Source organism: Copadichromis virginalis, linkage group LG16 (assembly GCF_057382275.1).
Source record: "Copadichromis virginalis isolate Kocher_CV1m ecotype Utaka linkage group LG16, C_Virginalis_male_GT1.1, whole genome shotgun sequence".
Lineage (NCBI taxonomy): Eukaryota > Metazoa > Chordata > Actinopteri > Cichliformes > Cichlidae > Copadichromis > Copadichromis virginalis.
In genome coordinates this window covers 25,596,605-25,668,693 of record NC_140633.1, presented here as the reverse complement: position 1 = coordinate 25,668,693, position 72,089 = coordinate 25,596,605, and the positions used below count along the sequence as shown (strand labels likewise).

General features: G+C 38.5%; 1 protein-coding gene across 1 annotated transcript; it reads right to left on the bottom strand.

Annotated features, from left to right (window-relative positions):
* Window positions 1-31,399: 31,399 nt before the first annotated feature.
* On the bottom strand, window positions 31,400-58,546 carry fign (fidgetin). Its single transcript, XM_085434076.1, has 2 exons — window positions 58,347-58,546; window positions 31,400-38,193 (listed from the first exon to the last, which is right to left on the bottom strand). Exons 1-2 carry the CDS (start codon window positions 58,369-58,371, stop codon window positions 35,960-35,962), a joined length of 2,259 nt encoding a protein of 752 aa, XP_085290202.1. The 5' UTR covers window positions 58,372-58,546; the 3' UTR covers window positions 31,400-35,959.
* Between the last annotated feature and the right edge of the window lie 13,543 nt (window positions 58,547-72,089).

Below are 72,089 nucleotides of genomic sequence, written 5' to 3'. Positions count from 1 at the left end.
GGAAAAATGCTGCCTGGTCTGTAAACCATGAATTTCAGCTTTGACATTTGAAGAATAAGGTCAAAATGTGGCATAAACAACATAAAAACATTGGTCCTTTCTACGCAGAAAGTCCCCGATGCTGTCATATCAGGATGGAGACAAAAAAGGAATTATTTTTCTGCTTTCCACAACCAGACTTAAGAAGCCTTTGGTTTAACGCCCTCACGGCCAGCATCTATTGCTTCATTTAGAGATTGTTGATTATGAGGCTTTCAGTCATGCAGCTTCTACCTCCAAGTAGAGAAGAATTCCACAATAGGGTTGAGGAATGGTGAATACAATGGCAGGAACACCATTATCACCTTTGGTGGCCTCAGAACCTCATCTCTGATTTTTGCGGATGATGTGGTTCTGTTGGCTTCATCGGGTGAGGGCCTCCAGCTCGCACTGGAATGAGGATCAGCACCTCCAAATCTGACGCCATGGTTCTCAGCCGGAAAAGGGTGGAGTGCCCACTTCGGGTCGGGGATGAGTTCCTGCCCCAAGTGGAGGAGTTCAAGTATCTCGGGGTCTTGTTCGCGAGTGATGGGAGAAGGGAGCTGGAGATCGACAGACGGATTGGGGCTGCAGCTGCAGTAATGCAGACGCTGCACCGGTCCTTCGTGGTGAAGAGGGAGCTGAGTGTAAAAGCGAAGCTCTCAATTTACCGGTCGATCTACGTCCCTACCCTCACCTATGGCCACGAGCTGTGGGTAGTGACCGAAAGAACGAGATCGCGGATACAAGCGGCAGAAATGAGCTTCCTCCGAGGGGTGGCTGGCCTCTCCCTTAGAGATCGGGTGAGAAGTTCGGCCATCCGGGAGGGGCTCAGAGTAGAGCCGCTGCTCCTCCACATCGAAAGGAGCCAGCTGAGGTGGTTCGGGCATCTGACAAGGATGCCCCCTGGGCACCTCCTAGGTGAGGTGTTCCAGGCATGTCCCACCGGGAGGAGGCCCCGGGGCAGACCCAGGACACGCTAGAGAGATTATATCTCTCGGCTGGCCTGGGAACGCCTTGGTATTCCCCCGGATAAGCTGGAGGAGGTGGCTGGGGAGAGGGAGGTCTGGGCCTCTTTGCTTAGGCTGCTGCCCCCGCGACCCGGCCTCGGATAAAGCGGATGACGAAGGATGGACCATTATCACCTGCTGGTGAAAAGTTACATAGTCCCAAATCACCACATGAAGTAGCATGTTGGCTCTCACAATCACCACTTTCATTTTCAGGAATGAGGGCATTTTAGTTCCACATGAATTACCACATGTTCAGCAATAGCAGCACGCTGGCCTAGCATATGTGGTCCTTCCATGGATGATGTTCATGTAATATCTCTCTATTTTATTCAGGTCAAATCCTTCCTCAACCATGTACACAAAATTGTGAAGCATCTCATTGGCCTCCAACTCAAGCCATCTCTTAGCTGTGAACATTAGAAATATTAGCTTAGAAAATAGAGAAAATATGTCTATTCTTACCTGTACAGAGAGGCTGAGCTCTCTCATTGTTCCTGTTTGCAGAAGGACCAGTCTACCGGAAATGGTGAGGTGGTGGTACTATTCTAACAATACAACAGTTATCAATTTATCAGTTATTATGCAAAGCTGACTTGAGAAACAATTAAAGAAACTTCAAGTAAAGTGAAAACACTAATGCAATGCTGGAAAAACAGTTCTGAGGAGTTGTCAGTCAGATGAAGAAGAAATGCTAATGTGGCTGGTGAGAACGACGTTCCTGATGAGAGAATTGCATCAGACCAGTTGAGGAGTAGAATTGTAAAATGGCCTTTGGACATCAGTGTTTCTGCTATAAATAATGGAGGTGGCATCAAAAAACCACAAACTAAGCACAAAAGTCTCCGTTGGATGCCTTCACCATTAAATACTGTTTTCCTTGATTTAAGTGATTTGGCAAAAAGTTCTCCTGCTGCATATACAGATATTTATGAAGACATGTAAAACAGAAGAGGGCAGTGTTGAACAAGAAATAAAACTAGACCAGTCAACCGGTTTTATTTATCTTACAGTTGCTTCAAATTCTTGACTGTGAGGCATTGCCCATAAATTCCCCTATGATATGAAAAACACAAACAGTTTTTTAACATTTAAAATTACAGTTGTTAACACACAACAGGACACACTTGTGATCTATAGTTCCAGAACATAGGAAACAATCGTGCTGTAATGCTAATATGTTGCTGCTCACAGTCTACTGTTTGACTGATGAAATCATATTAACTAAAAAAACAGAGAAAAAAAAGATCCAGTGAATTACTCCTTTTACTGGATTGCAAAGTATGCATTGCAAAAATTGTGTAACAATGAGCTTAATTAGTTTGTTTTAAACATACTTTTGCAACAAGTGTTAAAATGAAACTAAAATAAATCTAGAAATTCTATACAAAACATTATCTATATCTATCTAGACCATATATATTCTTTTCTTATTTAATACACCTGGGGAAAATACTGTTTGCCTGCCTGAACCATCCCTTACTATATTCTGCAGATATATCTAGACACCTAGCATTTCCTGCATCCAGGAGAGACATCTGATCTTGTGGCTGGTGAAAACAATGCCTATGCGGGGTTGAGTAATGTAGAGTACGGTAGGAAAAGTAACACCATCCATGGAACAGAATGTAGACTATGGTGTAAATGAAAGGTAGCTGTGAGCAATGGAAAATTATCTGCATTTTTGGTTTGTTAACTGCATGTAGAGTTTTGAAAAATGAACTCAATGTGAAAAAGGGCCTTGTATCATGATGCATCCAAACATACATTGTGAGGTGACATGATAATTATGTCAAGCTTGAGGATCGTAATGGTAATGCTGTCAGAGCGATCTGACTGGAAGGACTAAACTGATGGCACGGTGTCTGCTGGATTGCTACACTGAAAATTAAGAGATAAGAGTTATAAATCTATCAAGGCTTGAGGCCGGCTGAGAACTACAGAGACACTAGATAGAGAGACAGATAGGTAGACAGATATCTTTCTTAGGGAACAGACTAAGTATACTTTGAAGACTCTAAAATAAAATAAAAAATACAGAAAGACGGAAGGTGTTAAAAGTCATTCTTAAGTGTGGCACTGATGATAGAAAGTTGTTCTTGTGAGGGGGGAAATGGTGCCATACCTATGTAACATTCATATCATTTGAATTATGAATCAGAGCAGGAAGAACTCTATGTTCTTAAATGATGAATATTTAAAGGATTGAGTATACACATCATCATATTGACAAAGGAAGAATACTAATGTCCTCTTCTCTGAGTCTGATTAGAGGTTAAGCAGAATGCAGACTGCATAATTCATTTTCATTCTTGCATTTTTCTGCCTTTTGATTTGGCTCTTCTTGGGTTTGATAACTTCTTTGTGCCAAAGTCCGGCCCTTTCAAAACTGAAAATGTGGAAAGGTGCGGAATGCTAATGAGGGATAATTGGTGCTATTTGTGTTTAGCGTGTCAAAGTTAAAGATGAATTTCAACTTTCATTGTGCATAATATTTAATGTGCAGGACCTGCTTGTTAATGAGTCTTTTCAAGGCCCAGTAGCAGTTGATGTACATAGACTAGCTGCCGTCCCCACTGACACAGACATTGTCCACAGTTTATTAAATTGAATGTTGCATTTAACTGGTTTGGAGCCAGGGCAAAGCTACATGCTTTTGTACCATTCAAACTCCTCTTTCTGGAGGAATGTGCTTATTTCAGGGGGAGAGAGAGAGAGGCTGAGAGAGAAAGTGGGAGTTAGAGTCCATGCAGGTGAGAGTGTCTAACAGTGAGGAAATCAATATGATGTAAATTATTAAGAGCTCAGGAATGCGTCTGACCCCTACTGTCTTGCAGCAGACTGGGCTCTGAAGGCTGGCAGGTGGACGCGAGCTTGGACTCTCCCTCTAACACTCATTAGTGGCTGGAAGCCGGGGCTCCTTGTGAGTGGGAAGGCAGGGATCACAGCGGGGAAGTGATGGCCCAGGCCTCTCACATCCCGGCTCAGCCTTCGCTCTGGCTTTGCCAGCCTCTCCCTGGAAGCTCATTAGTAAGTGCACTGATGCATAAGAGCTAGTCATTAGCTGGGCTTTTTTCCGTCTTCATCTCTCTTTCCCCCGACACCATGTCTGATCCTGAAGACCGGTGGCAGTGCTGGTTTAAAAGACAAGAGAAGTCCACATTACCGCAGGTGCTCTAGACATATGGATATGAGACAGTAGTAGCCATCTGAGTTTATACTTTTTTTTCCTCTTTTATTTCATGGAGGGTGTTGGGTGGGGGTTGCAAGGTGCGGTGGGGTGGAGAGTCAGGGTGGGGGAGGCAATTTGGAGTTTTTCAAATGGAGTCCATCCACAGCCCTTCAAACCAAAGAGTAAACATTAGCACTTGACCAAGGCTTTGGCTGGGCTCCCCTTTCTTCCTCCATGGTTGGTTTTGATCTGGGGTATTTGCTTTTGCTGCTGGCCAGATCCCCTCAGCACCTGATGGCTGCCCAGGCTTTGAGTAAATAAGATCCGGGGCCCAGGCCTCTTCGGGGCTGATGGGTAAATAAGGTCTCTGGTGTGTGTAGCGTGCCTGGCAGCAGGGTGAGCACTGGTGTGGAGGCCTCTAGAGACACACCATCCCCCCTTTCCTATATCTCGCTGTTTAATTCTGTTATCCTCTCTCTCTTTAACTTACTCCATTTTTTTCCCCTACCCACCAGCACACACACACACACACACACACACACACACACACACACACACACACACACACACACACACACACACACACACACAGACTGAAGGGGGGAATGAAACCACTGAGGTTATTCAAGTGTCATATACATAAAGTTATTCACATGTTTTCTCCGTATATTCCTGTTATGCTTCAAGTTTGCAGATTGCCACTATTAGAATTTAAAGACCCTGTAATTAAAAGTGTTTGAACATCATGTAGGATCAAGCGCTTGTCTCTGAGGAGCAGTTTGGCATTTAGTACGTCTTTAAATGTCAGAAAGATAAATGATGATATAGCACCTGAAATAATGTAATTACTTTTTCAATGGTAATCTTCCTAGCCCACAAACAAATGGGTTTCATATACTACTGAAAGATTAAGCAATTTAACACCTGTTGTCTCGGTGATTTATTAAAACAACAACTACAATGAAAAAAGGTCCAAACAGCAGGGGACCTTTCGAATACAGCAGCCTTCATATTGCTCAACCTACATATTGTTTACCTTGTTGCTTTCAGTTCCTCTAAAGCTAACGGTCGTCTTTTATAAAGACATAGCTGTTGTGTCCTAGTTTTCCCAGAGGATGTATATTACTCAGCTGCTGATATAGTTTTACACAAAGTTTTCTTTCTTTTTTGTCTTTCACTGAGCATTAGATAGGTAGTTAAATTTACATGCTATAGTATCATCCAGTCACTGTAACAAGGGATTTGCCTTTGTGGAAGTTTACTGAGTCAAATCTCACCAGCTTAATGTGATCTGGCACTAACCATGTTGGATGCCCTTATGCCAATTAATGCAGGTTGTAACTCACAGACTCCTGCTGACCAATTCACATCCATTGTTGATAGTTTTTGGCTGCAGGAGCCTCAAACCTCCTTGTTAGAGCCAAAAACCACAAGAAACCCACCACCTCTTTCAGCCCCATCATATTGTCTGTTGATTGCCAGCAATTAGTAAAGCCAGGCAGGCTGAGAAATGACAAGATGGGGCATGGCTATTGCAATGCATGGGCGTTGTTGGCTCACACGCCAGCTGAAAGCCTCAACAATGTTTGTTAACCCTAGGGGTCACAACTGATTCACTAACTCAGACAGAAAACAAGATTTACGTAGCACAAATCAATACACATTCAGACTTTTACCATTGTGCAGTGCCAATCCAGACACTTTGCTCTATCAGTTTAACATGACACTAATGTGTTTTTATTCCTGTTTAACCCAGCCAGAGATGAATCTGTTGGCAGGCCAAGAAGGAGATGGCGAGAAGCAGACTGCCCTTGATTAGCTGGGGAACACATGTCAACATGCAGAGGCTGATGCAGTGGCGTGTCATGAAGGCAATGACCTATCAGTTTTCAAGTTTCCTGCTGGGGATTGTTTATCCACTGTTTATTAATTCCGAGAGAAATCGGCAAATTTAATCGCAGTGCCTGATATTGTATCAAATGAAATAATGGCAGTGTACTTGAGTGTGTATCCCACTCATTGCTGTCTTAAGCAAATTAGAATGAATTCAGGTTTCTCCAGTTGGGCCCGTGGGGAGTGTTCACTAGCCAGCCTAAGCGGTCCGCTTTATTCTTGATGCCATCAGCTCTGATTTCATTAATGTTGCTTGTCAACCATACGCAAAAAAAGGACACACACCTGGCAGAACACTCACTGCAAACAATTCCAGAGTAAATTGTTGTACAGTAGGAATCCTCTTACAAGCTGGCAGGCCAATAATGTAAAATTTGTTTAATGTCTTCCCCGCTTTCCATGTTAAAGGGAGAAATTGGAAAGTGACATGAGTGACGGGTGGTATTCTCTGAGCATTGACCAGCAGGCACAATAGAGGAGTTGAGTCTGGTGCCAAGTTCTATTTCAGGGGCTGCATTCCAATTGATTAGGAGGCTTGTGAAACAAACGGTGGTGACAGAAACAAGAGTATGGCCTTGGCAACTGTTGGGCAGAATGCCAGGTGTGCAGTCTTTCCTTGCAGCAACTCTCTTACTCGCTCTGTCTCTCATACACACATTAACAGCACATTAACGACACCCACAATGTGACCATTGGGATAACTTAGCGGCATTATCTCTCTGCATGTCATTATGCATTGGGCCAGCTTTTGCTTATTTTCTCTCACCGGCACAAAATGCGATTGCTAGGACTCTTCAAATGAACAACCTCTATTTTAAGAGAAAAAACTATTTTGCAGGACTCATGAAATGCACAAATATTTCCAGAATTGCATAAAACTTGGTCCTTCACAGTGAGTACTGAATTATGCTTCAGTCAAGTATAGTTCTGAAGTACTTTGAGTACTTTTGCACTAAACTTCAAACTATATAAATTTTTGTATGTGTATGAGTGTGTGAATATGTGTGCGCGAGGGCAAGTGGGTGCATTTGTCCGTGCATATGCCTGGTCTTAGCAGCAGCACCCTGTAAACCCCAGCTTGTCTTTATAGTGAAGTTGATGATTGGATAAACAGTCTGAGTCTGGATTATTGTACTGGAAAATGAAAGCATATGCACAATTTGCATTTTAATGAGCAAGTAAGCATTATAAAACAAATTGTCCTGGCAACAGCAACTCTTACAATAAAGCTGTGGCTTAGTATAGCAATGAAATATTTTATTAACCCATTTATAGATAAGTTATCATCATAATTCTATTTTAAAGTGCTTTTAGAGTTTATTTAAAATTAATTTGAGTGCGCAAAAGCTTTTTTCTTTTTGATTTCTGTTTTGGCTCATCATATGCTCAACCTACACCCAGTCACGTGTTGCGTCTTGCTCTTTGTAAATCTGCTTTGATTGGGACACGTATGAGGAAGCCATGCATAAAATTTATGCATGACTGATGCAAAGTTCAGTAGGCCTGTGCCAAACAAAACACTGTTCAATTAAAAGGGAAGTAATGGCATCCTATATAATAAAGGATATCTGAGCATACACAAACTGACAGAAAAGCATGATGGCTTATTCATGTCATGCTATGTAATTTAGTTAATGCATTTCCCCTTGCTCTTTAAAACACTTGCACATTCAAATTTTCCATCATAATCTCTATGACAGAGGACATTAATTATGTTCGTCGGCTGATCTCTGTTTCTTCACAACATCTCTGATTAAAATTTCACACATTGTAATGATGTGCTTCAGAGCTAGAAGCTGTGAAATTTACAAAGCAGTCAGTGGGCTCGCGTTCCTATTCTTGGGAGTTTCATTCAGCGCACAAAATTTACACATGTACACACACATTCACACAAAGTATTTAAAAAAAAGAAGCAGTGCAAAAAACAATGCATATAATCCAAATCAAAGCTGTTAAGTGCTTGAGGAAAAGCTTTATTTACATGCAAATGGCAATATATCTTAGCAACTTGTTCATTAAAATATTGTGCAAATGAGGGAACAACAAAGCAGTAACTTCTCTCCAGATATGTGGGTTCAAATTTCATATTTGGGAAGTTTAATTAAGCAATAGATTATATTTTGAAAGGAGTGTTCACTTTAATGAATCCCTAGGGGCTGTAGATAAACACTGCAATGGTATCAAAGCATCCATCTATTTAATGGATGTGAAAATTAGGAATGTAAATGGCTTTGAGCCTTTATTCTCATTGCTCGTGGGAATATTTACCAGGTAAAGACGACAGTTATATAACCCACATTATACATATACTTTCATTTTTGGAAACCATATGAATACTGCTGAACCATTTTCAAGGACAAGCAGCAAACACTTATTTAAAGCATTCTTTTAACAGCCGCACCTGACAAAAAAAATGAAGCTGGCAGTTATTTTTTTTCTTTTACCATTAAAAACAAAACAAAACCCAGTTCCATGTAGATTATATTACGCATACTTATCTTTAACATCACGGTACAACAACACTACTGCTACAGTATCTGATTTTCACTCTTCTGTTTGGGTGAACTCTTGTCTGAGCGAAGAGCATATCTTCACAGAACCACTGGTCATTTCAGCTTTCTCAATAAGATGTTTGCCTGAGTGTGGCTCTCTATTCTGCAATCCCGAAACAGTGCAGAGTCAGTGAACCCTGGTACATTGTGTGATGGAGGAGTGCTACGTGCCCAACATTCACCTCTGTGAGGCCGGCTGTTGTTTATCCCTGTAATGTCCATTTTATTGGGAATCTCAGCGAGCCTTCACACTACCTGCTGTGCTCAGCAGTGTGGAGAAGCCAGGGCCAGTAGAGTGGTGGTCAGTGTCTGTCAATCACAATCACAAGGATCAGTTAGCAGCCATCATTCTGAGAAGCCGTACCCAGATGTTGCCTGTCTTCCATCTCCTCATGCTCTACCTCCACATACTATCCATTTTCCATTATTTGCAGTTTGAGTTTTCTGCCTTTACAGATCATAAACTAATGTGGTCTGACACTTTTGATCATTTTATTATGTGTTTGCGTTGGGTTATTTATTATTTAGAAATATAGAATGAAAGATATACCTGCTCCTAAAACGGCTGCAGACACTGTGTTATTTTCGACCTCATGGGAGGCTGTTTGTTTCTATATTTGTGTCTATAAAAGGGAGGGCTGATGTTGGGGAAGAGAGCAGTCAGAGGTGATAAGACGGGAACACCACAATATACTCCAGCTGTTAGAAAACAAACACAAAACATTGATTTTATCATCTTTACAGACACCCGAAGCTCACAGTGGTTGATGTTTACGTGACACGAAGTAAACAGCATATTGGACTGTAGACTTCTACTCTGCATTTCATTTGCTGCCTTGCCCTCAGTATATGTATGCCTTTGACCTGTTCCCGCCCCTAATTTTCCCCATCACATTCAGAACAGACCTGCCAACGGTCAGCTTCATTACAGCCAATATCTTAAATCACCTCTCATGTGTTACCCACCAGTTTGGAGCTTGGTCTCCTCTGAATCGCAGTCATTTAAATGTTCCTGTGCTGATTGTGGGTGCAGGTGGTAATACATTAAGGGACTGAGACAGCCAGCGGCACAGTGCTGAAAGACCTTTATCCATTTGCACTAAGTTTTCCCTCACATTCGGAGGCATGTCGGTCTAATTAGGCCAATGGTTTTGACTGTGGCCATATTCATATGGGACAGCTCACTTTAAGTTGTACAACAAGGTGATTCTACATCATATATACTCCACCAGGCCAATAGATTATGCCATAGTCTTGGGAATTTTAAGAAGAAATTGAACATTAATGAAAGCAGAGAATGGCTGTGGAGAAGCATTGTGACAGAGTTATTGCTCTTTTCCTCAACATCCTTTTAGTAGACGAGTCTCAGATCTCACGAGAGGTGAAGATGTCTGTGGTACAAAACATTAGTTTTCTATTTGTGTAGATGAAAAAATGAAAATTGCTTCAAACTACTTCAGCAGAAGGTCAATTTAAAGTATATAAAATAAAATTTCTGCACCTTAATAAAAAGAGAGATGAATGTTTTACAGTGCTGAGTGTCAAGCCAATGGCGCTGGTTCAGTTTTATAAAAACAACTTGTCTCTGTGTTTGAAGCACATTGAGTTCTCAGTATGTCTCTGTCTCTCAATGATGAGCTCTTCAAGCAGGTAAAAGCTTCAGAAAGCCCTCGGTCCATTTCCATTCTTGCTTCCAGCAGTGTGAGTGGTGTGACAGCCTCTTGGGGCAAAGGGATTATTGAGATCAGGCTTCCCCCAGCTCTATGCCTCTGGCCCAGCCAGCCAAGCCAACCCAGTCAGTTCCTTGAGCCCCCCGGTGCCTTACGGAGCAGCCCACCAGGCGCACAGAGAGCAAAGAGGCACCAGGGACCCCTCTAATTGTCCATGCTTTGGGCAGCTCTCCGGCAAGCCAGCATGAAGAAGGCCCCCAGTCCCAAGGCTGTTCCACTGCTCCCCACTCAACCCTCACTCAGAGATTCTGTGGACGATATAGCGTCTGCTTTGAGGCTTTACGTTTCTGTGGCTGTCTTATAGTACAGCTGGCAATTTAAAATGTCTTTGAAAGTCTGCTTTCAACATGACCAGTGCTAGTATTACTATATAGCCCCATATAAACATATATATATTGTAGCTAAGAGGAACACTAAACCTGGTACTTAATTGATTATTAATTTTGTAAATTGATACTTGTTTACCCAACTTATTTTTTAATAAGAAGCACAAATATATTGTGGAACACTACCAGCAGAAAAAGCAGAACCCTAATAATTGAGAAATCAGTAGAAGTTGTCTCGTGGTATAGTTATGTATTTCTTTTTTTCATCAGTCTTTGAATATTGCATATAAATTTGTGCTTTATGTAAGTGGAGCGCTAAAGCCTTGAGAAGCTCATATAATTAAACCACATATCCATACTCTATAAGGAAAAAAAATGTTTAATTAATATATCTTTTTGTATTGTATCGTGGAAAAAACGTTTTCAAGAGAAGCGGCTGTTAACCTACTGGAGGAATAGTAGAGGCCATGGCTGCTGGAAACTGGATGACAAGGCCACCCAGACAAAGAAAGGGGCAGCGTGTAGTCAGTCGGTGGGGGGATGGGCTGGAAAATGAACGTGTACAGAACACAGTAAACAGAAAATTACTTTGATACCCACTGAGTGGTTCATTTATGACTGTGGTTCTTTATCAGTCTCAATGGGTGTGAAACTATTGTCTTTATTTAATAGCATCAGAATATTAGAAAATTATGTTTCTAATAACTTCTGTTAACAGTTTAGAGGTTATAATTATTTAATCATTTTCTGTATTCAGGAAGTACTGGACAGTACTCTAAAAAGAGATTGGTGAAATATATATACATATATATATATATATATATTTTATAGGTGCAGATTAAAAATATCGAGTCATATGCTAACAGTGACACAAAATACACAAACACAGTGATAAACACTTAAGCACTTTGTTATGCTTAAGAAATTATTGTGTATGCTCTAGCAGCTCATTAGCAACACAACACCAGTCAGTTAAAATTATTGCAGCATTTACACTGTTGAATTTATAAATAGAAAAACCTTGCACCTGACACGACACGCAGCATGTTTCAGATGTTGTTTCACTTCTGTCATTTCCTTTCCAAACCCTTCATTGGGTATTGCACACACACAGTATTAAAAGGTGTTTGGGCAGGGCTTTTTTTTTTTTTGCCTTTATCTTTCGTTCTTTCTCTACATAATGTCTACATAATAGCAAATGCGCCTGTGCTTTGAATATTGTGCAACTATTGAAAAAGTTATGAGCTCACTAAATAGGTAGTTAAGCATGCTGGTCATGCCAGTAAGAGCTACGCAAAGGATAGCTAGACAATAGCCCCTAACTGGACTGTGACAGGGTAATTACCGAGCTCACATAATAAAATTCTCTTTACATAGGTCACTCGGAAAGTGTAATTTAAAAAGCGTTATAGATTATTTTTATTGAAGCAATTAAATCAAAAAGCAAAAAAAGTAATTAAGTGTGGAGGTAATAATAGTGTTGGTCAACAGCATTTGTTTTGAAAGAGGGATTTGTCAGCCTCACCTCTCTAATGCAGTACAGACATCCTTTAATTTGCAATCTAGCATTTTATTATATTCAACCCTTTTTTTTTTTATTGCAATTACAAGTATGTTATAATGCCAAAAACTAAGCAGGATTTAATGAAATCATTATCATGGGTGATAATTGTGAGTAAATGCTAGATATGAATTTTCTTCCTCTAAATTAATGAATCGTTACTAGTCATACTACTGGTTTATAATTATGTTAAATTGGCTGTCTTATCAGCAGTCAAAGACTTAGGATTATCAGCGTCTTGACTATGTGGACTGTGCCAAATTCCTTGTGGATATACGCCTGTTCCCTGCACAAAGAAAAAAGGAGAGATAATATTGGGAGGTTAAACTCCACAATTTTCTTTTAAAAGATGTAAGGAGAGCTATTGCACAAATGCTCTCCTGCGTTATGAGGGAAATCAGACTGACGGGTCTGTGGGGCATTAACATCCACTTGACTTTCAGTGCAGCCTATTTTACGTACCAACACATACATGTAGCTGACACATCAACAGTGTTGATCTCTGCAATTGTGTCAGGTAACCGAATTCAGATTATATGTTAATGTGAAGGGGAAATATTTTGCCCTCGTTAGCATATGGGCCACTTGCATTTCAGGAACATATTATCATTCAGCCTGCACATTTGTGAAATAACAGTAATAATCTAGTTGTCATAGAAAAAAATATTTAATGGACTAGGGGCAAAGATAAATTGGTAGAAAAAAAAAGTCTTTGTTAATCAAACTCAAAGAATTTTTGCTTGGTGGAATATTATTTTACATGTTTCATTTCTGTTATAAAGGACATAGCTTTGCTGAAATGCATTAAAAATGTGACTGTTTAACACTGGGAAGCTCTATATGTATACAACACTAATATCAGATCTTCTGATGCTTGAAAATAGCAGGAAAGCTTTACCAGCTGTGTAGTTTCCACTTTATGCTTATATTACCCACCTCTTCAACCTCAGTGTTGCCAATCACATGAAGAAAAACAGGTGTAAAGTGTCACGTGCCTTTTGATTGCTCTACATTCAAGTAACTGTGACACACAGTAATAGGAGCTTAACATAGCTCAATGCAATATTTTTTAAAAATCGTGAATCAAGCTAAGGAACAGGAAAGAAAGCTGAAGACTGCTAAATATTTCACATGTCAGACTTTGGACATAATAGTTGTGATTTCATGCAAAACTTTGTGATATCCCTTTGTTCCATCTGCTGTCATTGGTAATGCGAACAGCAGAGGGCAGCTTGAATACATAAATACAAACTAGAAGGGCGCATCTCCCAGTTATCAAAGGCATGCTCTCTTTTACATCGCTGGTTTCCCAGCACACAGATCAGCTCCTGTCTGACAGCTGGCTGGTCCGCAGAGAGCCAGGGACTCTGATCAGCATCAGCCCTATCACAATACCACACTGGGGACACAGTGGAGGAAGTGGAGAATAAAAGAATTGAGAAATGTCAGGTAATTGACCAACACCGTCCAAGTAGCAGGTAATATTTTGAAAGCCCCGTGTCAATTTGGAAGGCATATCAAATCTCGAGCTCTCTCTGTTGTGTTCGCGCTCTCTCTCTCTTCCTCTCACTCGCCACCTCACCCTTTCCTGCAGGTTGCAGAGAGTTACAGCACCTGCTGCTGAAGAACAAACCTCAAAGACAACACTCTATGCTGCTTTTTTTGTTAAACCTGTGTTCAGCCATTGTCTACTCCCCTCCTCCCCCTTCCTGAGCTTCAGCTCTCCTCCTCCTCCCTCTCTCTCAGTCCCTCTCTTTCTCTCAAACACACACACCACCTCTCTCTAACCCTCTCTCCCTCTCTCACTGTGGCTCAAGATGAATCTGCCAGCATGTGCCCATGCTCTTCATCACTGTCAGGTGCCCCATGGTGGTCCTCCTCCTCTTTCTCAAACTGGGCACCAACCGCTGGCTAGAATTATTCCTCACCTCCAAAACTCTCCCCACTGTTTCTAAATAAATGTGGCTGTAGTAACCGAGGAGTGTTGCTCATCCATCTTTACCATGTTGTGTGTGGAGTGTGCAGTGTTTACTGAACTAGACAGAGACCCTAATAAGCCACACAGTAAGTGTAAAGACCTAAAGTAAAGAACGCAGCACAAAGTATCAGATTTTTGGCATTGGCTTAGAGTACTCATTTGTTCCACATGACAATTTCAAGAAATTAGATTTATTTATTAGTGCCAGCAGCCGAATTTGCATTGCGATCCTCTAAAAAAAAAGGTTTCAGAGACATCCACAGTAGCTATCAGGTTCGTAGCAGCTCATTAGCAGATATTTGACCAGTTATATTAGACTCATCGAAAGGGTTTATTGATAGATAAGAGACTGTTTTTGTTACATTTGACACGAGAATAACTGCTAATGTTAAATTTGTAATTAAGGCACAAAACATAGCTGCACCTGCATCTGTTGTCAGAATTTGTAAGTGTCAGAATGCCCGATAAAGATGCAACACTGTGCCCCAGCTTAATGTTTAAGTAGAAGACACCTACACATGATGTATCATGGTGCATGCAGCTGTTGAACAAGGTGTGCAGCGATCCCTTTCTTCTGTGCCGATGATCAGCAGACAATTAAAGCGGAAGCATTAATTTGTTTTTCTTTGAGGTAATTAAGCTCTTCCACTTGAGTGGTATTGTCTTTATTGTCTCCAGCTTCATGCAAATGTGCTTTCCTTTCAATCTTTTGTTGCATTTACTGTAACGTCTTTCATGCAGCCAACATTAAATAATGAGGGAATGCAGACAACACAAACGATTTTGTATTTTGCCTAAAAAATAAAAAGAACAGGGGTTCCGAGTCGCTTAAATGAGCAAAGCACCTGGAATGCAACTTAACTTGCAGTTAAGTCAAATGACCTGCAGTACCAGACCTTTAGTTGATCTCTGGTGGAGCACATTAGCTGGGATTCTTTCCTTTTCAGAGTGAATCTCATTCCTCAACACAAATGCACATACTAAGTTCCTAAAGTTCAATTTTAAATGGCTTCGTAATTAACAAGTAAGCCAAGCTTTAAAATGTCACATTTATTGTATTTCCATATCTCTGAAATTCAGTCCTGAAACAGAATGATGTGTGTTTTATAGTGGTTATGATAAGAGGCTTACACAGTCAAAATCTCAATATAGATCATTTTGACAAACGTCTTTGGTGGCCACTCGTTAAATTGGTTTCACCCGCATATTTGGGCCTTATTTAAAAGATATCTTTGAATAATGGTAAGCAGTTTAGCTCCTCTGAAAAGAGGAGGGTGAAGCAAATGAACTCCATTTCACTCTGTTTTGTTTAATCTATAATGTTGTAGGTTTTCTGCAGTCTTTTCTCACTGAGTTTATAGCTTCCATATTCTAGTACAGATTAATACGGCTTAGGCATACCTATCTCGAATTTAAGGCAGTCAAATACTCCTTGTTGCATATCAAGGACGCAAGAACATATTATCTGATCACTCCTTGCATTCATTATATTAATGAATCAAACATGAATAAGTGTTGCTCTTCAAAAAAAAAAAAAAAGCGCATTACCATAAACATTAATATTAATGCCATTATGTGGTGATGCTGAGCTAAAATATCTAATGACATGTTTCAATATGCCAGTGTTTGCAAAAATAGAAAGAAATTCAAATAAATGTAATTGCTTCTTCAGTATTTATGACAATGATGTCTTTTTGTGAACGCAAACATGTTTTACTCGTCTTTAAAAAGATGCTACAATGTGTTGTTTGTCAGGCAGGTAAGATCTACAATATATTCTCCACCTTCAGTGTTTTTGCTTCTCACAGGCATAGCTGTTTAGAATAACAATGTACATCTGCTAGAACTTAACAGATTTTAAAATGCTGCATTTTGGTTGTACACGGGAGCAAAAAAAAAAAAGGACCAAACAAAAAAAAACTCCATTAAATATTCTGTGAAAATATATCATGACATTTCTAGAGGGCGAATAAAAAAGTATATCATATATTTCAGCAACATGGAGCCACACGTTGATATCGACACACAGTGACTGCGTTATATATCTTTAGCTTTTCCTCTGGAGAGAACAAGAAAGACTCTGTGCAGTTAATCATAAAGAAAACAACAAACTGTGGCATACATCTGAAGAATGTGTCCCAAATATTTTGAAAAGCTGTTGCATGGTCACTTTTTTGGTACCAACAGGCTGGTTGTATTTTACTCCTGCTGCAACGTTGGCTGTCAACAGAGCTCCCATCAAAAGCAGCAGTACCATCCAGCGCCTAGAGCGTCTGGCTCTGTCCTCTTTTTCAGCCAGACCGGTCTCTGGCAGCTGCACGCATGCACACTGGCCGAGGTCAAAGCTGTCACTTCAGAGGGCACTGTCAAATCTCAGCCAACGCTGGATGATGTGGGAGTGCTCCCTACAATCACCCAGATGTTTCCAATCAGCTGGACTTCTCCAATACTCCTCCACCACTTTCTGTACTGAGTGTGGAGTGTCACCCTCTACTACTGGAAACATTTTATGAAAGTGTGTGAATGAGAAAATCAGATTAATTGAAAGCTCTGGTGACATTTCAAATAATAATTTACATTTTCCCCCCAACTCATCACCTGATCTCTTGGCACATTCCACTCCTTTAAAAGAATCAAAAGCCACAGTTAATACAAAGAGTTTTATGAGCAAGTTTTCACTGTAATGTTTCAGTGTAAGATTTTTAACCAATAACAGTGATGGGAATGTAATAACTCACTGACAGGTGCCTTATATTGCTTTAACTCTTCTTAACCCTATTATTTAACTGAACTATATTTTTTTTCTGTCCATTTTAATAAATGGTAAGACAAAATATGTTACATCCTTCAAGGCTATTTTCAGAAGGGCTGATAATTAATTGGCTTAATTAATATAACTGTTGTGCTGCAGTATGTATGGCTGCACAGTAAAAAAAAAAGCCACATGTTTTTACAGCTTGTAGTATCTAAAACATAAAATATGATAACAGAAAATCTGTTAGTTTACAACTTCGCAGTTAAGTAGGAAAACTGACATATTCTGCTTTGTCACCTTGTCTCCATGTCAGACAAAAATAGCACATGTACTTATAAATTATAATAGCAGGATAAAAGGAACCAGGACAGATGTAGAGGACTTTGGTGTTAACCAGTTTTCACAATAAACTGGAAGAGACAAATTGTAGCTATATAGGCAAATGAGTGTTGGATTGTAAAGTGTTTAGAGAACTGTAAGGTCCTTTGTGTCCAAAAGTAATAAAAAATAATGAGCACTGAGAAGAAAAGACACAAAGTAAATCTTTGATTAGGCACAAATTGGGAAACTTTTAGGATTAAAAAGAAGAAGAAGAATTTTTGTAATTAAAAGCCCATTTTTTTATGTCAAAAATTGACTGGTCTTAATTTTAGTTGCACTGTATTGCATTACCTTTAAAGGCATTGCATTTAGTCTAACTCATGCCAAACCAAAGTTACATAAAAAAAACGTATTTTAATATAAACCCCAGACCATTATTTGGCATAGGTAAAGTTTAAAATGTAAACTAAGTCAGTAGCTCAGATATATAGTGCGCTCTGTCCAGTGTGCTTCAGAGTGGACCAAGTGAGGGGATTTAGGATGTGAGAAGCAGGTTTCCCCCTACGGGCTTTAACAGGGTATTCTAGTTATTCAAAAAACAAAACAAACAAACCCCAAAACAAAACAAAAAACACACAAGCTTGCCTATTACAGTTTGTCAGTGTCTCTGAAACTCAAAATGAATCTACAAGTCTTTTATTTATTTCAACTGTAGGAATTACACCCCCTGCAAAAGCAAATGTGTTAAACGTGCCGAATGGCATTATTTAATTCTAGATGTTTGTACCTCGAGGAGCAAAAATGAATGATCCTTGACTTCGCAACAGCACAACAGCGAGACAAGGCGTGCCTCAACCATCCAATGCAAATTACCGCAATTTAGAGTGTTATATTCAGCGGGAGACCATTGCTAAATGGTCAGACAAGCTAGTCACAGATATTAAAATAAATTATGTCTAATTTGAATTTTAGTCACGCTACATTAACTAATAGAAAGTTATTAACATTTCAAAAGACAGAAAAAAAGCTTTTGCCTGCAAAATTAACAGTGGCTGGGCTGACCTGTAAGCCATGCTGTCTGATCACTGTAATGACAGTGTAATGGCATATTTACATTAAAATCTGGTCTGCTAATATGGGATTCAAAATGGGAGGCTCAGTCAAGGATTATTTAGTCTGCCCTGTTGGCCTCTCGCTGAATGTTTCTTCCTTAACTTCAATACAAAGCAAAAAGTTCTCATTTCATGACTATTTATGTGGCTGGTCTCTGTGCTTTGCCTTCCCTCTCACCGCCCTAATGTTCTCTTTAGTTCCAACCTTTTATCTTTCATCTCCTCTCTCTTTCCTCTCCTTGGTCTTTAAAGGCAATAATTATTTCACTTCAGAAATGTCAAAATACTATACTTCAGTTGTATCTTAAGGAGCCTTGTTGGGATGAATGGAATTCTTCACCGACACAGATGAGTAGCCCTCTCCCACCATCCCTGAACCGTCTGATATTGCAGTCTTTGAAACAAGAGAATTTCTTTGCATTTTAAATATTCCCAATTCATTTCCCTCTACTTTGATATTCTCCAAGAAACCGCTGCGCTATTTCAAGATAGAGGATGTGAGCAAAGCAGTGATAGGATCACAGTGGCGGAGAGGCTTTAGGTTTAAGGTTTAATTGGTGTGAAAGCAGTGATGGAACGAATTTCTTGTAATGTTGACTATATTTTAGCTTTGAATTAGCCCGGCTCTGCACGAGTGCAAGGCTGAATATGAACGGAAACAACTTGGGCTGCAATTAATGATTAACCTGCAGATTTCTTTTGTTAATTGATCAAATCTTTAGATGAAAAAGAGTCAGAAAAAGCTGTGAAAAATACTGAAGACAGGTTCGAACAACACACCATGACCTTTTCAGATGTTTAACGCTCATGATTTAACAATAAGAAAGAGACTGAAAATGACATTTATGGAGGAGTTCCAGGGCAAAAACTGCTGCTCACCAATAAGAACACAAAGCTCATTTTACTTTTTTTTTTACATTTTATGCTAAAAATTGTAACTCTATTGCCATCTACGTATACAGAAATTCATATTAGACAGACACACTGCTTACAATCAGAAATTATGAAGTTTTTCCATGAATAGTCCCACAAATAGTTGCTGCAGGATATTTAAGAGCAAAACCATGCACTTGGCAATCCTGCTTTTATATGGGAATAGAACCAGAATAAAACCAGATGCCAACCAGCTGACATGAGTCTCTTATTGCAAAGAGACAGATGGGTTGAGCTCATCAGTGCAGACTGACTCAGACTGATTGCAATGTGTTGCCAATCTGTTTTTGTTTATTAGTATGATGACAGTTATTTGCAGATCTTTGCCAGTCTATCTGAGAGCGATTGTTTGGGGATAGGTTTCCCACCAGGTGACGTGTTATGTGTACTTAACTACAAATAGGTAAGCTTGAGTTCTTTTTTAAAAAATCTTTGTTATTTTATTAACTTTTTAGGATTTAGAATTTATTTTCTGCTTTATTTATACTGTATACTTCAACTGAACACTAGCAGGAGGTGTTAAAATAAAATGTTACTCAAAAGACTTTAATGGTGCTTTGACTTTGCTGTCCTTGCTTTACTTTGTTGCCTTTTAGAAACAAATCCATTATTGCCACATGGACTCCACATGACTGCTGGCTGTGAATGTTGGACTCTTCCTTCCTGCAGGTGGGAGGAGGTGATATGTATTTAAAAAAGCAAAATGACATCTAATATTTAGCATTAGTGCTTGTTTCCCAGACCCAGAGTGGACCTGACCATCTGCTCCCCTGGTCAGATGGAGCTATGATTTTTGGCAGTACTCAGAGCTATTCCATTGGCCTCCATCTCAAAGGACACCAAGTATTATCAGATTTCTCTTTCCTAGAAAAACTGAGACAGTGGCACTATAAGAATAACAATATGCTTAGAGGAGGAAGGGGTGGAGGATAAAATGGGTAGAACGGAGGGAGTGGGACAACAATAACAACAAGTTGTCTTGGTAGCAGCCAGATACAGTCACATTACGGATGGATTCACTTCAGAAACGTGGAGAATTAATATCCTAATGAAGCTTCGAGTGGCTATTAGGTGTGTGTAATGTGGCTCCAGGGGGCTGGGATAGATGTCCAGCAGCTTTAGGCCCTTATTTGCGCGCGGTCACCTCAGCGGTTGCTTTTATTAGGGTAACATTAGAGGAAAAGGGAGAATGCCACAGAAAGATAGCGTTTTATTACTCTGGTTCCCAGGGAGCCATGCTCTACCTGTCAGAGGCACACAAAGCATGCTGTTTTAGTTCATTTTTACAGCTAAATATCTCTGTTACAAATGTTTCTGTCTGTGGAACAACATTTGGGCTATTATCACCAAAGTGGTCCAGCGTTGCAGAAATGAGTTATTTGGTGTAATGTTTCAAACTGTGCGAAAGGATTTCGGTGCCGACAGCTGTGAATAAAAATTTCATTCACATTTTTCATTCGCATTAATATACTCACTTTCTCTCTTTTCTCCACCTCTCTCTCCCTCTCTTTCTCCTTCTTTTGACAGGCCAATTGCATGCCTCTGCTTTTTATCTCTTTACATTTTCGGGGAACGAATTGCTCTCCACTGTCACTGGGCTCTGGCCAAGAATTCATTTTTAGCGGGTCAAATGTTTCAGAATGTCATTTTTGACAGGAACCAACCAGCACAATGAATACAAGGGAAGACACGGCCTGCTGAGTTTTTTTTTCTTTCTCGATCACTGCATACACTTACAGCATGGCAACCATGTACTACACAAAGCACAGGCACAAATTGTCTATGTAGAAATCAATATTGAATTAAAACACTCCCCACTCATGAATAAAAAAATGAATAATGGTAAGTGGCTATTGGAACAGCAGGACTCTACAGTCAGCTAATGAAGGTTATGTTGCATGGCAGAATTCAGTAATTGCGAAGCACAAGTGAGGTATTAGACAGGATGTAGCTAATGGAAAACAATCACATTTAACATGGCTCCTTGGTTCTAGCTGTTCAATAAGTGAGCAGCAGGCTGGCTCACAGCAAACAGTAGGCAGGGGGAGGGTGTGTGTGTGGGGGGGTGTTCTCAGACAGCACAGGGTTTTAATGTGATCGGACTATAACAGACAATCTATTTACAGTGTGCTCTGGGGAGCTAATAAACAAATGTTGAGTAATTTCAGCCAGCAGTAATTACCCTTGCAGCTGACAAGGAGAGTGTGATACTCTCTCCTTCACCTCCGGCTCAGTCCACGAGGTGTGGGCTCTTTGGAGCGGTCCTCCTCACCTCATAGATGTGGCTGCTGGCCAACAGTTAAACATACAGGATCATTTACAGTACACTTCTCTCTGAGCAGTGGAGTGTCACATCTTACGCCTCAGTTCTTGGTAATTGCAATGCAGAAAGGAACAGTATGTACAGCAAGGTAGAGATTCACAAATTACAGAAAATTTACGAGCATGTGTTTCCATATAATCCAAATAGCCACAGAGTTGCGGAGAAGGTTGCGAGATAATTAATACTGGTCCGTGTTTTCATTGAGACTCCTCAGTTTAGCCACATGCTAATGCACTCTAACCTCATTTATAAATCAGCCATGGAAGAAAACAAATATTAAGTTTAGAAAGCAAATAAATTACTTTGCAGGTTAGAATGGAGCGAAGGCCAAAGGCATCTTTATCCAGAGAGCACGGACTTGACACTAACAGTTAGGTGAAATAGATTTTTATGCAAATATGTCTATTGATCTCTCTGCCTATCTTTGACAGAAAGGGATGGAAAGACTGCTTGTAGTTGGATCGAGACAATCATTATGGAATAAACATTAATGTGCCATGTTTACATCGGCATATAAAGGTAGCTGTGTTTCATATAGATTCCCAAAAGTTTGAACACTCTTGACAATTATTACCCGTTTGAGCACATTTGAACACAGATTAAACATACAACAAATTTCCTCTTCAGTTATATACTGTGTGTGTTGTGAGCAACTTGTATCAAACACTGATGTTTCCTGTTGCAGATACTGCCTACAGTGCATTAGCCTTAGCCCCCTCTGTCTTTCTGACCAGACTGCCACAAACAATGCCGCATATCAGATCCCTGCGTTCTCTCCAGAATAACAAGGAGGGAGTGGAGCAGTGACGTGAGGGGTCCAGTCTGAGGGGCTGACAGACGGATAGTGAGCCAGCCTGTCCCTTATCCTCAGACAGGCAGATGTCCCCTCTCCCCGCGTGGCCGGCTGCTGACCAGGGGAGAGCCAGGCGGCTGCTGAAATGAAGAAACTTGAGAGCTCCTCAGGGGGTGAGCTGGTCATTTGATGTCCAGCACAAGGGCAGAGTGTGATGCTGAATGAGCTGAGAGAGAGAGACGCAGCCTCTGCAGTCTGTTACAAAGGCCGGTCTGATAGGTTGGGAAGGAGGGAAAAAATACTGTGCACAGACAGACCATTACTACATTTCATCCATTTTGTCAGAGAAAATGGTCACAGAGAACTTGTGAGAATTTGGTGTGAGGAAAACATAGATAAACATTACAAAAAATGATTTCACAAAATCAATTAAGAAACATTTCTAACTCTGTATGTTTCACAACTGTTTTATCTATTAGCCTTTGTAAAACTTTACCAATTATCAGCTTTGTTATGGCTCATGATAACTCACTGGGCAGGGGGGAGTGATACTAACACAATCTACAACTGAAGTCCCATTGAAATATGTGAAGTACAGTCACTGAGGAACCATGGCATCTTTCTTACCTGGCCTAGGTTCAGTCTTGCAGGCAGTAGAGAGTCCTTTGAAAGCTACAGAGGGGAGATGAGAGGAAGCCCTGCCTGTAGAGGGATCAGCTCTGCCTAAATGCCAGCACCACAGTGCTGTAATTAATCGCCAGCAATGGTAGTCTCAGTCTTGCAGCCTCGCTCAACTTTTCCCTCACGACAAAACCTGCGGTCAGGAGATGTTAGGCAACATTAACTGCCTGTACCATTTCCATTTTCTGAGACAGGGCGGGGGTATGTAGCGGGGGCGTCTGGTGTTGTGGGGTAGGTCTGTAGATATAGGACTACTGTGGGGGCTCAGGTGAGAAGAGCGACGGTGCATAAGCCATGGCTATGTACCTTTCATCTTGGAGGAGATTTGGAGAGGTTTCAGACCACAGAGACTTCTTAATTCTCACTAATTCATTTGCGTTCCAGATTCACTGGGCCTGGGATAACCTGAGAATGATAATGAACTCGCAAGGGGAGTGCATGGTCCCTTGCCTTTGAATGTGCTCAGAATAGATTCAGATAATCTTTCCTTTTGAATCTTTCTCGAGGAGAAGAATCCTATTAAGAGTGATTGCTTGTCATGAGATGTTCTCTTAAGTTGGGGAGGTTTGGCCACAGATACACCCTGCTCTCTGAAGATATAACCTTAACTTTGTGCTTCTTTTAAATCACAGAAATACAATATATCTGTGCTAAGTTTTCGATTTCAAAATCATACTTTATAATGAATATTTACTTGCAAGCTGCACAATCCTCAATCAATACATTCTACCCACCAGCTCATAGAAAAAGTCTGGCTGTTTTTTTCCTCCCTGGAAATCAAGCCTCAACCAAACACTATATTATCATTACAAATGAGGTAGCTATCTATTTACAATTATGGATTAAAAATGCCACATTTTCAATACTGTACACAAACAACTAGGCTTGTCTGTTTAATGGCAAGAAAAGTTTGCTCTTCAGAAATTACTTGCGCCATTTCTTCCCTGCGTTTCTGCTGCATTTACCATTGAAATACAGAATGTTTACAGTTACAGTTTGTTCAATAGAAAAAAAAAATCCTTTACAAATAAAACTCTTTTTTTTTTTTGCAACTGCACTCCTGACATTCACAAGCAAACAGTGTTTGTCCTTTGCTGTCAGATCATGACTGATATTTGGATTGAAAGAATTTTTTATATGCTTCTTTATAGCAGGCTGACAATGAATAGAGAGATTTTCAAGAGATTTATAGGTCTGTGGAGTTCTGAGGGATAGATCGCAAACTCTTGTGAAAAAAGGGAGGGAAAGCTGCCTTACTTCAGGGCTGGTCTCATCTTTGGTCAAACAGAAGTGAGCTTAATTTGTGGGTCTGCCTGGGGAATTTCAAAGGAAAAAGGCTTTGAGTGACGCCAAGCTTGAGCTCCCTGATGTTAGTGAGATGAATGAAAGCAGGGTCTAGAGGCTACGGGCCTTCTCACACTCTCACATTAACAAAGGTCTTTTAAATTCTCATCAGGGTAATTGTATAGGATGCAGTAATATGCAAACCAATGCTTTTGAGGAGACAGGGAGCACTTGTCTTATGTGTGATAATACTGACACATTAGAAAGTAACCAGCGACAACACACAGTGTATTGTAATAGATTACTGGTTTAAAATAACTAGTGGTTATAAACAGCCAAAACATGTCACCGCACCAGTCGCACATAAACTCACATTGTGTCACATGACTTTTGAAGCTATGCACATTAACTATAAATTAAAATGCAGTTTAACTGGATATCTGATCATGCACAACACAACAGTCTTCCTAATTTTGTCCTTTATGCACATTTGGCCGAGAAATGACCTGATCTAAAATATAGCAGACTTTTATGATTTACTCACAATAAAGCTATAATATCTAGTTGTCAAAATAAAACAACTCTTATTTCCTAGCTGGTTCGTATTGCTGAAAATACAAAAAATTCATTCTTTGGCTCTTGGTGTTTTTCAACAGAAGACTTACTGTGCTATTGTATAGAACTGACTGGCCTTGATAGAATGACCTAACATTTTGACAGGACAAAATATAAAGCTGCTCTTTATTCTGTGGACAATTCACCAGATGCAGGCATGTGAATAGTTTTAATCAATAGAAATGTGGGTGTACTCTATGATTTATTCCAGGCTTTGCTTTATGTACAAAGAAACCGCGGACATTGCTAAGAGTGCAAGCTGTAATGGGACCCACTCAATTTTCCCTGAAAGCTCGTGTTGTGATGGTTGTTGCCGTGAAGTATTTACAAGTGCTATCTGATCAGCCTCAGAAGGTTGCCAACGTGACAGATGATTAGGTATGGCAAACGAGCCTCATCACCAGCTAAATTGATGACTCAATGCTCGATGACAGACAACTCTATTTGTATCTAGATAAGGCCCTGGCAGCCCTGTACCAATCAAAATGGAGTTATTATTGAGCATAAAGAAAAGCATTTGTAATATCATTAAATCCAGATATGCCTCTCTTCACATCTGGCAGGCAGCCATGCATGTGAAGAAAGGATGGAGGGAGAGGGGGGTTTAAGGGACAGAAAGAGAAAAGCAAGGCAAGAAAAAAACACTCGGGGCAATCATTCCTGGCAGTGTGCTGGCAGCTGCAGTGTTTTTTTGTAATTTCAATATGTTTCTCTGCACCTCAAGCGTGGGTGCAATAACTGCTTACAGATTGCTTATGTCATCAAATTTTGACAAACTTCTCAATTGCTTTTGGCCTTCGTCTGTAGCCATCTGCTTTCTCCTCTTCCTCCTTATCTCCCCCTGACCTCCATAGTCTATTTCACCTGAAAGCAACTATACTTGAAATGGGAAATGGTTGAAAACAAGCCATTTTTGAAAGCAACAATTAGTTGTTATTTATCTTAGACTTGCAATGACTGGTGCAGGCGCAACAGAGAAAAGCTAACACAACAACTGACAACTGATCCATGTGCTCAACCTTTAAGCACAGTTGAATTAGACTTGATTTGAAGCTCGGGATCAACACAACACCCTTGCAGTCGTTTTGTGATCAAAATAAATTATAGTTGAGCATAAAAATGGGTGAACTCATCAAATCCAATTAAACCAAAATCAAATCCTAGGTTACTGTTTTACAGATATACAGAAAGCATTGATATGGAGAAAATTTGGTTTTGGGAAATTGTCTTATGCACCAAACAGCTGAAAAATGCGGTTTGCTTAATCTTCAGCATCGTCTGTGGGCAACAAGTTAAATTGTAGCCAATTCCAGGTAGCTGCTTGTTACCTCCAGTAATGAAATATGAACTATAAAAGCAGCAAGGCTAAAGTTGTGGGTTAAAATCCAAAAAAATAAGCTTTAATACCCTAAAAATCCCTGTAGGGTTGAGTGGAATTGCAGGTCAGCTGGCTCGCGCAAATTATTATGGCTGCTTTAGTATGATTATATATATGTAAGAGCCCTTTACCTTACTCGTCTATATTCCTGTTAATCAAGTCAGTCAGTTTATTCCAATGTCGGAGATTTCCTCTACTTGCACAGACTCAAAGCATAATAGAGACCTCTTAAATTGTAAACTCACCATGCGGCATTAAGATGTATCTTGTTCCATGAGCCGGTGATCAGAGTAAACAACACGCTCCGTATAATATAGTCAATCCACAGTTTGACATTTCTCTCTGCTTTTCATATCTTTGCTTGAAATGACAGTCTGTGTAACATGTGGAGGCTTTAAAAATGCCATGGCTGATATGAAATCAATTTGCATTTCCCCAGTGCCTGGATAACATGGCCCTGTCAGAGGACCCTGCAGATCTGCTGGAGATAATGACGTTATAGAGGGCGGCTTGCACTGTGAAGAGGATGAAATTGAAAGAGTGACGCTCTGTGTTTCCCATGATTGCCTTGACAGGGGGATGTGTGGCTATTGGACAGGTACTCTTCTGTCTTTGCTCCCCATTAGGTCCACTTGTTCCCAGTCAGGGGTTAAGACAGACTAAAGAGATCCACCAATCTGACCAGTCAAAGGCTCTGTGTGTCAGTGATGGTATTTCAACAACATGAACTTTTATCCAAAGGAATGGTAAAAAACTGTCAACCTTATTAATGTTACAGTGCTGATTGTCGCTCAACAAATATCACAAATAATTCTTTAAAATCAGAATTTAGACAGCTTTCAGCATTATATACTATGGATGTAACTTAATACACTGACTAGTGAGCACTGAAAAAGAAAAGATCTCAGGAGCTAAGGCCAGTTTAAAGGTATTACTGTTTAATGGTTAAAAGAGAAGAGAAAAATAAAAAGGGTCTCTCCCTTCTGCTCACTGTTATCCCACTGATTTTAGACAGCTTTATAGCTAGCCTGGTATTCCAGGAGTAATTTGTGAGCCCATCATTATATTTTTCAAAAGAACTCCTCTAATGGCAATACCAGTTTGGCTACTTTATGAAAATGTGTAAAGAAATTATCCACATACAGAGGTATACAACAGTATGCAACCTAGAATTTGTTTTGGAAACTGGAAGCAGAGAGCTGATGATGCTGACCTGAGGACATGTAAACTTGATGACACCTGTGGAGGGGGTCTGCTTGTTATCGAGCCCAGTGTATGATAAAACAGAGGGACATCTCTCCCACTGTTGCAACACTAATTTAAGTTGATATAAACTATAGGTAATTCCAGCTGAGTTTTTCCTCACTTTGCCCATTTCAGGCCACCGAATCTGAAAAACTCTGACCTCAACTGTGGAGTCAGTCTCGCTCTCTCTCTGCTGAAAAAGAAAATGTTATGATCGCTTCAGCTGCTATCTAATAATTTATTGTCGGCATCGATTAATGCGCTTTAGCAAAGGCTCAAATTCTATTACCACCGTTAATAATCATAACCATCATCAACAAGTAAATTCATGAAAATCACAAATGTTTGACCAACTGGCAAATGCAAAGCCTTCAAAATCATCCAATGGGATGATGTTACAGCGTTTATTTATTCTTATTTTTTTCTTTATTTATATTGCTTCCTCGGTTCCACTAAAGTCACGACTGTCCTTTGCAATCAGTTTTTTTTTCAAATGCAAAACATGAGAGAACTGATAAACCAAAGCAAAACAGTTAAAAGTCATTTCTTGATAATTAGAACTGACAGTCTGAAAAGCTTCTAAAGTAAATATTACGAGTTCAAAATGTTTGGAAAAAAAAAAGAAGAAATCACATGGAAGACATACACATGCTAATTATATTTGTGCATTGCAGACCAACTTATTTTTTATTATTGCTATTATTTTTTTTTTCAAATCGAGACAGAGATGCTTTGAATGCCTGGGGATTAAAAGGGTCATAGTATAAGTATCTAAGAGTGTATGGTGGGTGTGATGCAGCAGTGGGATCAGTGAAGTAGAAAATGTGATGCGCTATTACAATAAATACAAAAAGTCGACAATGTATGCACAAGTGGTCCGCTGGGCCTTATGTCTACCTTTGGCAAGCTGTCATCTATATTTAAAATACACTGCAGTACACTGGGATGCCAGCGTATAATAAGGAGTATACTTACAATATATGAGGGAGACAGGCTTATAATGAGACATCCTGGCTCTAATCAACCTTATAAAAGTCTGAAGAGGAACAGAGCTGCATCTGCCACACCAACAGTTTTCACACCCAGTTTTCAATTAATGAAAACATAATTTTGTTCAGTCCTCCAGGACGGGGATAACTTGAGGGCCTTCTATGTGGTGTGAACAAACCTTTGCGCTCTGTAGCTCTGTTGGTGTGTGCGAGACACATACACAGTCCAATTGTACTCAAAGACACACACATGCGCGTACACACAAAGCAAGAATTTATACTTGTCTGTATGGTTTGTTAGCACTCAAGAGATAAAACTTTACATGTTGCTCCCAATTAGCACAGCAGTGACCGTGCACTGTCTCCTGTGCTCAGCTTCCCTTCTGAAGAGGGTCTATTTATGTGAAGACTCATGAGAATGTGAGAATTGAGGCGAGAGAGAGGAGATATGGACTGTGTGAGATAGAGGGTGTGTGTGTGTGTGTGTGTGCGTGTTATGAAGGAAACAGGGTGAGAGAGAGGGAGTGAAAGAACGAGATAGAGAGAAAGGGAGAATTGAAATGGCTTAAGCATTCATTTTGAGTGGAGAGACAGGTCCTATTAACATTTAACAGCATTTGTGCAACTTGGTGCCGAGGTTATGATGCAAATGAGGAGGAATTAAAACTGGCCAGAGGTTTGTCATTGATGGATTGCAGTCTGGCAGTGTTCACACTTCCTCGTGTCCATCAGAAGCGATTACTGTGTAATTAAACCTTATTTCTGGACTTTCTAGTGCATAATTACTTTGTGAATGTAACCATCATCTAAAAGCTACAAAAATGCTTTACCATTTACTCTAGCAGTCAGTTTCATGGGCTTGTGTCAGATATAGCCATCAGACAGAGCAAAAGAACTGTCACTTTTAATAAGAGGAAAAAAATTAAATGAAACAGTATGCTTATTACAGAAAAATTAGGCTTTCAAGAGTCCTTTCTGTTATTTGCATAATTTATCCCCCACCCCACCTACCACACATACACACACTGCAAGCTTTAGGCAATTTCCCTCACATTTAAATAGATTGCACATTTAAGGCTACTTAAGGAAAATTATCACTTTGCATATTTTAATTGTTATGAAGGAAGTGATTTGAGAGAGGTCTGTGGCTCATCCTCTTGAGCCATGCGGTTGTGAAGCTGTCTGATTCGGCTGCTCAGCGCTGCAGCTCCACAGATAACCTCCGAGTTCACACACATCCACTCCAGTTTCATCAGAATGCAAATGAAGCACAGAACACTGGGACAAGTGGATCTTTGATATTTACAAAATAGCCACTAATAACTTGAGTGTAATTTGTTTGACTCAACTTTATTTTTCTCTTATCTGTCCTGCTTTTTTTTTTCCTGGTCAAATGCCTCTTGTTTAAAAATTCAGAGGGAAGAAACAAAGGGCATGTTTGGTGCTAGAATTTCAGAGCTCACAACACTCTATCTATCTATCTATCTATCTATCTATCTATCTATCTATCTATCTATCTATCCATCCATCCATCCATCCATCCATCCATCCATCCATCCATCCATCCATCCATCCATCCATCCATCCGTCCATCCATCCATCCATCCATCCATCCATCCATCCATCCATTCAATTAAACAAAGAGGGCACAATAAATGAGGCAAAGGAAATAAATCTGAAGAGTATTTTTGTCATTCAGCCATAAATTAGATAAAATTATCTTGACTAAATTACTAAAGAATTATTTCCAGGTAATGTGCTAAAGCATAAGACCCATGCTAAATAATGCCTGAAAACAATTCCGTCCTCCAAGGACAGTTCTCCATGGGAGACTGCAGTGTTTTAAGTGTTAGTATTCTTGCCTTGACAAGCTTATCAGTCCTTATGAAGTCAGATAGTGACAGGCACTGATAATACGAAATTCAATTTTTAAAAAAAAAAAACCCATCTTTTTGTTGGGTAATTTTACTAATTTAAATAATGCAAATCTCAAATCTTCATTTAGAACAGCTATATGGAAATTTACAAAATGTATGTTTCTCCAAATAATAAGGAATGAAGGACATAATACAAGCAGAATGTTTTTCATCCTGTCAAACCAGTGTCACTATCTTTATGTTTATAGTAATGAGAAAGACACATGTTAGATTTCATGATAAACTCACACACAAATAATATTAACATGCATACACAATTTAAAAAAAGAGAAAATAACCAGTACTAATAAAGTGTCTTTCCTCATTCATGTTAATTGCACAGAACCTTCCCACGCATGTACCACCTACATCTTAATGACACCATAAAGTGGAACTTTAGCATACCTGTTTGCTTTCTACTAAAAAAACATCCATCCATCCATCCATCCTCATCCGCTTTTTCCGGGGCTGGGTCGCGGGGGCAGCAGCCTAAGCAAAGAGGCCCAGACCTCCCTCTCCCCAGCCACCTCCTCCAGCTTATCCGGGGGAATACCAAGGCGTTCCCAGGCCAGCCGAGAGATATAATCTCTCCAGCGTGTAGTAAAAAAACATCAATTATGAATTTATAAATGTTCATGGATCACGAAAGGTGTCATTGATGGGCGGTGCGTAATAAAAAAGTATGTTTCGAACTGCTGCTAACTGATTTATTTTACTCTAAAACACCAGTTAACTTAAAAAAAAAATTATCACGCTGTAATTGATTTAACATTGTCTTTCAAAATGAATAACTCGAAAAAGAAATAGCACAGTCTATCACACCGTTGCAAATTTAATCAAGTAAGTTTAAGTACAAAATGCATTCAGAGTTCAGGAAAAAAAGAAAACACCTTTATTCAGTATTCAATAACCTTTATGTACCTTGAAATTAAAATACATTTAAATCGACTGTACTGTAAGTATGGCAATACATACACACATATAAACATGTATGTGGTGCACTTCCGTATGTACGCTGTATATCATTAGCAAATGTACAATACATACAGCTATGTGCAAGTTTGTTTTCTGTACAGGTATATGAAAAGTAAAAATTCAGAACTTTCATATTTTAATGTTATCCCTCACACTTGCATGTAGAATTGCAAGTGCACAGATATACACAATAACATGCGCACTACAACAATTCACAAAAGATTAAAGCAAGTCGTTATTTTTTAGGAAAAGAATTTGCATTGGGGACCTTGCAAGAGACAAGGTTAATGGAACCATGATATTGTGAATATACTGAACGTCAGTACTGTATGTGCAGGTTAACGTCATCTTTGTTTTCAAGGTGCCTTTTTTTTTTCTGTGACTAGTTCTTGACAGCGTAAAGACAGTCTCTGTGAGGTAGACTGCTCAAATTCAAGGGCAAGCTTTTATTTTATGCATTTTTTTGTTTGTTTTAAATTTTTATCCACAAATGCATGACATTCAAAATGACAGGACATGAGTACTACATGTAAAATATGTAGCAATGAGGTAGAAAAGGTTATAAAGAATGCCAGACTGAAAAAACTCATGATGGAAACACCATTTTAAGCAGTTCGGCAAAATCAAATCACAGAAAAACTGAAAGATATTGAAAAAGATGATACAAGTGACTGAGAGTCAATGTGCTTATCAAAGGTTCTGCTGACATGTTGTGACTGTATACCCACATCACCTTCAATACTGAATGATTTATAATAACATCTACAACATCTGAACTTTACAATGTATTTTGATAAATGTGTCTAAGTTTTCCTCATATCAGATATTTGTCAAAAAAATGTTTACCGTTTAGCTGTCATGACAAATAAAATCATAGAAATGTAACATTTTATGTGCCTTGTGTTACATTGTGCTCTATTACACATTGTTTGGGAGACAGCTTTCTCTAAAATGCACGAAAGATTACTTACATACAACTTAATTTGAGTGGACTATTCCCCCTTTCAATGTACATCTCTGCTGCTTGTGAACAGTTGATCTTTTGTACTTGTGAAATCTGTGCTTGTAAATCGTGCTCAAGGCTTCTTAGTACCTACTTGTTAAAAAAACACAAAAACAACAACAACAAGAAGAAAAAAACTTCTATATTCAGTCTCATATTCCAGTGTGTCATTTTCTACCAAACTCTGTAATAAACAAGTTAACCATATGTGTATTTGTCTTCCATGCAGATATGCTATGTCCATTCACTTTGATGGGGTGAGACTTGAAACTTATTATTTCACAAGCTCATGTATCTCTTAAACATTTAACATACTTTGATTCTGTAACTTAACAATGCCCAGTGAGATGGCAAGAGATTTTCCAATTATACATAAATACATCCGGCAATAAAGGTAAATTCGCAGCTTCCTTAAAACTGTTTTCATCTTATATAGGAGAGAAAATTAAAAAAAAAAAACCCAAAACAAACAGACGCATAAAAGGCAGTAAATACTTGATGTGTAAGGGCTTTTACAAGTAGCATCAACTTTTTCCAATTTCATGTGTTTGCCCTGAGCAGTGGCCAAATTTCATGTAACAATGTTACAATGTTTTAGGATAATTTCATTTGAGAAAAATTGCATGTGACTGGTGAGTATGACTGTTACAATTGACATAATGCGACAATTATTACTACTAATGAACTTACAATGAATGTATGTTTATTTTTTTTATAACTTCCCGGTAATTCCAGTCCCTTCAAAGAACTGGTGTTGGAAATTACCATTGGTATTACATGTACAGAACATGATCGATCCTGACTGTAGTCGTGCGTTACAAACAAACTACTGAATATAATAAATAAGTGAAGAGGGCATGAATATTCTTCATTACTGTTTCTCCAAATATGTGTAGGTCTACAATTTTCAAACTTAACAAATACAATGATTCTGTCCCTAAGCTGATCAAAATGTGTCGGGTTTAGTTACCGTTTTACCAGTTACAATTACTTGTATGGATTTAATTAAACTGCTTAGATTACTCTTCTGTAAAGTGTTACATAGATTATATGAAACTAGAAACAGACTTTTGGTGCAGCTGGTAGATTTCTTGCTCTGTAATTGTTCTAAATGCTTTGAAAACATCCTGATGTGGATCTTCGAAAATTAATGATATCATACCAGGTAGCAGTGATCATTGTGAATGTTGTCTAATAAAAGATAAAAGATAAAATATGTGCAATAGACAACAACAAAAAAAATACGGTCCTTAAGTGCCTCTACCCATCTACATCTGCATCTACTTCAGTGGCATTTTTCAATGTGCGAGTGCTTTGCTTTCCTTACTACTATGAGTACATAATACATTCAATACTTTTACTTGCCAATTCAGCTATCAGATTGGCTCTTTTATTGTTGGAAATGTTGCATGGGCATGTACTGATAAATGGCAGCAAATAGTGATTGAAAACATTGTACGAGTTTAAGTGTGAAAATTATAATAAAATAAAAACAATTTACCAGACAATGCAAGACTAGCCTTTGGAAATGTCCCTAAAAGGGAATGCCACTCAATTCATGGATGTTACACTTATAGCCTAAGAAGGAAAAGTAAACTTCAACATAATGGAATCATTTTTAAGACAAAACATGTGCAGGCTTACACACGTCTATGTTAGACAAAGATTCAGGGGTCTAGCAAGGTACAGCAACAAGATCACTGGTGAATCTTGGCTAACACAGAGCAAATTATCCTTAAGGCAAAGGCATAGTGTATCACAAACCTGACATTCAGTGGCATTCCCCTTTACGTATATCATATGGTGAGTAACAAGGTTCTTGGCAGTTATCAAAATGTAAAGCTAATAGATTTTTTTTTCCAGAAATTGTTTTGTTCGTTTTCAAAGGATTTTCTAATCGAACAAGCAGAAGAGATGCTGACATTTTGCTGTCCCTATGAATTTGTCTTTCAGAGATAACAAAGAAACTGAGGTAGAAAGAAACTTGGGCTATACATAATCCTTAGGTTTCATTAATGATAAAACAGCAGCAAGATGGAATGAAATCGCTTGGGGCAGTCGTCATTCTCAACCCCAAGATGTTTGTCTACACCCTTTGTATTTCTTTCAGTTCTGCATAACCACAAGCTAGGAATTTATGTCTGCAAACTGGGAACTAAACAACAGGATCATTTTATTTGATGTAAATGAAGATTTTTTTTTCTTTTGACAGCCAAAAGGGGAAAAAATGCTCCAAACAGAAATTTCTTTAAGGCTATAAGTCAAGATACACAATGATTCCATTATTTTTAAAGGCAATTGTCTGATCATAGAACAAGTTTCCATTTCAAACTAATTTCAAAGTTAAAGAATCCTAGACAAATAAATGAGAATTACTCTCAAACATTCATTGCAGGAAACTTCTCATTTTGAGGTATTAAATAGCCTTTCATGGTTAGATGATGCGATTTTAAATGCAAGTCAGATGCTTGTGTATTGTGTAGTGCTTTGATACAAGCTCATGAGGTACTAGACATATCATCAACATCATCATCACTTTCCTGAGTTGTCAAATAGAGAACATCAAAAGAAAAAATGGTAGAATTTTACATTGTGACTATTCTGATATTTTAACAAGAATTACATAGTAATTTAATGTTGAAATTGAATTCACTGTGTCAGCTTTTTTTCAAAAAATGTAACTGTCACTTTTATTTATAGCACATCAACCAAATTTAAGTTGAGTGAAAAACAAACAAACATATTTTCATATTCTCCACCTAAAAATAATGGATATACCAAAGTTATGGTAAGTAAATGACTTACACATGCATAAAATCTGTGTAAGGTAATGAACCCCAACTAAAATTATGCCAGTAAATTTAATTCAGCTCAAATTAACCACGGGTGTTCACAGAGAGCACAAAACAGACACAGCTGAAGAACACTGTTCAATAATAAAGAGAAAGCAAGGTTTTGTCACATTGTAAAGCTTTTTTTTTTGTATTAGCACATTTCACCAATGAAGATTGTGAGGCAAAAAAATACAACAAAAAACTTAAACAGCACCACCTCAGGCACTTGATAGCAACTAAATCTCAAGATCAGCAGAATAGTATATATATATTTAAATATATATATATATGTATATACAAAAATGTGGGGCATCTTCTCCAAGCTGTTTGAGTTGTAGTTAACACATGGATTTAGCCATATAAAGTTTCTTTTCTGATTTTAACCAAAGTCTGACGTCCAGACTGATAACTTCTGTCAGAAGCCAAAAAAGGAAATTTCCTTTACTCTATATAGCATGTTCATGTCATCACTGTTTGTTTTTTTTTCTTCCTCACTGAAGGCTAAACACTTATTTGTACTTAACAACTGGTTTTAAAGAAACTGTGTTTGATAGGTCCCATTTCATTGACTACAACCAAACATTTTATTCCACTCAGTGTACACATCAAGTTCTTTTTGTGATATGCTGGGCTGGAATTTGCAAAACACATTGTCAAAGTCTTGGTAAGAGATTGGCCTCATCTGACTGGGGTGGATGTTTGACAGGTCAGTACCAGGCATGCCATGGAGCGGACCTACGACAGCCTCTTGACAGAGTTGGACCACATCCAGTCCTGAAAAGCCTTCTGTCCTCTGAACAAGTAGTGACATCTCTTTGTCACTAAGACAGTAGTTACGCTGTGAGAGCAACTGACTGATTATCTGATGGCGTGCAGTCCCATCAGGCAAGGGAATTAACAATCTCTTGGTAAAGTACCTCCGCAGGGACTCTGGGATCTCTTCAGGCTTACTTGTGGAGCAGACCACAAGAACATGGTCCTCAGTAGAGGTCAAAATACTGTCAAGCTGTATGAGAAGCTCAGCCTTCAGGTGATTCACAGGACTCTCCTCACTGAGCTGGGCTGACAGCAGTAGGTCCACCTCACTGATGAAGACTACTGCTGGTTGGCGACAACGTGCCATGAGGAAAGAAGCCTGGATGATCTTGTCCCCTTCTCCCAACCACTTGGTCACCAGTGCTGAACTGCTTAATCGCAAGAAGGCAGCCCCCAGTTGGTTGGCCATGCAGCGTGCCAGAAGTGTCCTACCAGTTCCCTGAGGTCCAAATAAAAGGAGGCTCCGAGGTAACGTGGCCAGTCCGCTGAACATATCTGGCCTTAAAATGGGCCATAGTATCTCCTCTTTTATGGCTGCTTTGGCCATATCCAGACCTGCAATGTCACTCCAGTCCACTGGGGAGCCTTGCTGAAGGATTTCTGTGGTTACCAGCTCTACAAGGTTGGAATCACTATTCTTCAGCTGTTCCTCTGCAGCATGGATGGAGGAGGTAGCTGTACCTATATCAGACCCCGTTAGGGAGTGAGAGAGGTGCTGTCTGTGCTCTTCGGTTTGCTCGCTCATCATGGGAGATTCAAACTTGCTGTAGGGCTCAGTAGTTCTAAGATCACCTGCAGAGCTTTTTGTTGAGCCGTATGATGGAGGAGTTAGTGCTCTGCCAGAGTGCAAGTTAAATTTTCTTTGCTGATCAGAAGATATTGGCTGCTTCGTTGGTTTAAAAGCTAAAGATGTCGCTTCAGCATTTCTTTCAAAGCCACTGCCCCTGTTTGAGTCTGAGATGCTGCCATCTACTATTCTGTACATGGGGCTCTGTGCAGAGCGCTGTTGGTTGTAGCTGAAATTACCATAGCTTGAGTCCATATCTCCATGTCCACTCATGTAGAAAGCTTTTCGTTTTAATGAGTTGGATGTGCTGCCATTCAAAGGTGTTGGTGCAATTGGGGTATGATTATTGGACTGGTAGGTGTAGCCAGGCAATGTGGAGGGAGGGATTGGTGTAGGAGCTGCAATACCAGACGGCAGATAAGCAGAAGGAGGGGGTGCTCCCCCAGGGCTATAACCAGGGCCAACTGCAGCCTGCGAAGCATACCCTGTTGGAGGATAATTGTAGTTGGGAAGGTTTGGAGACCCAGTGTTGTAGCTCGGCACTAAACTAGGAGGAGGCGGGGGAGGGGGTTGTAATAGCCCAGCGCTGTGCAAAGGAGAAGGATGTGGGGATGGGAGGGCGGGGGTACTCTGGCCGCTGTAGCTAGAATGCAGGTAGGAACCGTTGTAGCTGGCAGTATATTCCTGAGAGGGGAGGCCCGAGTGGAGAGTAGTGGCTGTGTGACTTCCACAGTTACTACTGGAATAGCTAGGCTCAGACAAACTGCTGGCCACCCCTGGGGAGCTGCCTATGCTAGCTGACACATCTGTAGGGGGTAGGGCAGCTGTCATTCCAGCTTTGCTCACAGATATAACATCTGGAGCACAGTTCATTGGGTAAATCCCCTCCTGCCAGGACTCATTCTCTGACTTTCGTCCATTCATGAGTCCAGTAGTGCTATCAGAGTAGGAGCACAGCAGGGTTCTTTCATTTGGGCCTTCTAGGATCCCAGAGTACTTCTCTGCATATTTCTTAAGCAGATTGGAGGCAGTCAGCGCAGAGATGTCATCATTTGCCCACGCATACTGGTATGTTCGCTGTAAGTGCCCCCGGTAGGCCTCTACTTTGTGTGCTGGCGAGCGAGTAGTGGATGAGATGTCAAAGTGTTGCTCTGCCCATTGTGTGTGCTCTGGGGTCCACTGCATCTTTAGACCTGGATATTTCACATAGGGAAGAAATATATCAATGTAAGCATTGAATTGTGGTTTACCATCATTTAAATGCAATAATATTCTACAGTCAAATTATAAAAATTCAAACACACTGAAGTCCATAGGTGTTTTTATGACCGTTTTGTAAGAGGAGTAAAAAAAAACATACAAAGTAAAAAAAAGAAGAAGATATATTTGTTTAACCTATGTACTAAGTACATTTTATACAATATCAGAAATATAATGTTTAATACTATTTGCTTCATAATCTCTACATGTCTCTTATGACAGAAAACACTATCTGAATACACATCACAGACACGATGAGGATGTGGGACCCATCACTTGGTAACGGTGGTATAATCCACCCAACACAGAGCAGAGTGACACAGACATTGCAGGTCAGTCTATAATCCAACTCTCATCTGAGGCATTCTGAGACAGTTTCAAATCTGCTTGGAGGACAGCAGCAAAGCAATCTTCCTTGGCAGCGCTCTGTTGCTTTCATCACACAAACCCCTCAGCCCAGCATGAATTACATCCACATCGAGTCTGCCTACTGCTCCCTCATCGGCAGAGTGAGGATGAGGGAAAAAAAACAAAAAAACCCCCCCCCATGCTTCACTTGTCTTTTTCTCCCCAGCCTCTCTATGTAGCTTTAAAGGTTTGAATGACAGAAATAATCAAGTTAAATACTAAAATAAATCTGCAAATAAAACTTTTTACTCACGCTGTCATCTATTACTCTGAGATTATCAGAGGGTGTACTATATCCCCAAAGAATTTAGATTACTAGAGATTACAGCTCAAGACAATCTGATAGTGTACACAGTCTCACATCTCTCATGAACACTAATCTGACCAAATGCCACAAGAAGATATGAGAGAGGATGCATTCAACTCAACTGTTTCTGCCCATTAGAATGTCTGTCTTTGTTAAAGAGGCAGTGTAGTGTTATACTGTATATTTCAGTAGGTTAAGTCCATACCACAGCAACAATCAGCTAATGTCCAGATTACAAATGCTGTCGATTCCCTTCTGACTCCCTCCCAGCTATTTGCCCACCAGCAACTCTAGACACCAGCAGCTAATTAGCGGGATGATGCTGCACTAATTGTGTTAATTTACAAGGTTTTAGTCAAAGAGATCCATGCTATAGCTCACATGGTTGTCAACCATCCAAGCTAATCATAAAGGAAAGAAAACCTGAGGCAAAAAGCCAATACATAAAAATAGCATAGCTATACTGTAGTTGAATAGAAATGTTTACCAATATGTAGAAAATGACATGTAAAAACAAATCCTGTTACTATGGAGAACAGTGATAAACTTTAAAATCTGAAACAATAAAATAAAAAAAGTCATACATGTCATACCACAAAATCTTGCAAAAAGTGTATTTAATCTAATATTTCTAATATTAATGAACTTAAAATGAAGCGTCTACACGCTTGAGAATTCCAAAAGTAGTTACTGACTAACATTACTGTGTTAGTCACTCATTATATTCCAGATCAACTGTTTTACTAGGTATGTAGGTGGGTCAAATGCAAATTAAAGAGTCTGCAGAGGAAAAAATATTTTTCCATTACAGTCTGACACCCCCTTTCTTTATTCCTCTCTGCTAATGTGTTTTCTACTGTATATATATATATATATCTGTAAAATCTCTGTAAAATCATTCAATAGACTTCTTTAACACTCAAGGCACATTTTGTCAATAACAAAATTGCACGCAGCTTATTGAGTAAGCTTTTTCTATTACAGCTAATCCTCTCTGAACAATGTGCCACTTTGGACAAGCAAAGAAGTGCTTCTAGCGAAGCATACTTGAGATCACTGAACATCAAGTATTTTATAAAAAGGAGACCATTCAAGATGATCAAAATTCAACGCACTGCTAAAATAAAGTACATTTGCACTTACAAAAAAAAAAAGAAAAAGAAAAACTTACACCTAAACCTGGCCTAAATAAATGGGTATTACATACACCAGCAATAACACGACACATTCCAGTCTTAATTGGTATCACTGGGTGTTGAAATTGTTTGAATGCATCAACCAGTTTAATTATACTGAAACATTTATAAACAGTAGTATTTTAACGAAAATCAGAGAATGGCTTGATAAAGAACAAATGTTATAGAATGGATGATCAATGCATACCAAAAGAAAGCATATGAATAAATACTATACATAAATAAAAGGCAAATAATTACACATATAGACACTAATCCATCAAGAGGCATAAATTCATGTGTACACACACATAGCAAATTAATATAATAAGCACCTACTTTGGTTTTACATGACAACGTTGTTCTTTATTGTACCCTCATAGAAATTCAAATACAACATCCACAAGATCCTTTGTCCTTCTTTGAAATGGTATAATTACAGAGAACTCTATTAGAGGAATGTTTTCAGATAGCCTCAGGGCTTGAGCTCAAATTCCACTCATCAGCGACTCACAAATAAGGCCTTTGTTAGACTTTTCTCTGTTTGTTAATTCATTGGTCTCAATAATCCTCTATGGCATATTTAAGATGATCATTGTAAGTAAACATTTGTATTGAAAATGTGTCCAATTCTGGAGTTATTTAGTTCATAAGACATCTGACTGACCCCATGATAAAGGCAATAATTATCTGATAAAACACATAATTGTCCTGCACAGAATAATATAGAACAATTTCAGTTATACATTATAAATAAAATATCATCAGAGAAGATCAGAAAATACATTCGGCATGTTATGCCATGCTGTGTTATGGTGTTTAATTTCAAGTTGAGTGATCATCATCGATGAAACAGAGATGCTGACCTTTTTGGGAACTATTAATCTGGTAGCCTAGGCCGTTTTTAAGCAAACAAGAGTGGGCCTCCACTCTGTCCATCCAATTTCCTAGTGCGTAAATTGGACCACCGCTTGCACAATTCTCTATTCATTACTGTGCTGCTGAAAGGAAGCACAGAGGTGGCAGAGTGGTTTTCTTTTCCTTTTTCTGTCTATGTGTGTGAGTGTGAGCGAGAGAGAGAAAGCAAAATGCCTTCCAGGAGGGTTCCCAAGCATAAAGAGCTGGACTTTCCTTCCTCTTTTTGGTTTTGGGGGAGGGGAAATCAGGGGGTTGGGGAGGTGGGGGGTGAAAGCTGTCGTAATTGAAACGCAGCCTAATCAGACTCATTACCATTTTTACCAATTTGCACCACCAAAGATGCTTATTAGGTAACTGTGTTTAATAAGCCGCTCTTTAGAAAACTAACTGTAATGAGCTCTTTAAAGTCAAACTTGAGTGTGATTATGCACTGGAAGTGTTTTGCAGAGCTAAAGCAGACTGGTACATTTAGTCATGTACAATGTCATAATTAAGCTGCACAAACTCTGCACTTCGCACCACACAATAGTCCCAGCTGAGGCAGTAGACATGCTGAAAAGTATTTATAATTACTGATCATTACAACCCTGGGGTTTTCATCGCTGGACGTAAACATAATTATGGGAGCTTTTGCTTTTATTCTGCACACAGAGCTCTCTACTTGACAAGCGTGAAAATATTGCAGACAGACAGTAATTATGTTTATAAATAAAAACAAGCTGATGTTAATATTCAAATTCACTGGAGATATTCTAAGTAGGGGTGGGGCAAAACATTCTAATACAATGTGAAATGGTAATCGGTATAGCTACAGTCATTCATCTCACATATCAAGTTAAGACTATTTAAACTCAATTTAGAGCTCCATGTAGCAGTAGCTCCAATCTTTGGATGGCAGAGTGCCATTTAACCCCTCATTTAGAAACGATATGCCTTCCTCAGTTACGGTCTTTTCCGCAGCTACTGCCTATACATTTCAGTCTGTCTATCCATAGTAGCAAATTACTACAGGTCTCCAGACTATCAAAGTCAAATGATGCCATATGATTCTATTCTACTCCAAACTTAAAAGGAGGAAATGACTGTACAATGTGCTTATAGTATGTTTATGGCATCTTTTGAAAGTGTTTTTATAATGCCAATAATACAGGAAGATATGAGCTTGAAACCCATTGGAACAGAGGAAGCACCATTTCAAAGTAGCAAACAGGAAAACGTGTCTGACTTTAGCCTGAGCACATGTATTAACATTATCTATCTAAAACTACCCAATGCTGAGCCATTTGCACAGTTCAGATAACTAGAAACAATGTAATTTATCAATGAACCCGCTGATTTGATAGATTAACAATGAATGAGATAATTTATGTATATTACAATATTACATATTATATCTCCTGTCAAAATAAAATAAATAATGGAAAAAAACAGGTTTAAAGGAGGATTTTTAAAATTCACATTTTATTATTTATTATACTACTTTTTATCCATTTATTATTGTACTTAACTGGGTTGTTTCTGGAATATCAAAAAAAGACATTGACACCAAAAATTTAAAGAAAATGTACTGAATCGTGTTAAGAATCAAATTTTAAAAGGCAATAAAAATGTAGAAACATCTTCCACACAAAAAGTTTTGCAAATTAAGTTTATTATTAAGTACTGAAATTAATTTGATATTTATTAAAAAATGTTGTAATTGAAATTACTAGGGCTAGTTGTCAGTAATTCAGAATTAAGAATTAATGCAATGTGGATAACACACACACACACACACACACACACACACACACACACACACACACACACACACACACACAAAACAAAACAAGTTGCCATAATTGCAAGTTTCTTTAAATAGCAGTAGTAGCATTTAAGAAATTTTAACTTGTGTGATTTAATTTCAGTCACGTATTATTCAGATAAATTAAGTACAAAGATATAAAACACTTCAGTTTGCTTAGAGAAAAACATTTAATGCATCCAGGACATTTAACTTGAAATACTTTATAAAGGCCGGCAATGAGAACTCAAAGAAATTAAAACTTTAATATAATCCCACTAATCAGGATCCAGTTGGTGAAGTAATATATAAATATGGCATCAAGAATACATTTCATATATAAATTAATTATGCCATTGTTATAACTTATGGGACAACAAGTTACAATTCTACAATTCTTTCTCGTATGTGTCCATAGACATCTAATATCAAATTTAGAGGTACAAGATTAGTTAACATTTTCTTAGTTTCGAAATTGCACAAAGACTTCTCTAGGCTTTTTTTTTTTCATAATTTAGTTTTCTATTGACCTTGTCACTGCTAGTTCCTCCTGGGAAGGGCAGCAAACAGACAGCTTACCTCCTTCACACATAACTACAAAGTCATCTTTTTCTTTGCACCGGCAAAAAGGGCACTTCACCAAAGGCTTAACACACACACAAAATTCATTTTACTCCATAAGATCTCAGTCCACTCTGTTCAGGCATCCTCACCTACCACAAAGAGTTTGTTGCGCATCATCATCATCATCCCTCACTGGTGTCCCACATGTAATCACTGCCTATCGTGAAAACACATAACCAAACTGCATGTACTATTCCCCCCACCGAGTGACATTGTCTGTGGTGGGCAAAATAACATGTGGCCTTGAATAGGAATTCACCCAAAACAATAAAATCCATCCATTTTCTTGATCGCTTATACAGCTTAGGTTTGTGGGAAGCCTGGAGCCTGTCCTTGCTGTCACAGGCGGGGTACACCCTAGACAGGTCATCGGTCCATTAGAGGCCTAACATAGAGAGACAGACAGCCACACATCTACACACCAACTCACTTGTATTAGCTAGTGTAGAGATGGCTGTCTGCTAAGATTACTTGGAATTAAGACTGTCATTACCAGTAGATTTGAATTAATAAAACTTTCAAATCTAGAATTTTTGTAACTTATCAAAACTATTTTATGTCTGACAATTTCTAAATTGCAAAGTCATGTGGTGCACCAAAGCAAACCCTCTTTCGGACTATTGCTAGGTCCAAGTCTGCATGTTTTGCACCCCTAATCTAATGCACTGGTTGCTTATTAGGTTTTTACATAAGATTATAGGATTACCATTATGAGCCAGGCATGTTAGCTAAATTATCTCAAAAACTGGTGTGGTCTATTTTGCAGAGATATAAACTAGCTGAACAAATGTGAGGCAAACTACTTGTCTTTAAAGTCATACATAATATTTTATTTAAAAAACGGTATTAATGCCAGGCATAAAATTACCATTACAATACTAGTAGACCACCTATTAATAGTCATCACTACAGTAATAGCTTAACCAAAGTGGCCCTAGTAGTTGCAATCACCATTACTGAGGTAGCACTCATTGTATGTTACTAACACTAAAGCAGACATTTAAAAACTACATCTTTCTCTATTGCTGTTATAATTGACAGTAAATTTATCGCTTACAACCAGAGATGGGTAATCTGATTACTTTTTTCAAGTAATGAGTAAAGTAAGGGATTACTATTGCAAAAACGGTAATTAGATTACAGTTACTTTCCCGTAGGAATGCTGCGTTACTGCGTTACTAAAACCGTGATTTTTTGCGAGAATGTCTCACGACAGCTGTGTTGGTGACAACAGCTGTGTGCAGATCAACAATGGATCACATATCGATTGTGGGAGAGAGTATGAGCGTGCAGCGTTTAAAGCGTGGAAGTACTGACCTTACTTTGAGTTTGATTCCATAAAAAGTGACAAAAACATTAGCGTCCATCGTGCGTGGGAAAAAAAATTCTTTTTACAGCGAAAAAAAAAACGCTAAACTTCCAAGCAAGCACCGAGTGCGCAACAACATAATGGGAAATTCACAGAGAAACTCGCGGATTCTTCAACTGACCGCGGCACACCTGCACCAGGGTAAACCTCCGCCTACCCTAGTCCTGCTTTACAGGTGAAAATAGAGCAACAGGACCGCTGAGTCTTTGACTTTATTTATTTCCTGCTGTGTTTTACTTGCATCTATTTGAAAGAGTGAGTGTAAACACAAAAAATATTTTCTTTTATGTGCTGGAATGTGTAGAAAATAGGTTTAAATGTTAAACTAATTTATTCAAGTCAGAGAATGTTGCATATAATAAAAATTTTTCTTGATGCATAAAGTTAAAAGATTAAAACTGATAAAACAAGTTAAAAAAAGAGACTTTTCCATTTGATTACATTTTGTATGATGGATTATGTAGAAAAAGTAGAATTGGGCTGAAAGATCTATCGCTTTATCACCTCTTCAGGTTGTAAATCGTGTTTTTAAAAAGTAACTAAGTAACTAAGTAATTAATTACTTCTGAAAATAAGTAATCAGTAAAGTAACGGGATTACTTTTTTGCGGAAGTAATCAGTAATTAGTTACTGATTACTTTTTTCAAGTAACTTGACCAACACTGCTTACAACAAAATCACCGGTGTTGTGATTTGGCACTATATAAATAAAACTGAACTGAACTGAACCGAGCTAAGTCTAGACCTTCAAATTTGTCCATTCCATTACTCATTTGGGATCATAACATGGAACAGCGGTTTCTTAATCATGTAACTAGTGGTCTTGTGAGGGCTTTTAACATGAAGCCAGTCAGGATTGTCAAATATTTTGTCTTTACAGCTACATTTCAAACAATCAGTGGTCACTTGATTTCTGCATTACTAAGGCATGTAGAAGAACAAATGGAAGAACACCTTGTACCATCTTTACTTCCATGAAATATTGAAAATCCCAGCAAAACCAGGATTTCAAATTACAGAACCATTTTATATAAGTGCATATGTATCACTTTAACAGCATCAGACAAAGCAACTATTAAAATGAGCAGGAGTTTGTACTTGATGAGATCTGAGTAAATGGATGGATCAACAAAACGATTAAAGTAGACTGTTGGTTTTTTTCTGCTTTGAACCAGAATTCGAAGCTCCTTTTGAATACATGTTTATTAACGTAACCATAGAAAAGGTCAATAATGTCATCTGATCTGTATTCCCTGCTTACATGGCATGATGACATAATCGTCACATGTTTATCTTTATTCAGTGTAAATCTCTATAATTTTGAAATTCAAATCTAAAAGCGTAATGCATTTTTACTATGTACTCCAAATATTCGCTCTAGGGTAACATGTATTCCACATATTTCTTTGCAATTCAGTAAATCATAGGTTGAGAAAATCTCTGAGCTATCATTTTTTCGTCTAAATGATGCTCATTAAACCATAAGTCTTCAGGCCAAGAAGCCCCTGAGGCTACATCTTCCATTACTACCCTAAGTATAGCTAAATCCACACATATGCTAAACTAACAGCCCTCCATGCACAAGTAAAACTTGTACAGTGAATATAACTAAGACAATTACAGGAGAGAGCCTTCATAGTGTTCTGTAGTGCATAATACTGATGAATACTCAAATGGCTTGTTAGTCAAAAGAACACAGTCATTGAACTCAAGCACTGGGTGAAGCTTGTTTAACCATAGAGCACACATACAGTAGAAGCAGTGATCTTGCAAGCCTATATGAACTTTGCTACTCCACTCCTCAAGGGATCACTTACACACTTCAAAAGAGAAGAGAGGCAGATTGTGACCTTGATACACGAAGGCTCATTGACCAAAAGCTATTCAGTAACATTTTCATTCCCAAACGTCCTGTTACCCCAAGGAACTCCCCAGTCCAAGAGGAACAAGAGTATGGAAAAAAGCAAACAGTAAGGTGTAAATTTGGGTTATTTATTTATTAGCTTGTTTTCTTGTTTCTGTGATTTTTATCACTTGTACTTTAATGTAAGGTATTGAACTGGTCTCGCCGAAAACCTGCTACTTGAATTAGAAAACAACAAGCTAAGCCCCTTTGGAAATTAACAGATTATCTTGTTCACTGGTCCAGTCACAACTGTGATTGCTTTCCACTTCCAAATATTAGGCTTTTAGCCATATTAACCTGGTTAAGACATCAATGCAATGACATTATTAAAAAAAAGGTAATTGTTCCCAATGCTGAGGCACAAATCAGAATTGTTTTTTATTTTCCTTTTGATCAAATTCCAAATGACACAATCAGTTGGGGTATTTGAACCATTCATTGGATGGCCGCTGTTTTAAATCGCTAGACTGCCAATGGGGAGCCATCCATTGTTATATATTACTGGTCAAAAAAACCCAAAAAACAAACTAAAAATCAAAACCCTAAAACAAATCAAAAAAGGAGCGACAAAACATATTTAAATTTGCCCCAAGTCATTCCCTACAGAATTCAGTCTAAAAGCACTTATGGAAAAGGAAATGGCCGTTATTTTTGCATACACTAGAAATCCAAGGCCATCTGTTGTTCTATTTACTATTTCTTACACATTGAAGTGATTAAAAGTTCAAATTGAACTCTAATTGAAAATAGCCAAGTGAACAGAAAAAGGATGTTTGCCTGTAACTGCTGTCAGCCTTTCGCTGAAGCATTCTGAAGCATTCTGTGATATCGACTGCAAGTCTCAAAGAAGGTCACTTCTCCAACACAGGCCAGACAAAAGGTGAAATGAGACAACTGAAGCAATCTTAGGTCAATATGAAATAGAAATCTCTCAGCTATACTGTAATAAAGTTACTGAAGTGAAGTAGTGAAGGGGAACTTTTACAAGGAAAGAGCTGTCCAGGAGATTGGTTCGCCCACTGGCAAACAATGGCTTCTACTGTAAGAGGTGGCATGGTGAGCACAATACCCTGGAAATGCAATAGGACATTTGTTTTTAAAAGTGTGTTTAAATTCAAATGTAATTTGGAAGTTTTATGCAAGTGATGAAAGCAATGCTCTGGAAAAAAAAGGGTGTAAATCTTTTAATATTCCACTGTAGTGGTTTTAAAGTGACAAACCAAGAATACCTGCTTAGATCAGTTCTTATTGCAGCTGGACCGTAAAAACAAATCCAATGACAGTATAGGAGACGTTTTGTTCAGTGTTTTATACAAATAACTTTAATATGACTGTTATATTTAAATATTAGTAATATTTACAGTGATGTGAGGGAGGATACCAACATCTTTCACTTAACAGCAAACAAATATTGGAACAAGTAAAACATAAAGACACTGACAACTTTATGAAGTATCCATTCCTCCTTATAGAGTTCAGAACTTGAATTGTGAAAAATAAAAGACAGCACAACTATTTTTATCTTCAAGCATATTCAGTTTAGATTATATACACAAACACCTGTTGAGTAAAATGCAGAGACACTGAGTGAACGTGATTTTCAACCTGCCCTTTGATGCACAGTGTTCTCCAACATACTTCCAGAATAAAATTCTATGGCTTGTTCATAACCAGAGTTTTGTAATTTTTCAAGCTGGCCTTGACACGACCTCTTTAAGTAATCCAATGTGAAACAAATGAAAAAGGAAGAACTTTTTTAAAAAAGCAAGTGAAAAAAATAGTTATTTTTTAAAAATCTGATAATAATTTAGAAAACACCTAAAATCCTTTTGCTGCCAGATCTCTGGATTGTTTCTTATGTGTTAGGGTTTCTCCATAAAGCAGGATCATATTTTGTCAAATCACAATTTTAAATCTTCTTGCTTTATTATAAAAATCAATTTAGAAAAAAAACATTTTGATATAAATTTTGCATGTGACAATAGCAGGATAATATAACCTTTCAACATAAGGTAACGTTATGGAAAACGCATTATGGATTATTGAAAAAGTCCATATTAGCATTCATTTTGTATCTCTGTACAGTACATATCATCATTTAAAATTCCCATTACAATGGTTCTACGGAAATTTCATGACATCAAATGAAGTTCAGCCCTGTAAAACTCAAAATCATGAAATTATTTTATAGGGCTTAGACGTTTGTAATAGGGTTTAAATTCCAGATATCTGTGGTTGGAATAAATGCTTATCTTCTGTATAGATGACTGTTGCAACTATATCCATGCTTAAGAAGGGTAATAGTGTAGTGTACTTTAGTGTAATTCTAATACTTTAATTTTTCCAAAAGCAGAAATGAGTGAGGCAGTATAGTGCAATTGTAAACCAGTGTGAGGAAAGTGGGAGATGGGGAGCCTTCAGAGTGTTTTGACATAAATGAGACATGAATGCAGAAAGGGATGTGAAATGAGAATTATTCCAGAGCATTCCTTAATAGATTATGAAATGAAGGAAAGAAAAAAGGTCAATCTGTGTCACAAAGCAACTGTGAAAAATAAATGAGGTAATTAATAGAAATTGAGAGGTGCGCATTAAAACTATTTCTACATTTTCTTTGTTCGACTAACACTTTTCAAGGGTTATAAATCCATTCCTTGAGATGTGAATTATACACTACAATGCGTTAAGTATCACAAACAGGATAAACAGGCACAAAGATCTCCAGCATTTCATTATGTCGACTTAATACGCGGTTCTTTATACCGTTTAAAATAATGATTGTTCCGCATTGTACTGTATTCGCATGTTCAGAGTTCAAGCAATTTAAAGCTAATTAATTAGACACAATTCTATTAAGAAACAAATCCCACTCATCAATATACACAACCTAGGGTCACCCATTGCCCAAATGTGAATTGGGTCTTGGACCACATGGACTAGAGAATAGCACAATAGCACTATTAGACCTCACAATAAACAGTTTGGCATGGATATATTCGATGGAGCACGAACTCATCAGTGCTGATGGATTTTACTTCCCTTGACAGAAAGCAGGACCGTCGCTTGGAAATATAGCTTTCTCTTCAATGGTCACTGTAAGAAAATTGGTGAGGAGTTTGATATCCAAGCTAACAAATGGTCGTGTCTTACTATATACATAACACAGCAGCACTGTGCTTTATGTTATTCATCATCAAATATTGAAAGACAACTGTTCGTCCCTCTGCGATTGTAAACATGTGCTAAGATTCTTCCTGCAATGTGCCAAACTACACAAAGCGTATTAAATTTAAAAAGAAAGAAATGAATTAATTCATTGAATTAATGTTAATTAATGTTAATTAATTTACACATATTGTTATAATGTGTCTGAATTTAGTAAAGATCGGTGACTAAAAGGCTTTTCAAAAAATACTGAGGATATATTCAATAATCTGCGTGATGTTGTGTCTTACATGGGGCGATCGTGGCTCAAAGAGTTCCCGGTTCGTCTTGTAACCGGAAGGTTGCCGGTTCGAGCCCTGGCTCGGACAGTCTCGGTCGTTGTGTCCTTGGGTAAGACACTTCACCTACCGCCTACTGGTGATGGCCAGAGGAGCCGATGGCGTGATATGGCAGCCTCGCTTCTGTCAGTCTGCCCCAGGGCAGCTGTGGCTACAACTGTAGTTTGCCTCCACCAGTGAGTGAATGAATAGTGGAATTGTACAGCGCTTTGAGGGCCCCGAAAAGTGCTATATAAAATGCAATCCATTATTATTACGTCTTCTGTTCTTAAGTTTTTCTTAACAACTATTGTGCCCTAAATTTTAATTAATCTGATTTATGTTGATACAGCCAAAAAAAACCCTGAACAAACAAGCAAACACCAAAAAAACAGCTTTGATTGTTAAATGTTCTCTGCTTTTGCCCATCGCCCATGTGCTGCTTGTTCTATTACAATGAATGTTTGAAAGAGGAAAGTAGGCACAAGTCCTTCTGGCAGAAATGTGCAATAAAAAAACATTTACTCCTCTGTTTATTTGTTTTATTTTTGTTTTATTTTTTTTCCTTTTTTCCAGGTTTATGTGTGGATAGTTAAATAAATCTGCCTCTGGCTAGTATGAGCTCCCATGATGAATGGTGCACAGAGTGAACATACAGTAAAGTATACCGGTCCACTTTGTAGAAGGCAGATTGTACAGCCGTGCTCATTTGGGTATGCATGAAATAACAATACTCTACTGGGAGCATTCTAACTTTCAAACACTTGGGGTCAACTACACGAGCAGATTCCACATGTGCAGCCTGTGGCCACTGAGGTCTGGAATCTACCTCCCTCCTGGCTGGGTGACGTTGCATGTTCTATTTCAAGACCGAGGGTTGAAGTGAGGCTGCAGGGAGTGTAACACTGACCCATATGACCTGTGGCCTAGAAAAGCTGCCTGAAGCTCTGCACACTAAAAACTCCTCACTCCTTTGCTACAGCTTTTCAAAGGCAAACAAAACCTTTGCACATAGCATGTGTCTTTTCATGCCAAATGATTTGCATCCTTTTTATTCACATCTTTGAACTGTTGTCACTGTATTCCGCGCTGTTGTGGAGCCTGATGCTCACTTTCTGAGGTCTCAAGTGGGAAGAAAGAAAGGAAGCCAAAGCAAAACTGCTTTACTTTCAGGCTCAGTGTCTACAGGCCACATGTCTCCAGTCATCTGTCACTAGTTTACATACATACTATGACACTTCCTCTCTCTGTGGGAACCCGTTGTCACCACTTGGCCGCCAGCAGAGGCTGACTGGGTGCTAGATGGGTCTCCCCCAGGTACCTCTAGGGAGCCACATTAGACCTAACTGACAGACTGACAGGCGCGTGCGCACACATACACACACACATGCACACACACACACGCACACACACGCATACACACACACACAGTCCATCCCTTGCCCAAAACACTCCCTCCTCCTACAGTACACCAGCTCGCATGCTCCCAAGGCATGGCACACTTTGCATGAAGCAGTGACTTTGCTTTACATCAATTTTTTCAGACATAAAATTATTTTTTCACCCCTCTAGCCTCTCCATGCTACATGGAAGTTTTGAAATGAATAATGGAAACAACAGAGCTGAAGACTCATGGGATCCATTTAAAGATGTGGGAGAGGCGATGCAGTCAGGGGCTTGTGCTGCAGAAACATCACGCTCCAAGTAAATGAATTTACTATTGTTCCGTACCATATAGAAATGCTGCGTGCAGGTCGAATAAAGCCAACAATGATATAATAATATATTTTCCTTCCAAAGGACAACATTAGAGTAAATATATATCAATAAAAACACTTCAAACTTATATTTCAACCAAGTAAAAAGATAATCTGTGACTTGGATACAGTGCAGCAAACGTCGTCTAAAAGTATGAAACCATTCTGCTGTCTACAGTTACAAGACTATACTACAAGCAGGTATCACAAACAGAACACAAGGTTTTCTTTACTGACAGCAACATCCTAGACAGACAAATGGACAAATGGCTTGATTTCCGTTGCGAAAGTGGGAGTTTCAACTATGTTTAGCTATTCTCAGCGAAACCTTCGTTTGCCATTTCCACCTTGCCTCCCCAGATACTTGCGGTGGATGTGAGCAAGCGAGTGTGGGGCAGTCCACTATAACAGCTATTTTAGAGCATGCAAAGTCAACACGACTCCCTGAGGTGATTTCCTGATAATGAACACAAAAGAGGTGTCAGCCCTCATAAAGCTCAGTGATGATGCTGAACTCTCGAACGTTCATTTCTTGCGCTCCTTCGTCTCCTGATTTAAATTAATCTAATACCAGGCGGACTCTAAGAGGGACTGTCAAATAGGCCATATGCAAGACAACAAGGCTTTCCGGGACTATTCACTTAAGAGTTAGAAACAGCTTTATGAATTTAACTTATCTACATTTATTATTAAACAATAGTCACACAACGAGTATTTTTTTTTCTTTCTTTCCCCACGTATCCAGTCTTCCCGATTTACTTCTGCGCAGACTGCTGTGGTCACACTACAGTGTCACTGCAGACACCTGCTGCCTTTGCCGCAGCCTGACACCTTAAACCTTCATGGCAGCATATACTCAACCTTCTATCCCCCCTTCCCCTTCCCTCCACTCATCCTCATCTCCCTCCTCTCCACATCATCAGGCAAACTTCAACGCACGCTCTCGACCCTGGCACTCAAGGCTCCCTCTGCTAGCTCCTGGCACAATGCCAGCCCGGCAGTCACCGGACTCCACGGAGGATGAATGAGTCGCTAAGAACTTTAAGGAAACCACTGATAGCTCACATCTCATCTGATCATCGTTTTAGCTAAATGCCTCAAATTGATATCTGAGACAATTAGCCTCAGGTGTGATGAAAAGGGGATGAAAAAAAACCAGTAAAAAAGATGAACTCTTATATTCAGAGCTAATGTGTGCATGCTCTTGAATATAATTTTTGAAGTTTATACAAGGATGTGTTCCAGTCTATGAATTATAACACTATTATATTGTCATTATGACGATTGCAAAGTAAAATGGTTTTGACACATTGTTAGTCTGTGAGAGAAATTTATTTAAAATGACTTAAAAAAAAAAGAAATCCAAATTAAATTTAGAGCAAGCTACATTTAGAATCACAGTAGCAGGATCAAAGCCAGTCAGCTGTTATCACAATTAAATATTGATTAGGACAAGCCAACACCAAGACAAATGTGACAATTTACATAAAAGAAGTAGGGTATTTACCACTAGGAATAACCTATAATGAGTCTGACAAACGTGGTGAAATGAAATAGTATTTAAGGTTGTCTAGTTGCATGGGCTTTCAGTGAAATCAGTAGAATGATGGCCTCGATTACCAGTTTAATCAGACACTGGTTTGTGAGAACACAAGTGGAATTTCAATACAGCAAAAATATTGAGTTTTTTTCTTATCCTCTAGTGAAAGGCTTGCTCCTCTTTCACAATAAAAAAACCTCCCCAAAAGCAAGCACAAAAAAGAAAACACCTTGGAAGAAGGACAGGAACAAACACCACTCTTCACCAAGGTTATTCAGTGATAAGCAACAGTACTCAGGCATACAATGACAGCTCAGAGTGCCAGCTATTTTCAAAAATCATAGAATTGTAGATTTTGTTAATCATACTCCTTAAGTGTTGGGTATTCACTGCCTCTGAGTAGCAGTAAATTATCTGGCTAAAGAAATAAATTAAAGTTATGGAAGCAGATTCAGTCATAAGGACATAATGTTGTTATTTCTCAGAGAGGAATAACATCCTCGAACTGTCATCTAGAGTTGTCTGCTGCCTCTTCATTCAGACCTTGCTCATAAAGCACCTGAATGACATTCTCAGTCAATCAATTATATTTTGTATTATAAATGTAATTATAAAACGCTTGAGAGATGTAAAGAAAGCTACATTAACAGATGAAAAACACGGGAAAGCAACAGTTCTCTTTGCAAGACGCAGACACTATTCAGAAAGAGCCACAAAACAGTCTGGGCAGAAACCAAATCTTTTTGGTCGGTTAGAAATAAAGAATTTTGCATGACTAATTAAAATGTAAACAGTGTAATGAGGACATCAGTGATTTAGGCAAACGTCTCTGTGGCTGCCACTGGGGGTATGATAATTACAGAGGCAAATCTATGAATGCACATGAATCTCCTACAAGTCCAGATTAAAAGCCTTAGTGCTAAACCTAGTTTAGTACACCTGGGAATTGTCTATTCTAGCCAATCCCCAACAGGCGCTGAACTGCCTTCTCTTCTTATGAGTGTAGAGACACCTCATGTGAAGGAGATGAAACAAAGCCCTTGTTTCAGTGTGCTGGAAATGAGAAGAACAAGGACTTTAAGGCAACAAATGCTATACTGTGTAAATAAGATGCCTGGCAATGAGGGCCTAGACAAACCTGCCCCTGCAACGTACCCTATGAAAGTGTTGCCATTATAATTAGCCATTTGCTGAATCCTAAGCTCTGTAATCATATTATGCTTTATGGTATGGATCGTAATGATATTATAGCATGTTTATGCAAGGACCAGTGTCTTTAAAGATAGAACAGGGCACCGTGTCCATCCTCAAACTGGTCCTCAACATACACAAAGAAAAACAGGCTGGCTGACCTGCAAGCACACAGACACACAAAAGCGCCACTGCACATTTTTTTTTGACTGAAAAAATAAAACAAACTGCAATAAACAAAGGAACTCTAAAGGGCCGTTTAAATTACAGACAGTAGTAAAGCAGACTCTGAATATCTGTTCGCTTCTTTAATATAAAGCCAGCATTGTTTTATCAATTACTACCTGTTAAACTAAATTAATGTCAGAGTATTTTGTTAGAATTAGAAAAAAATGTGACAGGCCCGCAGCTAAGAGACATATGAAGGGTAAGTACAAGCAGCCAATAGTAGGCACATGCATTTTAGAAAATGTCTATGCCATATGCTGTCACTCAGAGGGAAAAAAAACAAGTCTGAGCAGACAGTCACTGTGTCTAAATGAGATGGTAGGAGGAGGAGGAGGGAAGAGAGAGGGAGGATGTCAAGGATTCACGGTCCTTCATCTTTGCAGTAGAGCAAACACGTCCCTCAGTATAGCAACAGACAGCTGCCTCCACCTTCTAATGCAGTCCAACTTAAATCACTGCAAGAATTGTCAGTGCAGAGTGAAACACACACAGATAACATAGCAAGCTGCCATAAGGGAAACGACAGAGATGTGGATACAAGTGAGGAGACGAACAGAGAAAGAAACAAAGAGAGAGGAGGGGGAACATGTTAAAGATTGGAGGGGGGTTTTTTCTGTCCCTTTGGCTTGAGTCTTACTCCGTTGGGGGACTCCCTTGCTTTTTATATGAAAAACAGGAAAGACACCACTTAACATATTTTCTGAAAGATGACAATCCTGCACTGATCTGGTACAACACACTGTAGTCAAGGGGCTGAATGGGATTTCATCTAGTTACCGACAAATAGATCAGTCTGTAAAGATGAGCATTTCATCTATTTACAAAAGCCCTGCAGACATCCCACGGGGTGTTTACAGAGAGTCAGCTCAAGGTATTCAGGGGCTGGCTTTAATTGTTGTGATTAGTACATATATAAAGTGTCAGTTCCACCACACACCACTTCCCTAAGGTAATAGTTTAAACCGTGCTGTCAATTTTAGTGATCACTAGTAATGTTACACACTTTAGATTATAGACAGAACATTTAGAGATTTAGAGAAGCTAAATTGATTCACAAGGACAAGATGCATTCACAAGATGCACAGTCATAATTATTTTTTGCTTCATGTTTGTGTACTTATATTACTTAATTATAGATGTACTCAACAAGAAATCAAGAAATCACCTGTTGTTTTAATTTGTTTACACTGTGTTTCAGGAAACCTGTTTAGATTTATGTGACGCTATTAGCACATATAAAGAAGCAGTAGTAAAATAAGCAAGAAAAAAAAGTGAAATATCCAAATTGTTTTTAAAGTATGATTAAAAAACCCAAACATTTTATTACATTGCACTGCAGTGTGGAAAAGAAATGGATTTCTTTGACCACCATTAGCAAGGAATCCCTTTGTCAATATTTCTATATCCTTCTGCCATAAAGTACATGCAGTTTTTTTTAGTTTACTTCATGCAACTTCTTGTTATTCTTTGCACTCACTCTTAAAAGTGTGAACATGTGTGACATAAGGCAAAGTAGGTGATGAAAACAGGAGTCAAAACTGAGACTTGTGTCAAATAGCAGCTTAGGTTGTTATCATAAGTGCTATCCTATCAGAAATAAACAGAGCTGTCAGCTTCTTTTCCATGCACAACAGAGGTGTCTGAGGTTAAGTAAGGATCTGCAAGAATCGGCTAACACGCTGCAGGAGCTCATACATGGAACCCTTCCAGGGTTTGAATCCTGATAAGTATGCTCAGGGTGAGTAAGAAGGCTATTTAGTGTGTACAAATACTGTAAATTTATCAAGATAAAACCATAAACCCACCTCTGAAGTCATAATAGCCACAAAAATTATACTGTAGGTGTAAACCTCCAGGAAAATGCATGCGTTGCGATATATATATATATATATATATATATATATATATATATATATATATATATATTTAAATTGTCAGTTAAATTACACAAGTCTATCATTTGAAATCATACATTTAAAGATCGTATACACTGTACATGACATTTAGATTACAAGCTCTGGCTACAGATTAAATAAAATATATTTTTTTAATGTTTAAAACTAAGTGTAGTCTCAGCCAGTGTGCATGTCAGAGAAGCTCAGACCAAAAGTCTGCAATAAAAATACCTACCACACATGGGGTATAAATATGAAAAACATTTTTTTTTTAATCAAACCGACAAAATTAATACCCACTTAAAAAAAAAACACATTACAACCAAACACTCAAACATAATGAACGTGGCGGTAATGTACATTTTTTCCACTGAGTGACAGATGCTGGAATGCTGTTATTTTTGAAGAGGAATGAAAACATACTTCAGCTCACTGCTGATGATGTTAATTTCCTCTCAAAGCAAAACATGCAAATGAAATGTGCGAACACAATTAAGTAAATTGTTCTATGGAGGTGGAAAAGGTTCACTTAGGACAAAGTGTTTGCAAAAGAGAGAAAGCACACAACTTGTTACTTCACTGACTTTGCGTTCATTTACTGGCTTTTCACGAATCATTTCCACTTTATCATAAATGACAGCATTTTTTTATACATTGCTTGTGAACTAATTTGTGAGGAAATACGATATTGTTTCACCTGTAGGTCTTTCTGGATTGTGACAGCTAAAGATAAAAGCAGTGTGTGTTTTCCTTAAACTTGGGTTACTTGGGTTATCTCATCAGGTATTTTGTAATGTTGAAACAAGACAGCAAGCTTGTATTACCAGTAGTTTTGTTGTATAAATTATTTTAGATCATGCTTCATAACTATAGTATATTTGTGATGCAACCTGATTACTGTGGAACCATGACAATATATTTATGTTCTAACAACTCTGAAGACACCCATTAATTCAAAGCCATGTCATAAATCTGAAAATAAACTATGTTTAAAAAATGCAATTTTCTAGATGGGCAAATATTTCTATTTATGGTTAAACTATACTATAAAATCAGACTCCATATAAGAATTGCTGGTAGGTTTGAAATGAGAGCTCTTAATACTAATTTGTAACCCTAACAAAAGAAGTCATATTGTTAGAGTTATGCATGCAAGGAAATGAAAGCAGGGAAAGGACAAAGAAAAATGAAAACTGGACATCAAGTATGTCAATTACAGAAACCAAACCAATTAAAATGGGGGCAAATTTCTTAACCTACACAAGGCACTTTGAACTTAATTGATAATGCCACTTGTACAAAATTAATATCACGATGTACCCTCGTCTATGAGCTACAATCATTAAATTATTTAACCTAAATCAAGTAAACTTCTGTAGATGAACCAGGCATGCACAAAGAAAAACACACACACACACACACACATTTACTGCAATGGAAGCCTTTTTTCAAATATGACAATTAAAAATAATAATATTAAAGATAATTACAAATTGAACATACCATATATACTGGTGCTAGTGATCATGTCTTCAAGCCTAAAAACAAGAGGAGAGGGAAAACAGCAGAAACGGAATTTTCACGAGGAGGAATTCCAAAGGTTGCTTCTCATTACAGCCACTTTTTGCTCAGCTATCGGATTTCACAACTTTCAAAACGCACGGTCCCCTTTTCTTCCTGTAGGTATTCATTTAGAGCGTATAATTAAGAATAATAAAAACGAAGAAGAACGCATCGTGCGACTCATATTTTTCGAAGCAAAAAAAAAAGAAAAGAAAAAAAGAAAAAGCCCTGGAAGGAGACGCAAAAGCCACACAGGCGCGGCTGGAGGCTGTCACTTCTTGCGCGAGTTGAAACAAGAGAATAGGAAGCATGTGAGAGACTGTGGATGACACAAAACACACATTCTTCATGCCGCCCATTAGAGGAAGAGGCTAAACCAGCGTGATGCCCCCTCCCTTTACTTTTAAAATAGATTACTTGCCAGCAGTTGTCCCACTAAGCGCGCAATGACAACCCATCTATTAACCACCCGCCTGCGGTTATCGCGGCAAGTTTTATTCAGGCTGACATGCAAAAACTTCTCGTTGCAGGGAAGTTATTTTGGAGACTGGATTCAGCCGTGCGTGTAACCTTCGCTTCACACAACGGAGTGTTGCACGTTAATTGTAAAGTCCCTTTCCAACTTCATAATCTTCTTTTGGTATTTTCTAAAGCAGCGGCCGGTAATTTTGATTCGAAGAACGCAGAATGATTGGCCACAGACTGCGCTGCAGCTCTGTGACGCGCGACACCGTCTCTCTCGCTGCGAGCATTTGTGCGTGCAGAGCTGCTCCGTTTCTCTTTTTAATTGTTCGCATCACTGAGAGACATAACAGGACTTACCTGTGTAGGTGACAGGGCAGCGTCAGGGTTTATAGTACCATCGATCCAGTGAGTGTGCAGATGAATGGCTCGTTGGGGTTAAGCGTGGCTGCTCACGATTTGAAACCATTCCAAGTTAGTGAGGTGAAGACTGACCACAGCCTCTGCCATGTTGGAATTCCAAACCCTGGACAGCTGCTCCACTGACTGAAGGCAGTACGCTGCACACTGCGCATGTTCTGTCCGGCGAGAGCCAAATTCAAAGAGAATGAGCCTTAATGAGCAGCAGTTCACTTGTAGCCTATCATGGCAAAAATTTTGCTCTGGGGCAATTTGACGTATTAACTATCTAATTATACTTCTGCAAGCACTGCTGAGAACTCGTTGGCACTGTGTATGTGTGCTGCTGTAAACACTCTTCTGAGCCACATGTGTATTTGCACATTTATTCAACTGTAGGTATGATGCGTAATTCGTTTGGCTTTGCATACATTTTACATATACAGAGTCAACAATGAGAATGAAAAGCATCTGTTGTTTTCCAGGTCATACACCAAGCGTATCAGCTGCTTTTTCTGCCATTGTTGATCCAAATGATGGCATGAATAATGTGAATAACCACATGCAGTGCATCAACAGTGCACTGGTTTAGGGTAAGAAAATATTAAGCAATACGTAGACATATGCATGTTTGCTGGGAGTACGAATTTACAGCGAGCAGCAGGTAGTTAGACACTGTAGTCTATGCAAAGTGCCTTGCAACCTCACACTGAAAAGAAGACTGGAAACCAGTGCATCAAGCCTAGAAGAAATCACATCTTTACCCTTCACATAACCCCCCATAAAACTGAAATTCATTTACACTATTAGGTATATATATATAGATCTATATATTGTATATAGATATATAGATCGATACAAATCAATGAGCTATCAGTGCTGGTGCTGGTAAATCTTTTTAATTTCAAACAGAACTAACATAGTTGTTTCCCATTGTTTCCTAAAATGAACTAAAAGCCATCTTATTGTAATTTGTATCAAACTGGCAACTACCAAGGCATGTTTTTGTGTGGCGTAAACTGTTATCTTCCTTTCATTGTCATGATGTATATTTTAGCAGGTTACTCTCAAACTATTCACTATGATCTGTATTATCTGTGGCCTTGAAAAAAGAAGGTGATCTCTTTCCATTGGGGTAGTGCTGCAGAAAGACCCTGGTTAGACACATGATATGAGGTTTGGCACCAGAAGTCGCATTATGCCCTCTCATCTCCATACTCAAGGCCCTGGGAGTGATGCATTGATTTAGCCTTCAGTACTCCCTTGACTGCACCATGCTAATTCCAACTGCATAAACTCTTTGGAGAAATCCTACCCATAAGGCAGGACATGGAGCAGCCACTGAAACTCTCTGGGAAATGGCAGTTTAAGCTCATACACTCCAGAATCGTTTGCTACTGCTGCATGGAAGTCTATTCTGTTAGAGATGATATGAAGAAAAATGCCTTGATGACAGAAGTCAATTCAAATACATTCTGCTGCTGATTATTGACAGAGGGGGCTCAGATAATTTTCTAATAATAGGAGAACAATGTCTCAGATTACCAAAACTGAGTGTCCATGCTTGTAGGAGCGGCCAGTGAAAATCTCTCTGTGTTGTGGAGGTCACGGTGAAAACAACAGCAGTGCATATCCATGTGTAGCTTTGTCCGGTGTCTCCTTCCTCATATGGGCATGTTCAGTATGTGCCTTTGTCCTTGTGTCAGCAGGCAGGACATTCTAAATTATTTTGCTCAGCTGCCTCCCTGAACTCTTGCTACAGCACGTCAATACACACATCATGCAGACACCTGCACATACAGCTACATGGAGCACAGTTCATGTCCATCACACACTTGAATCCTTGACACATATCAAACCCTCAGAAAAAATAAGGTTAGCCAGATATGATTTTATCTATCTATCTATCTATCTATCTATCTATCTATCTATCTATCTATCTATCTATCTATCTATCTATCTATCTATCTATCTATCTATCTATCTATCTATCTATCTATCTATCTATCTATCTATCTATCTATCTATCTATAAAATTTATGTATTTGAGTTTCTAAAAAGGATATATTCAGTATATTCATTTATCTCACAGAATAACATCAGTTTAAAAATTATAATGCTCATGCTTGAACACTTTTGAAGTATAAAAAGTTTATAAATTTAACATGCTCACACAGACACACAAAATGCACACACACACATAAGTGCGCACACGCACGCACGCACGCACGCTCGCGTGCACACACACACACGCACACACACACACACACACACACACACACACACACACACGCAAGCTGAAATTGTTCATTTCCCCAGGAATGAGGTTAGGGGTTTACATGGCATGTGACTGGCTGTTTTTTAACCTTCTGCCTACAGACTCTCATGTCATGTGTGATCACTTCAGCAATGTTGCTGGGCATTTATTTTTCTCTGCCATGAAACACTGACTCTGGAGAAACCAGCTGCATGCACCGGGGCATACAACTTGATGTAACAGTTTAAATTCCCCAGATCAGTGGTTTGGAGAGTTATTGACTGAGCTTTACTGCGATTGTTGTTTCACAATAACCATAGAACAGGCAGTGTCACATCTTCTAACAAATGTAACAATATATTGAGTTCTTCCACCAAAATATTTTCCTTGCTTCACACTGTGTTTATGTTCTCTATCATTACACAAATTAACCAAATTTGATTTGGGGCTCTTCATAATGTAAACAACATAATTTGCAGAGCTACTGTACAATATCTCTGGGCTATCAGAGTCAGTGATTCTCATCTTCAATAGAGATTTTACACACACTTAAGATGCTGCGGCATTGAAACATTTGGCTATTATAGCGAGAAAGATGTGTAAATAGTGAAAAATTACAGACTTGATTTCCCACAATATTTCAAGATGTGTATCCAAGCCCCTTTATAGACTTAGGCTAAAATCCTAATAGCGACAAGCTTGAAGTGAATAGAGCCCACAAGAGGATAAGCTACTAAATCTTGCAATAAAAGCAATGTGATTTACAGTAAATTCCGCAAGGCTGACAGTGCCAAAGCTGAGGGCATAAACACTCTTTTCAATGCTGCGCCTCAGTTCTGTCTGCTGTGAACTACAATCACACAGGCATGCTGCTCAGCAGCAGTGACTTTGATAAATCACCAGGAAGTCCCACTGTTGGCTTAAAACTAGAACTTGTTCAGTTGCAATTCTGCATTTGTCCTTCTTTAATGTGTATGGAAGTGGCTTTAGCAGTAATCTGTCAGTGATTGATTAGGTGTGGCCAAATCCCCTTTCCGTTCTCCTCTGTTGACTAACTGTTCAGCTACTGCAGTGTATTTACAGAAAGATGGCAATATTAAGGAAGAGACTGCCTTATTTACCTGCAGCATAAACAGAGTTACTTCCACTTGGGGGACTATACACTCAAGATGCCTACAAGTTAAAGAAGAAACAAAGAGTGACATGTGTTGTTGTTGCTAAATTTATGCACCAATAGATAAAGAAATAGGCTTATAGACCTATGACTCAGTTCCTTTGGGAAGCAATAGAGTCTGAAGCTGTCATTCATGCTTGTAACAGCAGAAAAAGTTCAAATTATATCTCAGTGCATCACAACCACGGTTTACCCTGTGTTATAAAAACAGAAGTGGCGCATGTATGCAAAGACTGAAATATATTTATTTTGTATGTGACTCGAGAGGTTGAAAAAGCAATTTAGACAGGGTGCTGGATATTGATCACACTTACCAGCAGATCCATTTTAATTAAATATTAAGAGAGTGTGAGGCATTGATAGCAACTGAGCCGCAACTGTTTCTCGCTTTTCTTTTGTCATCACTTAAAAAAAATAAAAAACATACAAACTAAAAAAGAATGCATTCTAATAGCATCCATGTAATTATTTTTGAAGTGTGAAAGCAAGGCTGTGTTATATCTGATGCATTTTGTATTCAATGAATACTTTAGTTATTTTTAAAAGAAGGTCTGAGTATGAACATCCGTGCATGAATTTTAATGGAGATACTTAAATGGTAATTATTCCACTCAGGCTCAAACGTAGGTAACAAATGGAATTCAATCAGTGTCCGTGCATAATGATGGTCATTAGGAGAAAGAAAATAATAATGACATCCTATCTGCATTAAACCTGCAGACACTTTACACAATGATCCTGCAGCCATTATTGATCTCCATGGAGATAAGCAATTGTCACTTTTCAACATTGTGCCTGAATGTTAAATACAGCTCATTTTGTTTTTCCTGCAAACTATTTCAGCCAACACTAAATTTTCATTTAATTTACTTCACTACTTGAAATCTGTGGTCTAGTTTCACATGATTGTAATTTGGGTTCATTGTCACTGCTGCCTCTCCAGTTCTCACTATTTTTTTCCCCTCCAATTCAAGGCTTACATGAAAAGAACATCACACCTGTATGTGGCTGTAGTCATATTTCATGATCTACTCTTGTGTGTTCACGAAATCTTAGTATGTTATATGCGATGCAATGCTGCTTTCACAAAATCAATGCACACATAGAAAATGCTGTAGCTCCCTCCTACTCACTGCTGAATTATGTTTTGCTAAGTAAAAGTGAAGACAAAATGCCAAATGGTTAAACCAGCAATCATTAGCGCTAAAATTGGGAGTTAAAAAAATGAAGCGAGAGCACATTTCCAGCATTTTATGTTTGCTTTTTTAATGTATACTCCCCCCCCCCCCCCCCAAAAAAAAAAACCAGTGCATAAAACACAATTAGTTGTAAGTAACTCATTATTAGTTGAAGATTGTAACAGTTGCTTACACATATTGTACAGTAGACAGCATGTATTGAGTCTTAGCCAAAACGGCCACTTGGTTGAATAATTAAATAAGAACTCCAATCAAATGATCCATGATTTGCATGCCTTCTGTTGCCAACTAGCTCCATCTGTTTGGTTTTCAGAGCTCTGACACAGTGGCTCGTGTGAGTGAAACAGCAATAATGTAATTGTGGATGTGACAGATACACCAGATGATGCAGGGACTGTTTGGAAGTCTGGTCCAAGGCATACTGTACAGCATGGTGTCATATGGTCTGCAAGAAAGCATGACAAAAACAGTTTCATGAAGACTCTCTACTGTCTACTGATCCTGATTAACTTTAGTGACTGGCTCATTCATTCAAATGTACAGTCCTAATATTGGAACTGCGCTTAAAGGCTCTCTTGAAGCATGCATTACAAAGTTACTGTATCTTAATTGAATAGCAGGCTTCAGAGCTTGGAGGGTGAAGGACAATAGGAGCAGGGCCAGTCTGGCTGGGTGCCAGTGGACAATGCAGAGCCGGCCTCAGCTCTCAGCAGCAGGCAGAACCCACGCTGAAGTCCACATCAGGAGAGACAGCCTCTGCTGCTTTGATGGATCTGTCATAGCAGCCGGTGTCTGCCCTCAGCTGGAGTTCAGGTATTCACCACCAATAACATGTTACTATAGTATGATAGGCTCTTATTCAGTATTCAGCATTTTTTTTTATTTATTTATTTGCACATATCATGATGTGTTTGGAGGACAGCGTGGCATCTCTGATTATATTATTATTAAGACATCCTGTTAGCGATCTTATTAGCAGTCCATTAAAACTGGTGTTCACTCAGTTTTAACCCAGTTTCATCTGAACATTAAGACGCTCTCGTGTCATAAATTACTGAAATCTACACTAGCATTTCTATAATTTTTCCGATAACACAACAATTAAACAAAGCTTTCACCGACAATAAACAACATTCAAGACTCTGTCAAAGACCTCAGTGATAAGATAGCCAATGAGGCAGAACTTTCTCCAGTTTTATTCTTTTTCCATTGAAGTGCATTTGCTTAATAAACCAGTAATGCCAAGGTCATTCAATTAATGTCTCTCCCTTTTTATCAGCTTCAGAGTAACTGAGTGCCACTTTGCCCATCACACTTAAGTGCTTTTGTGTCCAAGTAGAATGATCATACAGTGCAATTTTTCTTTATTCTGGCTGATGGAAATGGAGTGAAATAATTAAGATATCTGAATTGAAATTATGCTATTTTTCTCCTTTTGTACAAACTGGGTGTTATTTTCACAGCTATCATTTGTATTTGCCATGAAAACATTTGAATCAGGAGATACACAAAAATGAGATACAATGCCATGTTTTTTTAATATCTTATTTCATATATATATATATATATTTTAGAAAATCATAGATGATATTAAAAATATGACAATAATTTCTCAGTCCACATGTTCAACCCTGTATGCTGACAATAGCTTTTGTAGATGTTTGTCATCCACTTTGCAGATTATGCTAGAAACATATGACATAACTAATTTGCAAGCTAAAGGTCACATAAGCAAATAAGCATTAGTTAAATATGGAATGGAAACCCAGATAATATTTTGAGGATGGTCTTTTTTATCTAGTAGTTATATACAAGTAGTTAGACAAATGTGTAAGGAGTGGTAGTTTTTAAAACTTTACACTCATACATTAGATCATACTCCATGCACTACAAATGATTATGCCATTTTTGAAAAAGCTCACAATATTCCAATTTATTTATTTATTTTTAAAAGCACTTTCTGTGACCCTGACACAATGAATAAAGACAATTTCTTTAACAGCACATTGTCACAAAAATAATATGCCAGGTTCACTGCAGAGTTGCACTTTTTTTCCCATTTTTGGATGCCTCTGTTAACTCTGAAAATGAAGATAAGGCTGAAGCACGTGATAATGAGGATTATACTCTTTGTGAAAAGTAATCAGTCAAATATTTCAGACATACTTGGTGTTTGAGAATGAGTAGTTTAATACTAGCTCAAAGGTCAAGAGTTTAAAACTGTCAAAAACTGCAACCCACATATGCACAACAAGTAATGTGACAATAAGTGTGATTTGTCATTATGCAGACAAAATTTAATTCTATCTATCTATCTATCTATCTATCTATCTATCTATCTATCTATCTATCTATCTATCTATCTATCTATCTATCTATCTATCTATCTATCTATCTATCTATCTATCTATCTATCTATCTATCTATCTATCTATCTATCTATCTATCTATCTATCCATCCATCCATCTGTCTATCTGCCTGCCAGACCATATTCACAGCTGCCTACTATAGTGAAGACAAATGTAAGAGAAGCACATATTAGTGAAACACAGTGACCAGAGTTGGATTCATTTTGCAAGGCAATGCTTTTCCAAACAGCTCCAAGACTTCCTGATCAGCTGTAATCCCCAGCTTTCACACATAAGTCATTGAGAGCGATGGAGTCCCCTCTGTTTACTCACTCCAAACCAAATGATCTTTCACAAGTAGACCACTTCAGATGTGAAATGGAATTTGCCAGGGTGTTCTATCCCAGGTCCATTTCTCTGTACACTTTACCAATTCCCAAATAGGGTTCGGTCGCTCACAGATAATGTCTGTGAGGATTGAGCCTGGCTCCTCTGTTGTTTTAATGGCCCACGGGGAAAGGTATTTGACGGAAGTAAAGAAGTTCTTTTAAGCACATACACTCCGTTGAATTTCATTTTGTTTTAGTTGCTGAAATGCTTTTGTTCATGGGACAGTAGGGAATGTCTATGATAGTGAGTGAGCTTATTATAATATAGCACTATTGTTCACACTGAGTAACTATATGTATATAAATATATATATATATATATATATATATATATATATATATATATATATATATATATATATATATATATATATATATATATATATATATATATATATATACTTGCATATACTTGCATGTTAGAGTTTAGAGCGATTAGAACTGATGGCTTTATCTTCGCAGTCATTGACAGTGTTATTGCTGTGGTACATAGTTATGATAAATGGTTGTTTTAGGAGGGCTGCATTTACTTTGTGGAGTCATTATGAGAATATTATGTATGAGAAAACAGTCATTAATATTCATTATAATTGCAAACTACTGAGCTGAATGCTGATGGGGTCTGCTCAGTTGCCAACACGGTCCTGCTTTTTCACTCATTGCATTTGTACGGCATTCAGTGTAGGTGTCTGTAACATAATATGACTCCCCCCCCCCCCCCCCCCCCCCCCCCCCCCCCCCCGTAAGCTCATGACACCCTTGTGGGAAGTAGAAATTAATACAGTTATCATACCATTCTCTTGCAGTACACTGCAGTTCAGAAAGATGACATGAGATTATCAGAAAAAGATCAGTTTTTCTTTTTTTCGTAACTTGTTTTGTGATATATTTGACTGACTTTTGTGGAAATCAGTGCATTAGCTGCTTCATATTCTCCAAAGGATTCAGTGTTCCTATTCCAGTTGATAAGGGCTCCAATTTTGTTTGTGTCTGGTAATTGGAGCAATGTTGAAGCGAGGAGCACTGATACATTTCCCAGTCTATGTGTGAATGAGGCTGGCTATGGAAGGGAAAGGTCAGGCCCTGGACTTGCCTTCCTCCCTCAGGGCCCTGAGCAGTAGGGGCCGGAGAACACCACAAACAATTAAACATGTTGCTTCTCAGGGTAGAGCAGCCCGACTCCTGTTGGTTAGAGAAGTTTTTACCTCAGTGGGTTGTTGTTGGTCACTCTTCAGAGCAATAATCTGCAGGTCTGAGCAATCAATACAGCTACGACAGCTTCAGCCTCCATTAGTGCAGGCATCTCTTGAGTGCCTGTGCATGAGCAGAAGAGCACAGAATAGACATCAACAAGCACTTCCGTGCACGAAAACACATATACACATACAAACATATATTCAAGCTCATGCTCTGAATTGCTCTTCACACATGTACGCACACTCACACACAGACACTGATACAGGGATGCAAAGACCCTTCACAAATTCACATTACATTTATATTCAACTGCAGCATTTAATTCAATTTCCACAACATTTTGATGCAACGCATCAAACACATGCATGAGATGGGAGATTATTTAGATTTATATTTGTTTAGATTAGGTTTAGTTTAACATCATAAGATTTTCTCCATCATAATTCCTCTTCACTGCACTAGCTGAACTCGACCGTAACAATATGTTATCCTGAGCACAGAATGAAATTACTGATGCTGTCGTTTTCTTGGAGGGGCAGCCTTTTTTTCCTCTGGTGGAAGGAAAGACTGCGGTCGTCATTAATAGCTATATGAGTCAAGCAACATGAGATTACATTATCACCCTTATTTAAACAAAAGCACCATCATTCTGTAACCAAGCCCTTATCAAATGGCTTTTGTTTGTTCTGCCCCACCCCTCACTCTGAAAAGATTTTCTGTAGTATCTAACTCAACACATTCCTATGATTTCCTGTGCACATTTACTACAAGACTCTTTATTTCATCAGTACTTTAAAAACTGAATAGAAAATCTAAGCGCATAAAAAGTACAAAATTAACCAAATCTAAAGACTGAAATAATAATAATGATGATAATAATTAAAGGGCCAATACAAAACCTTAAGCACTGGACCCAAGACCATGACAATTTTTGAAAACCATTATCTGTTCTCCTATTCCTGCTCTTGGCTGCTTTTTAGGTAGAACAATTATAGACTCAACAAGTGGAATGCCACTAGAATATCTCCAGCAAAATCTAGTACAACAGTAACTTTACATTTATGCAAACACAGACATAACTTGCTAAATGCTTCCTAGTTGAAAATCACAAAAAAAAAGACTTTTTTTCTTTAGTCCTTGAGGTGAGAGAAAATACAGGTTTCTTTGCCTTTAATTCTTGCTACTTGTAAGGTCCAAAGGTTAACTATTACAATAACATTATTACTGCAACAACAACAAAGAGTAAGAATAGGATGCACCACATGTTTCAATGGCAGACCTTGCTGATCACGTAAATAATATAAGCACAACGAAAAAATAATTAAAAAAAATATGTTTCCTTTATTTTGGGGGTCTTTCGTTTTCCTTTCATTAACAACACAGCATGCTAACGAACAGAAGAACACATTTTGGGCAAAATTCATTGCAGTTGATTGTTGGAGACAAATCCTGTATGTGGAAAAGTCTCAAGGTTGGTTTAACCCTTGTATGGTGTTCGGGTCTGTGAGACCCGTGTTCAGTTTTTTTCAAAAGAAAAATTAAACAATTAATTATTTTTTCACGTGTAAATGTGTTGTGTCTTTCCACTCACTCCACTTGATTATAACTGATTTATTTATAACATTTTATATAAAAGAAAAACGAGAAGCACATTAATTCATAAATGTGATCTAACAAAGGTAAAGGGAAAAAATTAACCATGTTTGCTGTTCATATGTCTTGTAATTGGGATGAAGTAAACATCTGTTGAGTAATTTAACATAAAATTGTTTGATAGTGTTAATTTGGAAAGCCAAAACTCTAGCGGGTCCACCAGACCCATGAACACTGGCTGAGTAACAAAAATACGAACACCACACAAGGGTTAAAAGAGAGATTTTATTTTTTTCATTTGCATTCTTCTTTATACTTGGTGATGAAAAAAGCCCTTTAGTAAAGCGATCAACGATCTGGGTATATGCATCAGAATGACATGTTTACATAATGCAGAACAGATAATGATTAACAAGTGATTAATAGAGTCAATAGATCCAAACACACCTTACAAATCTATTTTGAGAGGACAGGTGTGACCGCAGATTTTAAGGAAGCCAGCTCTCTTTTTTGTCATTATATACTCATTGTCCAAGAATTAGCTTAAGGAAACTGTAGCTTTAAATGTCAAAAGACACATGGGGTAAAACCAATGTGATTGCTTTAAAAATTATTTGTGATTTGTGTCACTGTAGTTGTCTCTTTTTTGATTTCATTTAATTCTTAAGATACTGCAGTTTTTATTTTTCTCGCTTAAGACGAGTCAGCCTTTGTCTTTTGACTTTTTTCCCTTATCAGCTGTGTGTAGTCACAGTTCCCTGCAGGTTCAATTTCCCTTAATTGTTCAGTGACCTTTCTATATACCCTTAGCAATTAGCTGATGAGTTTGTCTGTACAGTGGGTCAGCATCACCGAGTTGTAATCAACACAAACGCAAGGAGGTTGGTCAGAAGAGAGATGAGCTTGGCATTCAATGGCTTGTACCTCACTATACTTTATTAATTACAAAACAATAATCAAATGGTTTTTGATGAAAGGGAGGTACATAACAAATGCTGACCAAAATGGCGGATAGAAAAAATACAAGCAGAATAATCAGAATTAACCCTACATGTCCCTGTAATTATTTGCCACTCCAAATGTGTGTATGATCAAGAATGCTTCAACTCATAATCATACACACTGATATCCATTACCATCAAGATTCTTGTAGCGAAAATACTTCAAAATGTTTTACATCTCTGGCCTCATGTTTAAAATCTCGACATAAGGAATCGTGCATTTACTTTCAGGTAAATAGTTGTGAAATGACACACAACCAAACTTTAAAAAAAAAGAAAGAAAGAAAAAAAGAACATCAGTTTTATAACTCAATTTCATCCAGTTTTTATTTATAAACCACCAAATCACAACAACATCGTCTCAAGGTGCTTTATAATGTAAGGTAAAGACCCTACATGATTCCCTGTATCACTTCTCGTGGCAGCACAGCTGAATGAGTGAAAGGGTGCTCCGCTGCCTGTCCAGTCAGTTGTGCAGAGGATGGTCACTTTATCTATGATAAATAACAATATTTTCAGCGACTTTCTCTCCACCACAGCTTCAAAAGTGTCCAGTTTGCAATCAAAGAGCTGCCTCACTCATTAGTTTATTCAGTCTGTTGGTGTCACCAGGTCAGATGCTACTCCCCCAACAGACCCCAGCACACGCCGCTCGCCACAACTGAGTGATGGAAAATCAACATTTTGCTGCACACACTGAATGATCTCTTTAGGAAATAGAACCTGCTCGTCCCCTTTATCTACACAGCTTCTTGATGTGAACGCCCAGTCGTCTCAGCATCCAGATCAACAAAAGGCTGAAGTGGCAACTGGGAGATATTTCTTCCCAGACCACTCCATTGTATAGTAAATAATAATACTAAAAACCATTTTACAGACAATTTTACTTTCTTGTACGGTAGTTGTAATTTATTGTTGTGTTCGATTTGTAGAGTTTCATCATAAATTTTCTTGTTGGTAGTTTGCTATGTCCTGAGGCCAACACACTGATCCCTGACAAAAACATACTACGAATAAGAAACACGTGCTCTGGAGTGATACTAGTACCAGTTTGGAGTTGAACCAGCTCATTCTCCATTTACTAGAGAGCCACCATGAAAGCACATCATTATTTCACCCTATATGTGTATTTGAAAGCTCGTTAGGTTATTGAAGCCCACTTTAGTTTATTTTATTTTCCCTTCTGTTAAATGTTTTAATATCACCAGTTGGCATTTATAAACGCTGTTGCAAAGGGTGCCTTCCATTTGCATAAACACCGACTGGTGATATTTAAACAAGACAATCCCGCTCCCAGTCCCTGACATAAGTGGTTCTTGGTTCTAGACCAACAAAGTGTTTGTGCCGCTCTCGAAATAGTTTTCCTGGCCCAGAGCCATCAAAATGTGAAGGACTGGTTCAAGAACAGGCTGTACTCATTATTGACTAATTCAGCATTTACCATTTTGTACAGTGATAGAATTGATTATTCAAATCAAGCCTTTGGCAGCAGAAGGAGAGTGGTCATGGTTTCCAGATTTCCTCTTTGGGGCTCTGGAATCTGGCACGTAGTGTCACCACATAGTACCTTACTCCTACTTGAAGGGCACCAAACACACACTGTTCTGGTTCTGGTGAGAGAGCGAGATACTCATTTATGTTTAACCATTGAAAATGGATTTTA

Bases quoted from the DNA above. Each gene is read 5' to 3' on its own strand.
- fign (XM_085434076.1), bottom strand. From the start codon at position 58,371: ATGATCACTAGCACCAGTATATATG. The intron at 38,194-58,346 runs GTATGTTCAATT...TGAAATATCCAG, and splicing joins CACTAGCACCAGTATATATG to GTCTAAAGATGCAGTGGACC.